At 36.6% G+C, this 72089-nt stretch overlaps 1 protein-coding gene across 3 annotated transcripts; it reads right to left on the minus strand.

Annotated features, from left to right (window-relative positions):
* Positions 1-18527: 18527 nt before the first annotated feature.
* On the minus strand, positions 18528-48401 carry LOC143272955 (uncharacterized). 3 transcript variants are annotated; one of them, XM_076570271.1, is made up of 13 exons: positions 46159-48401; positions 44739-44876; positions 42130-42194; positions 39955-40048; positions 36691-36744; positions 35559-35797; positions 34621-34696; positions 31802-31872; positions 31220-31327; positions 28452-28568; positions 25845-26303; positions 23008-23221; positions 18528-20517 (listed from the first exon to the last, which is right to left on the minus strand). In XM_076570271.1, exons 1-4 carry the CDS (start codon positions 46302-46304, stop codon positions 40038-40040), a joined length of 360 nt encoding a protein of 119 aa, XP_076426386.1. In that variant the 5' UTR covers positions 46305-48401; the 3' UTR covers positions 18528-20517; positions 23008-23221; positions 25845-26303; positions 28452-28568; positions 31220-31327; positions 31802-31872; positions 34621-34696; positions 35559-35797; positions 36691-36744; positions 39955-40037. The 3 variants fall into 3 exon arrangements, 1 of the variants encoding a protein (XP_076426386.1); XR_013050639.1 differs by lacking the exon at positions 44739-44876; XR_013050638.1 differs by lacking the exons at positions 44739-44876; positions 46159-48401 and adding an exon at positions 42808-43074.
* Between the last annotated feature and the right edge of the window lie 23688 nt (positions 48402-72089).

Genomic DNA, 72089 nt, shown 5'->3' on the forward strand with positions numbered 1-72089 from the left:
TATCCTTTTCTGAATCCTTTAAAACATCTCTGATTACTCCATAGAAACTAAAGAATGCATCGGGGACGTACTCTCCATCCTTAAGCAAGTTATTGATAGCCTTTCCAACTTTATTCCACGTCAAAGGGTGGATGCCCGGGCCATTAATAACCAGCCAGGGACATTTTTCTTCCACAAAATAGAAAAACTTAATTAAATCTTTTTTTTTCTTTCTTTCTTTTTGACTCTTATTCCCCTCTCCCTGATTTCTTCATTTCCTTAATGAAGAGAGCCTCTTTAGAGAGTGCTTTACCCATTGATTGATGAACGGCACTTACCTCAAGGCTGCCCACGGCGCACGAGTGATGCTGTTGGGGCACCTCTACCCTAGTGAGTCTGGCCAGACCACGTTTTCTCTTTGCCGTCCAGTAGTGAGCCACCGTGCCTCGAGCCCCACGTTCGGGCGCCACTTGACCCGTCCAGCAGGCCAGGTTATTCGAGGGTCTCGAGGAGGGGACACCTGTGAATCAATGGGGGGTGAGAGGGAAAGGAGACCAAGCGCGTAAAGAAAGACAAAGTCAGTCTGAGTTGCGTCAAGGCCTCACTTTATTGACTGGTGTTAGAGCTTATAAACAGGGCTTCAGGTAGGGAGGGGGAGCAGGAGTGAGGAGAGGACAAAGAAAATTCCTAAGGAGGGTCAGCAGGAGGTCGCTTTGGTCCCAGGCCCCTGCAGCTAGCTGATTTAAAGAGGTTTATTTAATCCTACATTCCTAGGTTAGACTAAAAGCCTCTTATTTACACGAGGCTTGATAAATCGTGGCAGGTAACACAAGGTTCAAGACACCGCTGTCCAGAGTCGGTCTCCAACAAGCCCCAGGTTCCAAACAGCCAGCTCATGCACTAAGAACAGGTCCCAGTCCCACTGCCTGGGTGCCTCCCAAAGAGTTCAAACTAATCAACTGTCTCACTTATCCAGAGGGCCTGATCCAGTTCTATGGGGGCCCCTCAGCTATTGGTTCATAGTTCATGTGTTTCCATTAGTTTGGCTATTTGTCCCTGTGCTTTTTCCAACCTTGGTCTCAACAATTCTCACTTATACAATCCCTCCTCTTTCTCACCAATTGGACTCCTGGAGCTCCACTGGGGCCTGGTCATGGGTCTCTGCATCCAGTTCCCGCAGTCATTGGATAAGATTTCTAGCATGACAGTTAGGGTGTTTGGCCATACCAGAGTAGGTCAGTTCGGGCTTTCTCTTGACCATTGCCAGTAGTCTATTGTGGAAGTATCTTTGTGGATTTCTGGGGACCTCTCTACACTTCGCTTCTTCCTACTCTCGTGTGGTCTTCATTTATCATGGTCTCTTATTCTTTGTACTCCCTCTCTGTTTTTGATCCAGCTGGGATCTCCCGCTCCCCTAAGCTCTCTTTCCCTCAACCCTTGCCATTCATTACCCCCACTCACATACAGGTTGTTCATGTTGATCTCATCCATTTCTTTATTGGGCGACCCCTGTGTCTTTCTTAGGGTCCTGTTTTCTAGGTAGCCTCCCTGGAGTTGTGAGTAGCAAGTCTAGTCATCCTTTGTTTTACATCTAGTATCCTCCTATGAGTGAGTACATACCATGTTTGTCTTTCTGAGTCTGGGTTACCTCACTCAGGATGATGTTTTCTAGATCCATCCATTTTCCTTCACACCTCATGGAGTCATTGTTTTTCTCTGTTGAGTAGTACTCCATTGTGTATATTCCTTGTTTTAAGAATATAATTCAGATAGACTAACTTCAAGCTTAAGCATTCTTGCTTAATTCACTACTCCCCATAAGAAGCCATCCCATGAGGTCTTAGAGTCACACACACACACACACACACACACACACACACACACACAATCACTGGCTGTTTCTTTAGGGAGCATGGATTTGATCCCTAGCACCCACATGGTGGTTTACAAATACCTGTTGCTCCAATTCCACAGACTCCAATGCCCTCTTCTCTTTGAGGCAACAGGAAAGCACATGTATAGACATACATTCTGGCAAAAATACCCACAATAAAATGGTGAATTTTTAGGTTGATAAATCTGTGATCTACCTGGGCATTACCACTGACTACAGACAGTATCAGCAAGCACGAGATTATGGAACTGTCTAAAGGGTATACATGAAAGTCCAGGTATTATGAACTGGAAAAAAAAAACTGCTAGAGAAGGATCTTTGAAGGAAACCTTTCTCCATTGTATGGTTGTAGAATTTCCAAGGACCCATGAATGAAGCATTTGTTGGCGCTTCTGTGTATTATTTTACCACAGTCCAAAGATTAGAACACTACTTATATTGAAGACTACTTATGAGACTTCTGCATGACGAGGGATTAGAGGGACTGTCATGATTTCAGAACTTTTGAATTATATAGTCCAGGTTTCTATGAATTTTAATAACATGTGGTGAAATTGTGTTCCCCCAAATATTGTGCACCCTAACAAACTTATCTTGGGTCAGAGAAAAGAGCAGCCACTAGATATAGAGGCCAGAAAATGGTGGCACACACGCCTTTAATCCTAGCATTCCAGAGGCAGAGATCCATCTGGATCTCTGTGAGTTCAAAGCAACACTGGAAACAGCCAGGCATGGTAACAAGAGTCTTTAATTCCAGGAAGTGATGGCAGGAAGCAGAAAGGCATATAAGGCATGAAAACCAGAAACTAGATCCTGGTTAAGCTTTTAGGCATTAGAGCAGCAGTTCAGCTGAGATCCATTGAGATGAGGACACCGAGGCTTCCAGTCTGAGGAAACATGATCAACTGAGGAATTGGCGAGGTGAGGTGGCTATGGCTTGTTCTGCTGCTCTGGGATCTTCCAGCATTCACCCCAATACCTGACTCTGGGTTTGTTTTATTAATAAGACCATTTAAGATTCATGCTACAATAACATGCAATTCTTGGAGGCAGAATGGAATACAGACTCAGAATTGGATTTTTTCACATTATTTTGACCAAAGCCCTAACAGAAAAAAAAAAAAAAAAAAAACTTCAGGAAGGATTCATTTTACACAAATCCTTTATATATTTCAATCTGTGAGTTTTGGCTACAATGATTGTCTTTTAGATTAGTGTTATGAGATATTTATACACTGTGTATATAAAAAAAGATATTGTTGTGATTGGTTTAAGAAAAAGCTGAATGGCCAATAGCTAGGCAGAAAGTATAGGTAGAAATTCCTGTTAGAGAGAGGAAGTGGGAGGAGATAATCAAGTTGCAGAGGAAATACCAAAAAGACATGGAGGCAGTTGGACATATAATGAAAGAAAGGTAAAAACCCACGTGGCAAAATGTAGATTAATAGAAATGGATTAATTTACATATTAAGAGCCAGTGGAGAACAAGCCTAAGTTATAGTCTGAACTTTCTTAATTAATAAGTCTCCATGTCATTATTTGGAAGCTGGATGGTGGGACAAAGAGAGACTTATTATAGATTAGGTACAGAACATTATGTACCATGGAGTTTAGCCATTCAACTCATGGTTAAAAATAACCATGGGAGATATGGGGCAGATAATAGGCAATACATTGATTTTTTTTTAGAATACCATAGTAGAAAAAGAAATATCCCATTACCTATATCCTGGGTCATATTTCTTATGAGTCCCCATCTCCCAGTAATGTTATCATACCAAGAGTCCATTAAGTAATTAATTCAGTGAATAGGTCAAAGCCTTTATTTCTCCTGAGATAATCTCAAAGGTTACCAAGAGGTATGCCTGATAGCTCAGTAATTTTCAATCTAACCAAGTTGCCAATTAAGATTAACCTTCACATCATGTGTCAACTTCTACAGAAGAAGTAGTGATTCTACTATTAATCAAGCAAAGATGATAGAGACTCTTCAGAATGGCTGAGTGCTTTTTGACAATGCTAGTAGGAGAGTGACATGTTTAGGTGGATGGTGAGAACTCTACAGTATTTTAATTCTCAACATATATTGCTTATTCTTGTGTTGTCATTAAAGAATAGAATGCTTTGTTACCAATGACTTTCCTGCCTGTTGGAAACATGATGTTAAAAATATAATCATTGTGCGGTGGTTGCACACACCTTTAATCCCAGCACTCAGGAGGCAGAGCCAGGTGGATCTCTGTGAGTTCAAGGCCAGTATACTACAGAGCGAGCTCCAGGGAAAAAATTTATATAAATATATATATTTATTTATATAAAAATATAAACATATTTATATATACATATATACATATATATGTATATATAAATATATGTGTGTATATATATATTTAGAGTCCAAATTTCATGGGATATCCTTATTTAATATTTTAGTTAACATACAAATTTGCATTTCATTGTGATATTAATACACACAAACTATGTTCTTTCTCTCCTGATCCATTTCTCTCCTGTTACCCATTCCCTTTGCTGGTTCTGTTCATTCCCTTTATAGTGTCTTTGTCTGCTGCCATGTCACATATATATGTATATATATAGTGTATGTATATATATATAATGCATAGTGACACAATAACATAATATATAATAATATAATAAAATTTATACTAACAACCACCCTTCACTTCCTCTAGATTGTACATTCCTTCCACCCCTCTCTTTCACATCTCCTGAGCCCTGGGGAGGGTCATATAGATGTCTAGTTTGAAGTTGGTCCCTCAACAGTCATTGCCATTACTGCAGAAAGGAAGTAGAAGTGTCTATGATGAAGAATGAGAGTGGCATTATTCTATGGGAATAAATAAAATAAATATCATAAATAGGTTCCAGCCAATGTCTCTGACTTCATATCCAGGCTTCAAACATCATGTCCTCAGTACCAAGAAGAAATTCCCTCTTGTGGAACAGACCTCAGAACCATCAGAAAGCACCTCCTTATTCCATAACAGTAATATAGAGCTTTATTTTTGGTCATTAATTTCTTTAGTTTATACTTCTCTTAAAATATCATTAGCGTTTTAAATAGGACTTCATATAAACCTTTCCATTATAGAATAATGAGCTGACTCAGATGGGTTCAATTTCAGGGAGATGATTTAGGAAAAAGCAAAGGGAAAACTTATGCATGGCACAAGTCATAACTAAAGGAATGTACCCAGATATCTTTAAGTCATACAATTATTAGTGCCTACTGGGGGAAACTCTTTATAGAATGAATGCAAATGAGAATTTACAGAGACATGGACTTTCCTTATTACTTGAGAAAAAGGAATGAAGTTTGATACATTTGAACTACTTAGGTCAATGCTCAAAATCACATTTTAATATTAAAGAGGTAGGGTTGTGAAGACTGAATTTAAAGTACTTTTAAGTACTTTTTTCAAATTATTTTCTGTGGAAAATTTACCTGATTTGAATCTTGACTTTTTCTTAATTTTTAATGGCTTATTTTATGATAATGATATTCTACAAGAATTATGAAAAGAAGACATTTGGTTACTGTTGTATATTCTACCCATTAGTGCTATAATGATCTCAGATAAATGATTCCAAGTTATTACCATCAACTGAGGCTCTTCCTGTGCAGATTCTTGAAAACTAAACACATTTAGTCAATTCTATGTGAGTATTAAAACGTGAATTATACTTTTAAGAAGAAGTAGTATGGACTAGTCTCTCCATGCTTAGCTTTGGAAATGATTACTTTAGACTTCAGGTTCGGGTGGTTTTTCATTTCCCTATCTTACTGCTTTCTGGTTAAGGTGTGATATTAAAGAAACAGACTAAAGGAAATGAATCTTAGCATCTGCATAACATCTGTCCAGGACCTTCTGGCTTTTAGAGTCTCAATTGAGAAGTCAGGTGTTATTCTTATGGGTCTGCATTTATGTGTTACTTGGCCTTTTTCCTTTGCAGCTCTTAATATTTTTTCTTTATTCTGTATATTTAATGGTTTATTATGTGGTGAGGGGAGATTTTTTTTAATACAGTCTATTTGGTGTTGTAACCTTCTTGTATCTTTATAGTCATTTCCTTCTTTAGGTTGGGAAAGTTTTCTTCTATGATTTTGTTGAATAAATTTCTGTGCCTTTGAGTTGGTATTCTTCTTCTTCTTCTATCCCTGTTATTCTTAGGTTTGGTCTTTTCATGGTGTCCCAAATTTCCTGGACATTTTGGGGCATGACTTTGTTGACTTTAGTGTTTTCTTTGACTCATGAATTGATTTTTTCTACTATATCTTCAACACCAGAGATCCGCTCTTCCATCTCTTTTTTTTTGAGGAATAATTTATTTCAAATGGGTCAACAAGACCAACAATACAAAAGCTTATTCAAATTTTGTGTACTATACATGCCTGTATTATAGAAATAAAATCCTCAAAATTCTGAAGAATTTTATGCCTTTGGGTGCTTTACAGAAACAGAAGATCCTGTAGACATGGGCATAATTAAACCTACAAAAGTTCAAATAAAGAAATTAGTTAGAAGTATATATATATATTAAATGTAAATAAGCTCTTCTATCTCTTACATTGTGTTGCTTATGCTTGCATCTCTAGTTCCTGTTCATTTACTCAGATGCTCCACTTCCAGCATTAACTCAGTTTGTGTCTTCTTTATTGTCTCAACTTCAGATTTCAAATATTGAGCTGTTTCCTTCATTTGTTTAATTGATTTCTCTTGGTTTTTAAGGTATTTACTGATTGCCTCCCATTTTTTGTTTGACTTTTTCTCTAATTTATTAAGGAAAATTTTCAATTCCTCTTTAAAGATCCCTATTATCTTCTTAAGGTCATTTTTAAGGTTGATTTCTTTTGTTTCTTCTGTGTTGGCATGTTCAGGTCTTACTGATGTAGATTATGATGGAGCCATGGTGAGTTTTTTGTTGTTCACTGTATTTTTGCATTGCTGACTACCCTTCCCTTTCTCCACTTGGTGGAAGTGATGTCTGTGTCTGAGGGAGGCTCTCTTGGTCTGATCGATACTCTTGGTCCAGTGGGAGACATAAGAACAGACAATGAGGAAATCTAGAGAATCCTCAGGTCATACTTCAAAAACATGTACTCCACAAAATTGGAAAATCTGAAAGAAATGGATGATTTTCTGGATAGGTACCACATACCAAAGTTAAATCAAGACCAGATAAACTATTTAAACAGACTGATAACCCCCAAGGAAATAGAAACAGACATTAAAAGTCTCCCAACCAAAAAAAGCCCAGGACCAGATAGTTTCAGCACAAAATTCTACCAGACTTTCAAAGAAAAGCTAATACTAATACTCTTCAAATTGTTCCACATAATAGAAACAGAAGGAACATTACCAAATTCCTTTTATGAGGCTACAATCACCCTGATACACAAACCACACAAAGATACAACAAAGAAAGAGAATTACAGACCAATCTCCCTCATGAGCATTGACACAAAAATACTCAATGAAATGCTGGCCAATTGAATCCAGGAACACATCAAAAAAATTATCCACCATGACCAAATAGGCTTCATCCCAGGGATGCAAGGATGGTTCAACATATGAAAATCAGTCAATGAAATACACCATATAAACAAACTGAAAGGAAAAAAAAAACACATGATCATCTCACTGGATGCTGAAAAAGCCTTTGACAAATTCCAACCCCTTCATGATAAAGGTTCTAGAGAGATCAGAAATACAGGGAACATACCTAAACATAATAAAGGCAATTTAAAGCAAACCAACAGTCAACATCAAGTTAAATGGAGAGAAACTCAAAGCAATTCCACTAAAATCAGGAACAAGACAAGGCTTTCCACTCTCCCCATACTTATTCAACATAGTACTTGAAGTTCTAGCTAGAGCAATAAGACAACAAAAGGAGATCAAAGTGATACAAATTGGAAAGGAAGAAGTCAAACTCACTATTTGCAGACGTATGATAGTATACATTAGTGACACCAAAAATTTACCAGGGAACTCCTACAGCTGATAAACTCCTTCAGTCAAGTAGCAGAATACAAGATTAACTAAAAAAAATCAGTAGCCCTCCTATATACAAATGATAAATGGGCTGAGAAAGAAACCAGAGAAACATCAGCCTTTATAATAGCCACAAATAATATAAAATACCTTGGGGTAACTCTAACTAAACAAGTGGAAGACCTGTATGATAAAAACTTTGTCTCTGAAGAAAGAAATTGAAGAAGATATCAGAAAATGGAAAGATCTCCCATGCTCATGGATAGGTAGAATTAACATAGTAAACATGGCAATCTTACCAAAAGCAATCTACAGATTCAATGCAATCCCCATCAAAATCCCAACACAATTCTTCACAGACTTGGAAAGAACAATACTTAACTTTATATGGAAAAAACAAAAAACCTAGGATAGCGAAAAGAATCCTGTATAATAAAACAACCTCTGGAGGCATCATGATCCCTGACCTCAAACTCTACTATAGAGCTATTGTAATAAAAACAGCTTGGTACTGGCATAAAATTCGACATGTGGACCAATGGAATTTAATTGAAGACACTGACATTAATCCACACACCTATGAACATATGATTTTCAACAAAGAAGCCAAAACTGTATAATGGAAAAAAGAAAGCATCTTCAACAAATGGTGCTGGCATAACTGGATGTCAACATGCAGAAGATTGCAATTAGATCCATAACTATCGCCATGCACAAAACTCAAGTCCAAGTGGATCAAAGGCCTCAACATAAGTCCAGTTACACTGAACTTGATAGAAGAGAAGGTAGGAAGTAGTCTTGAATGCATTGGCACAGGAGAATACTTCCTAAATATAACACCAGTAGCACAGACACTGAGAGCAACAATTAATAAATGGGACCTCCTGAAACTGAGAAGCTTTTGTAGAGCAAAGGACACGGTCAATAAGACAAAACAGCAGTCTACAGAATGGGAAAAGATCTTCACCAACCCCACATCTGACAGAGGGCTGATTTCTAAAATATATAAAGAACTCAAAAAGCTAGACTTCAAAATATTGAACAATCCAATTAATAAATGGGCTACAGAGCTTAGCAGAGAATTCTCAACAGAAGAAGCTCAAATGGCTGAAAGACATTTAAAGAATTGCTCAACATCCCTAGTCATCAGGGAAATGCAAACCAAAACAACTCTGAAATACCATCTTACACCTGTCAGAATGGCTAAGATCAAAAACACTGAAGACAGCTTATCTTGGAGAGGATGTGGAACAAGGGGAACACTCCTCTACTGTTGGTGGAAATGCAAACTTGTACAGCCACTCTGGAAATCAGTATGACAGTTTCTCAGAAATTTGGGAATAAGTCTTCCTCAAGACCCAGCTATACCACTCTTGAGCATATACCCAAGGAATCCTCAATTTTATCACAAGGACACATGCTCAACTATGTTTATATTTGCACTATTCATAATAGCAAGATCCTGGAAACAACCTAGATACCCCTCAACTGAAAAATGGATAAAGAAAATGTGGCAATATACACAATGGAATATTACTCAGTAGAAAAAGCAATATCATGAATTTTGCAGTCAAATGGATGGAACTAGAAAATATCATCTTATGTGAGGTAACCCAGACTCAGAAGGACAAACATAGTATGTACTCCCTCATAAGTGGATACCAGATGTGAGGGAAGGGATGGCCAGACTGCAACCCACAACTCCAGAGGCACTAGCTAACAGGGAAAGACCCTAGGAGGGACACATGGATGACCCAGCGAAGGAGAAGTGGATGAGATCTACATGAGTGGCCTGGGTGTGTGGGGAGGGTGGCAGAGGGCAAGGAGTGGGGAATGAGAACATAGGGAAATGGAAGAGTTGAGCTGGAATGGGGACAGAGTGGGAGGGCAAGGAGGGAGATACCATAATAGATGAGGACATCATGGGAAAAGGAAGAGGCAGGGTGCCAGGGAGGCTCTCAGGAACCCATAAGGATGACACCACCTTGGACTGTTGGTAGTGGTCCAGAGGGTGCCTGGACTGGTCTACTCTGGACCTGTCTAACAAATACCCTATCATCATAGAGCCTTTGTCCAGTGACTGATGGAGGCAGATGCAGAGACCCATGGCCAGGCACCAGGCTGAGCTCTGGGAATCTAACTGAGAGAGACAGGGATTCTGCAGGCAGGGAATGTCGAGATCATGACAGGAAGACATGCAAGGATTACTGGCCTCACCATTGGAGGTCCATGAACTGTAGACTAGTGGCTGTGAAGCCCCCATGGGACTGGACTAGGCCCTCTGGATATGGAAGACAGTTGTTTGGCTGGAACTGTTTGGGGAACACCAAGGCAGGGGGATTCGGGATCCATCCCTGGTGCATGGGCAGGCTTTTGGGAATCTGGGAATTTGGGAATTTGGCAGCCTTGGTACAATGGGAAGAGGCCTGGACCTCCCTAGACTCAGTGCGCTGGGCTCTGCTGACTCCCCATGGATGACTTTGATTTGAAGGATATGGGGATGTGGGGTTGGGAGGGAGGGCTGGGAGATGGGAGGATGTAGGAGGTGGAATCTGTGGGTGGTATGTAGAGTGAGTAGAAAAATTCTTTTTTTTTTTTTTTTTTTTTGGTTTTTTCGAGACAGGGTTTCTCTGTGTAGCTTTGCGCCTTTCCTGGAACTCACTTGGTAGCCCTCGAACTCACAGAGATCCGCCTGGCTCTGCCTCCCGAGTGCTGGGATTAAAGGCGTGCGCCACCACCGCCCGGCTTAGAAAAATTCTTAAGAAAAATGAAAAAAAAAAAGAAAACGGATCTTTATTAATGAAATTTACTCATTTATTTTACATACTGACCTCAGTTTTCCCTCCCTCCTCTCATTTCACCCTCTCTCCACCCCTCCTCTCTCCCCCAGAACCCACTGCTTCTTTCTGTTAATAAAGGGGCAGACATCCTATGGGTTTCAACAAAGCATGACATATCAAGTAAAAGGCATCAAGTTAAGGTTTTGAAAGGATACGATCATTCTAATGAAAATAATAACAGAAGATAAACATAAATCAGTGTTGAACTTGCTGTCTGAGAGACAGAAAATAGTCTCTGAGCAGGAGAGAAAATCATGGTCTTGTGGAGGCATTTAGATTGCTGAATATATTCATGGGGAATAAAAAGCATTCGTTCAAATGAAACCCTCTAAACCATTTGTACCATTACAGAAAATGTATTGTACTTTCTGATGTGCTAGCTTTGAAATACACTTACAGAACAATGTTTGTAAAATATTAATTTTGCGATACCCATGCAAGCTACTGTCATATCTCTCTTCCTTCTATTTTAGTAATGTTTAAGTATTTTTAATCCAGTGATGTGAGAAGTTAGATAAGTCACATGTGGAAAATAATGTAAAACATAATTTTAGTAATGGAACATGACTATAAAAAGAAAATATGGATTGAACACTCAAATATTTCAGGAAACTTTGCTTGTGATTATGAGCAGCCATTCACAAATGATTTTACCTTTGCTCTAAAATTTCACTGCTTTTATATATAATGTTCATCATCAAAAACTTTTATAAAACAAACAAGTAATTAAAGGTGGTATTTTAGAAGTTAACAAGTGCTTCTGTATTCTGTATTCATATTAACTTCATCAACTCCCTGGATGATCATGAACTATGTCTCCAAGCCACAGACTAATGTGCAACAATGATGGGCTACTGTTTGCACCAATTCTACTATTTCCCCTCACTTCTAGTTACGTGGACACAATGAACCAATCTTTGTGCTCAATGCGGTCTCTAAACATTGCTTACCATTTTTTTTAAAAACAATTCTTAGTTAATTTTTCTACATCTTTCCTTTTTCTTGGTGAAATTGATTGTCTTTCCAAAATAACTCCTACATATATGGTCCAAATTCTTATATTTTCAATCATTTTATGGATATTTTCTTCTAAGAATTGTCCAGTCAAAGAGAGGGATTCTATGAGCAAGAGGCATCATGATTATGATAGGGAAACCTACAGAGACAACCAAAATGGATTCAATAATTTGAAACTGTTATTCCACAGATCCACATTTAAAATTGATTTATGTATAGATTTGGTTGTATGTAGAAATAATTGAGGTTTTATTTTGTGAACAGTAAAACTATTTCAGAATCAAATATTAAATTATGATTACTTGGTTAGTTTTGTAGTATGAAGAGTTATTTTATTGAGTCTCTACTACAATATTCAACAGGACAATATTAAATGAGAAATTTGCTTTTTTATATACCAATGTCTGCCCGCACAACATTTTTTATCTTCCTCTGGTAACACCCTAAAATTCAGTTCTACTGATAAATCCATATATATATATTATTACAAACAACATGATAACTGTTAGAAAAACATACTATCTATAAGCATTGATGGGAAATATTTATAATACTGATAATAAAAGTTGTATTTTAAAATCCCCAATAAAACTTTCACTTAAGCTGAAACACTATTATCATTTAATTCAATATTCATATTTTCTAAAATACTTTTAATTACCTCAAACATGTTTGTCACTTGGACAAAAACTAGAATGCATGAGGTTCATGGCACAGAAACATTTCAAAGATCTATCTAAAGCAAATGAATAACCCTCAGAAACATTAGAACAAGTAATAAATACATTCTTACTCGACACTACTGTCTTTCTCATAGCAAAATTGTAATGGAAATCAAGCCACTAAGCATACTCTTTATCAAATTCTTGCTGCCTTAAATCCTCCTACCTGTGAGTCCAGATTCTTTACAGCAAATATTATCTCGTCAACTATCCTGACACTGTCCTTCTTAGTGTTATGGTTCCCTCTACTCTACATTCTTGCTTGGTTTAGGTTCTATTCTCTTAAACAATGTGTTTCCTTTTTAGTGTTATGGCTCCCTCTACTGTATATTCTTGCTTGGTTTGGGTCCTATTCCCTTAAACAATGTGTTTCCTTGTTAGTGTTATGGCTCCCTCTACTGTATGTTCTTGCTGGGTTTGGGTTCTATCCCCTTAAACAATGTGTTTCGTTGGGGCACTGTCATTTCTCCTTTGGAATCTTTCATTTCAGTGGTAGTATGGAAGGGTTTTGAATGAAGATATAGTACTTGTATTGTAATCTAAATATTGTATCTTTTACTCGATATGTACTGAACAATTTAAGTCAAAATGTAAAAACTATAAATTTTAAGGAAGTACCTTTCTCAGCCCTTAAAAAAAACACAAAGGAATAGAAGCAATTCAGTCTGACTATTTCTATGGTTAGTGCAAACTCATGAAATATTGGGACAGAGCTGAATTCTTCTGATAGTTTTTGAAATGATTATCTGAGATGTTAGGTTTTTGTAAAGATCAGGAAAACATGAGTACAAACTTTCAACACTTCAGTAAAATGTGAAGTTTATGTTTTTACCAAATACAGAAAACTGATTCAATCAGTAATTCTAAAATACTTTTTTTTCTTTTTATTCTATTTTACAATACCATTCAGTTCTACATATCAGCCACAGATTCCCTTGTTCTCCCCCCTCCACCCTCCTCCCTTCCCCCCAGCCCACCCCCTATTCCCACCTCCTCCAGGGCAAAGCCTCCCCCAAGGACTGAGATCGACCTGGTAAACTCAGTCCAGGCAGGTCCAGTCCCCTCCTCCCAGACTGAGCCAAGTGTCCCTGCATAAGCCCCAGGTTTCAAACAGCCAACTCATGCAATGAGCACAGGACCCAGTACCACTGCCTAGATGCCTCCCAAACAGATCAAGCCAATCAATTGTCTCACCTATTCAGAGGGCCTGATCCAGTTGGGGGCCCCTCAGCCTTTGGTTCATAGTTCATGTGTTTCCATTTGTTTGGTTATTTGTCCCTGTGCTTTATCCAACCTTGGTTTCAACAATTCTCGCTCATATAAACCCTCCTCTTTCTCGCTTATTAGACTTCCGGGGCTCCACCTGGGGCCAGCTGTGGATCTCTGCATCCAGATTCCTCAGTTCTTGGATGGGGTTTCTAGCACGACTATTAGAGTATTTGGCCATCCCATCACCAGAGGAGGTCAGTTCCAGCTGTCTCTCGACCATTGCCAGCAGTCTATTGTGGGGGTATCTTTGTGGATATCTGTGGGCCTCTCTCCAGCACTTTGTTTCTTCCTTTTCTCATGTGGTCTTCATTTACTATGGTCTCCTATTCCTTGTTCTCCCTCTCTGTTCTTGATCCAGCTGGGATCTCCCACTCCCACAGGCTCTCTTTCCCTTGACCCTTGCCCTGCATTACTCCCACTTATGTCCAGGTTGTTCATGTAGATCTCAGCCATTTCTCCATCATTGGGCAATCCTCATGTCTTTTTTCAGGTCCTGTTTTCCAGGTAGCCTCCCTGGTAATGTGAGTAGCAGTCCAGTCATCCTTGTTCCACCTCTAGTATCCTCCTATGAGTGAGTACATACCATATTTGTCTTTCTGAGTCTGGGTTACCTCACTCAGGATGATTTTTTCTAGATCCATCCATTTGCCTGCAAACCTCATGATGTCATTGTTTTTCTCTGCTGAGTAGTATTCCATTGTGTATATGTGCCACAATTTATTTATCCATTCTTCAGTTGAAGGTCATCTAGGTTGTTTCCAGGTTTTGGCTATTACAAACAATGCTGATATGAACATAGCTGAGCAAGTGCTCTTGTGGTATGATTGAGCATTTCTTGGGTATATGCCCAAGAGTGGTATAGGTGGATCTTGGGGGAGATTGATTCCCAATTTTCTAAGAAAGCACCATATTGATTTCCAAAGTAGTTGTACAAGCTTGCATTTCCACCAGCAGTGGAGGAGAGTTCCCCTAGTTCCACATCCTTTCCAGCATCAAGTGTCTTCAGTGTTTTCACCAACCCCACATCTGACAGAGGACTGATATCCAGAATATACAAGGAACTTAAGAAATTAGACATCAAAATGACCAACAGTCCAATTAAGAAATGGGCTATAGAACTAAACAGAGAATTCTCAACAGAGGAAACTCAAAAGGCTGAAAGACATTTAAGGAATTGCTCAACATCCCTAGTCATCAGGGAAATGCAAATCAAAACAACTCTGAGATACTACCTTACGCCTGTCAGAATGGCTAAATTCTGGAATATTTAATAACACATTTTATATACAGTTGAGTGTGCTATACTGAACATAGACAGTTTTGGAAAAAAATCTTTAACAATTTTATTATTTTCAGAATATTGTCATGCCAACAATTCTTGCTTCTTCTACTTTACCCAATATAGAAGTTTCTTCATACATTTATGTAAGAATTTCTATGAATCACATATAATATATGATAGATAACAGTCTTTCAATACTGAAATATGATTATTATAAAGTAGAAAATAAAGTAGATTTTAGAGAAGCATTTGATATAAAAAATCTTTACATTTCAATATGAGTAAAATATTCACTGAAAAGAACAACATTGTTATTAAGGGATATTTTTTCTAAACTATCTGTTTGGTATGTCTGTAGAATATGTCTTTCCTATGACAACTCACTACCTGCTCTCCCACTTCAGTGGGATCAGTATACATGTCTGATATTTAAATATTAAACCTAATTTCTGGATAGTGGTGCTTAAGGTGTTCTCAATTTCCCTATTTTTTTTCAAATCAGATTAAATGTAGACTCAACCAGCTATTGTCTCTGTATGAATGCTGGCATCTGTGTAGATACAGCTCTATGAATGTGGTGCAAGGGGGCCTATCTATTGTCTACCACACATGTCTGTCGTGAAAATGTCAGTGAGAGGCAAGGAGGTATAGGAGAAATCTAACCTGAGCTGAGTCACACATACATATAATTCAGCAACACTCATATCCCTGTATAAGAGGATCTATAACATATCCTTTGTAAACTGATATATAGATGTCATAGATACAAATAGAGATAGGTAGAGAGAGAGACAGTCAGACACACACAGACACACACACATATGCTCACGAGAGAGGTTGTTAAAAAGTAGATAATCCATATTCTTATCTGCCATAGAAACTCCTCCAATTGTTTAATATCTGTCAATAAAAATATTGTTTGGTTGTCAGTTCCTACAATCAAAGATAAGAAAGCAAAATATTTGTTATAATCATTCAGTCTCACAAATTTAAAATTCATTTACAGGTAAGCTTCAATATCTTGAATCCTTATTTCATATATTGTGTATACACAGCTTCTCTCTACAATTCCAGTTATAAGTCTCCTTCCCAAAACATCTATATCCTACCCAGTGTTGTTCTTTTAAATCTCCCCTTCTCTTGATAATTCATTTTTACCCTGTACAATTGGGTTCACTTGCTAAACACATTCTGATCCTTTTCTCATTGTAATACATACATCAATCTTTCAATTTCTTATGAAAACACCCAGAGGAATCTGCCTATATTAAGGGATGTTAGTGTAAACCTCGTGTATGCTTACTATGTTCTCAGAGGCACAATAAAAGTTTTGAGTTTACCATTTTATATAAAAACTACTATTTTACCCAGGATATACAAGTTCATGAATGAGCAGCATTTTGACTAGTCTTTAAGAATCCATGGAATGCTGAAATTCTTTGCGGTTTTGCTACTTTCATATGAAAACAGAAAATATATAGTCAATATAAATAATGTTCAGAAAGAACCAAATGGAAAGCCGGAAAGATAGAAATATTCGCAAAATATTACAGAAAAAAACAGGCACTAGAACCAGCCACAAGGAACAATACAAGAGAGATTGTTGGAAAGCGATACCAAATAGAAAACTCCACAGAGAATCAAAATACCCTCAAGATTTGTGTGGTGTTGCAAATTTTTAATCCCAGCAGTCAGGAGGAAGAGGCAAGTGGGCCTCTGGGTGTTTGTGGCCCTCCTGTTATGCCAGGCCAGTCAGGGATACTCTTCTCAAAATAGCTCTTTAAATGGTTGTTAATTATAATAAATGTAAGGTCTAAAACAGATATTCATTTTTGGTATATTAATTATTTTCATGGAATATTCTTCTCTTACATATATTAGGATTCTGGGTCTAAGACGTGTAAGTGAAGTCTCCTCTACCACATCTCATGGTAGCAGCAAGGTAATGGCTAAGTATTGGGATATAGTTGGTCTTCTAAGCAGAATTTGATTTGATACATGGGTTAAAATACTACTAAATATGACTTTCTGAATTGCCCTCATATGATCTGCATCTTGATGCTAGTACTAAGGTAAATATAGGAAAGAGGAAGGAGAATGTAACATGGAGCCAGATAGGCTGATAGTCAACTCATGTATCAGTTCCCTTACAATTTGTGAGGTTAGGCCTTTCAGAGAAGGAGGATCACCAAACTTCCCAAATGACTGAAAAATATAATGACAATCACTTTAAATAAAATTAAAAACCATTGTTTTATAATCACATGCACTGTCTCATACTCAGCATCAAAGAAAGAGGACCTTTTCATTCATCTCATGTCTATTCACACTGTATTAGTTTAAATGAGGTTTATTAAGAAACAGTCTATAGAATGAGTATATATATACATATGTATGGTATCTCACAACCACAGAAACTTTGTTGTACTTTCACTAGGTTTGAAAATTTAAAACAAGAATTATTAAATGAGTCTGGGATTTCAGAAAGTTAATCTGAAAAGGTTTTTATTTGTTAAGAATAGTTTCAAAATGCAAGTGCCAGTTTCATTGGGATGGTAGAAATGAAAATGTGTATTCTTTGGTGCTTGGGTGGAATATTCTGCAGCTAACTGTTCAGTCTTTTTGATGTGTGGTTCACTTAATTCTGATGCTTCTCTCTTTATTATTGGTCCAGATGATCTATCTATTGGATATAGTAGCATACTATACAATGCATGGGTCAATGCTATCTGTGTCTTTAAATCTAGTGATACGACTTTTTTTGGGGGGGGTTTCGAGACAGGGTTTCTCTGTGTAGCTTTGCGCCTTTCCTGGGACTCACTTGGTAGCCCAGGCTGGCCTCGAACTCACAGAGATCCGCCTGGCTCTGCCTCCCGAGTGCTGGGATTAAAGGCGTGCGCCACCACCGCCCAGCATGATACAACTTTTTAAATGAATTTTGGTGCAACAGAGTTTGGTACACGTATATTTAGGATGGTTGGCAGTTCCATTAAATGGAATGAAGTATATATTTTTATTTCTTCTAATTAGTTTTAGATCAAAGTCTCTGTTGTCAGATATTGGGATAGATAGTGATGCCTGGTTACTTCCTGGTCCTGTTTGATCAGAGTATTTTTTTCCATACCTTTATATTATCATTAAAGTATCTATCATTCAAGATAAGATGTATTTCTTTTAGATAACAAATAAATGGATTTTGTTTCTTGATCCATTCAGTCAGCCCACATGTTTTGATTGGAGAGTTGAGGCCATTAATAGTTAAAGTTACTACTGAAATTTATGCGTGTTACTGGCAAGAATTGTGTTGATTATTTTCAGTGTTGTTGTTTTGTGTCTTCAGTACCTTGTGTTTTAGCAATTATGTCTTTGTTTTTCTTTCCAAAATGTAGATGCTTTTAAAAGTTGTAGACGATTAATAATGAGAACCTTATGAATGTTTACACCTTATATATTCATTCAATGCCTGTAACAAGACTAGTTAATATAGCAAAATAAAGGGAAAGCCAGTTACTATTTAAATTTTATTTCAAAAATTTATTAAACTAAATTCATACATTTTGGCAACATATCTTGCTTTATTTGCTTCTCTATCTATGATTCAATTGGGACTCATGTTGCATTTGAAAAAAAGTCAGATGTCATTTATAACCTTTACATCAATTAAATAATTCTAGTTCAGTGGCAGAAGAGTGTGCTTACAACAACAGATTATATCCTCAATTCTCAGCACGATATATTTTTTTCAGTGATCAGATAATGATTCTTTATACACAGAACCTAAAGATATATCTCCTCATGTTAGGTACATAACTTGTAACTGCAAGGTCATAACATCTAGTGGGGACAAAACAAAAGTATATGATGGCTCCTAGTGCATAGGACACATCATCTTGAAATTAAGCTGGAACATGAAACCTAAAAGTAAGATTTAGCAAAATGTTGCATGGCCAAGCAAAAGTTGCTTAGAAAGTAAGCCACAGCATGTCAAAGCATACGTAGACTTATGTGCAGGAATCATCCCTTTCATTCATGTCTGTTCATTTATGCATCTGTGTGTCTATGTGTTCATTTTGTGTGTGTCTGTATCTGGGTGTACACATACACATGTCATGGAGCATTTGTCTAGGTCAGTTGACAACTGATGGGTCAACTTGTTCTCTCCTTTCACATGTGGGCTTTGAAAATTGAGCAGTCATCAGACATCACAACACAGGCCTCTACACACTGAGCCACTTCGTCTGTTTAGGAATAATCATTTCCTAAAAGCAATTTGCATTCCAATTTTACATACATTTAAAAATGTTTAAATTCACTTACATGTGTATAAAGTTTGTAAATGATGTCTCATAGAAATAAGAACACCAAGACATCTCCAAGTTATTCTAATTTTGTTTTCTCTCTTTCTTTCTCTCTCTCTTTTCCATGTAGTGTGTGTGTGTGTATGTGTGTGTGTGTGTGTGTGTGTGTGTGTGTGTGTGTGTGTGTGTATACGTGTGTAGTGGGTAGCCATTCCAGCTTGGATCTGGAAGTTCCAACCCCCATTGAGACTCTGGCAACTGTCACAAATACGAGGCGGGGCGAGGGGAGGCGCCTGGAGACCCAAGAGCTGGATGGGCCAGCGCTCTTTCTGTGCACTCTCTCTGCACAGTCCATCTTCACCGTTCAGCATCCCGGCACAGAGAGAGTGCACAGAGAGAGCACTGGCCCATCCAGCTCTCTGGTCTCCAGGCGCCTCCCCTCGCCCCGCCTCGTAGGCGTGACAGTTGCCAGAGTCTCAATGGGGGTTGGAACTTCCAGATCCAAGCTGGAATGGCTACCCACTACATACGTGTGTACTAATAATGTATGGGGTGGCACTCATCAGTGCATGTACTTCTGTAGGGGTAGCTTACTTCCACTATCTTTCTCTCACTTTTCTGCTTTATTTTTTTTAAACAAGGTTCCACACTGAACCTAGAGCTCACAGTTTATTCAAGACTAGCCTGACTTAGAACCACAGGATCCCCCTGTCTCCACCCATTCTCCATCACTACAGTGACAGGCACTATGCCAAACTTTTAGGTGGGTGTTGGAAATCTGAACTTATGCCCTTGCACTGGCACATTAGCACAGTTTCCCAGTGGAGCCCTCTCTCTAATCCCTCTACTTTTCTTCTTTATCATGATTCGCTCTTGTCTTAACTTAGGAGGGGTCAACTGCAAAGCCTAATAGTTAACCAAGTTGAAAACAAGAACTGCACAGAACTGTACAACGGGAAGCATAGCTAACCATTCCTAGGCAGTCTTCCAGGTCCCTGGTTGATCGTGGAGAGTCTGAGGAAGATGCTGTCAGGTTTTCTCCCCAGAGGAGACTTATTCTGGGTCCTGGGATGCTATCAAAATAACCAGCAGAAGAGCACTCTGTGAACGGCCTCAAGCTTTGTGCATTTCCTGTAGATCTGCTGTGCTGCATTTTCATGTGAAGCTTTTTCCTGTTCTTCTCTAAATTCTCATTACTCCTGCAAAGATTGGAAAGAGTAAAATTTAAAGCTGCCATTTCTCCTGAAGGTCTATTACATTACTTGCATTTTAACAATACTGCCATGAGACTAAATTAAATTTTCATGGAAATGCCATGCTAACAGTGAAGGTGCTGCTGAGTGTACCAACTGTATGCATTTGTGGGCATGAAATTTTCCCAAAGATAGTTCATGTGATTCTAGAGGTATTCCAAATATGAAACTAGATTTTTAAAGAAGGAGGGATGGGTATAGCCATCAATGATGTGCATCTTGACCAATAAGACTCCTTTTATCAAGACTAAATATGTTTATAATGTTCTTCATGATGTTATTGAAATATGTAATAAAATATGTAAAGAGTAACATAAGGTCCTGGATGTTCACTTTTTTTTATTAAAGGGATTTATTACATGAAAATTTGTGATAACATCATGATGTCATGCTTAAACATATTCACTTGACAAGCTAATAGGAAACATCTAGGAATATGTGGATTTCACTATTATACCACTCTGTCCTTTGAACAAGATATGGCTTTTGCCCTCTTAAACTCTTAGCAGATGTAATTATCTGCACCAGAATTGTTGACACACCGGGCCCCTTATTTTCATATGGAGTTGGGGCCTCATGAGTCCTTACTTCTCCATGAGAACGTATAGACAATTAATCATTGCACAAAGAGAAAGAATCTTTTTTTGTGGTTGCTGTAGCTCCCTGTAAGTTCCCCATGTTACTGTGAGTAAGAGTTTACTCAAGCTCCTGTAAGTTACCCCAGTTCCACTCACTGCCCCACAAAGCTGGGATGAGTAGAATGGTCATCTGTGTGTCATCACTGCAGTCCTCATGCCTTCCAAGAAGAGGTCATACGATATTTGTAAACCGGTTAGTAGATTTTACAAATATCACCTTTTGACATGATTTGAAAAGATTTGCTTTCCCTTATGTGCACCTCATGTATTAGCTGAGTATAATTAAACATTTGGCACTGGGGAATAATTCACAACAAACTCCTACGAGAATGTGATGTGGGGCTGTTAATGAAAAAGAACCAAAGAAGCTTAAGACACTGTGACATCATTTCCTCAACACCAAGGCAGCACAGTGGAAATCGCCAATATAGCTTCCAATATCTTCACACGCAACAATTTTTAAACATTGCTTCTGATCTAGGCTTTCTTCTGCACCGTTCCCCCATATTAGTCTTTCCCTATACCACAGAATGCCTTTGTGAAGAGTATAGAAACTTGGGATGGCCAAACACCCTAATAGTTGTGTCAGAAACCCCATCCAAGGACTGAGGAATCTGGATGCAGACATCCACGGCTAGGACCCCAGGTGGAGTGCTGGGAGTCTAATTAGCGAGAAAGAGGAGGGTTTATATGAGCGAGAATTGTTGAAATCAAGGTTGGATAAAGCACAGGGACAAATAGCCAAACAAATGGAAACACATGAACTATGAACCAAAGGCTGAGGGGCCCCCAACTGGATCAGGCCCTCTGAATAGGCGAGACAGTTGATTGGCTTCATCTGTTTGGGAGGCATCTAGGCAGTGGTACCAGGTCCTGGGCTCGCTGCATGAGAAAGCTGTTTGAAACCTGGGACTTATACAGGGATGCTTGGCTCAATCTGGGAGGAGGGGACTGGTTCTGCCTGGACTGAGTCTATCAGGTCGATCTCAGTCCTCCGGGGTGGCCTTGATCTGGTGGTGGTGGGAATGGTGGAGGGCGGCTGGGGGGAAGGGGAAGGGGGCAGGAAGGGGGAGAACAAGGGAATCTGTGGCTGTTATGTAGAACTGAATAGTATTGTAAAATACTATTCACGCCTTTAATCCCAGCACTCGGGAGGCAGAGCCAGGCGGATCTCTGTGAGTTCGAGGCCAGCCTGGGCTACCAAGTGAGTTCCAGGAAAGGCGCAAAGCTACGCAGAGAAACCCTGTCTCGAAAAACCAAAAAAAAAAAAAAAAAAAAAGAAACTCGAAAGAACAGTTTGTCTCCTGGCTCCCTCTAGTGGTACAATCAAAGTTCACAGCAAAGAAAATTATCTACCAACTGTCAGAATATGTATGCCTGGTGAAGTAGTGGTGGTGGTACTTGTACCCTTTTTTTAAGCTATAATATTTTAAAGGTAGTTCAACATTCAATATTTATCTTTATGATAATGCTTACAAAGGTTTTATGTAAATATCACTGTCTTAATTAGAAAGTTTCAAAAATACACAGGTGAATATATACCTGATTTGACTAAGTATATGAAATTATCAAGTGTAATAAAAAGCAGAAAATATCAAATATCCTAATCTATAAGAGTGATCATTTAAAAATAAGTTTATGCAATAGTATTATTTCCCAAATTTATATCACATAACTAACATTCACTTTGTCTAAACAATTCTTATAGGAATTTCACAAATAGTTCTTTGCTAAAAATTAATTTTAGAGACAAATGAATAAACTTATTGGGCTTTCTACATATATGTGTTTTCCTTACTTGTTTAGGTAATATTGAAGTGATTTTCTAATGCTTAATTCTTCATGATGGAGGTACTTAGATCATTCCAGTTCCAATGCACTTAATGCTCCTCTGCTAACTTTTTATTTAGAGAGTGTAGATTTAAGGCTTCTAATTTTGGTTTCCATCACATTTATTGTTGAAGCTGTGTGACTCTCAAGAATTCTGAGTATGGTTTAGTTGTTGTTTGTGCCTGAAACATTAAAAGCAAAACAAAACAATGTCAAAAACAATTGTACTCAGCTAATGCAGGTGTTTGATGACTGTAGTTTTAAGTCAGTGAGTAAGAGAAAATACAAATATACAGTAATTAAGTGATACTAGAATCTCAAGTCTTCATCAGTATCAATTGTATTATGCCAGCACAAAATTTGACTTGCAAAATTGTTTACATCTGAGGCACTTGGACATCAAAACCAGATCTTTCCATTTGTTAGGTACATGCTCTAACACATGAGCCACATCTTCAGCCTTTAAATGTGATATGTTCTGTATCTTTAAAAGAAAGAGCCACAAAAGATCCAAAGTTATTGCTAGAGGGAGCTCATGGACCACAAAGAGACTGACTGGAAATTATAAAGGTAATGAAGCTTAGAGGAAGCTACCTAACAGCTGAATATTAAATTTACTTGATACACAAGTTAAAAATCCATGTAACACAGAAGAGCCAACATTTACTGTGTGCAAATACTGGTTTCTAGTTTTTACACTACCCATGTACAAATTGTTAAAAAAAAATGGCAGTGTGAATGACTTCTAATGAGATCAAACCCAGATGCCACTGGGAATCCACACTCGTAAAAGGACCATGGATGTAAGAATTCAGAAAATTCTAAGGCAAGGTCACAAATTTTCTGGTGAACCTTAGAGTCCTGGTCTAAAACATTGTCATAGTTGGCCTAAATGGGAAGCCAAGATAATGAGTTCATCTCAAAAGGATTTCTGAAAGTTCCTTTTAGAATGGCATGAGTTCCAATAGAATTCCAAGGAGATTCAAAGCTCTTAGAAGAAATGTGGTAGCTGTTTGCTCACTTGAGTGAAGGGAGACCAATATAAATTTGCATAAACACATACATACATACAAAATACATATATGTATGTAACAATAGCAGTGAAGAAGATGCTATCAACTTAAAAGGAGATCAGATGGGTTTGAGGTAGGGTTGCTGGGAGGGGAGAGAGGAATGAAAAAGAGGCGTAAAGTGATGGACTTTTATTTCAATGAAGATTGTGTTAAAATAGAGAGAGAGAAAAAATATTATTGAAAGAGGCGACAAAATGTAGCTAGAAACCAAGATGAAAAAGTGATTCCGTTGCTCAGACACAGGCTGTTTCTTAGATAAAGGAAAAAGTGGAGGATCTAGGGCATAGCAAAGAGTCAAAAAGAATGATCTCAATATGGAGGGCTAATTTCTCAACGTGACCTCACAGCCTGCACTTAATAAATACTGTACACAGAGGAAAGAGAAGGAGTCCCAATTATGGGACACAGGAAAGAATAAATACCTTAGGAGCAGTATCTGAACAAAGAGTTGGAATGAATCCATCATGTCCCACAAAATAATTCAGCACAGGCCCTGAGGCTAACTGGGGAGAATGATAAAGCTAATAATAATGCAATACACCAGAAAATCAGGCAATAAAACTTCAGTTATTAATAAAGATCTTCAACAATAACTTTACACTTAAGTAAGCCAAACACATCAATAAATAAAATCTAGATTGGCTTATTGCATTAACAAAAGTGCATCCAATGATCTGAGGTCTCCATGAAATACTGGTAAAGGAACTCATGGACAAAGGGTGAAAATCAACCTACCAAGTGATTAGAAACAAAGAAAGTAGGCATAACTACTCTGATAGCTGATAGTAAACTTCAAACTAAAATTAGGCCATTGCATATCAACAGATAATAGATAACAGAAACATTTATTGACATTTTCCTTGGGTATAATCCTCACAGCAACAGCAAGACTAATTTGTGGTTTCAATTATCAACACAGGAGCACTGAGAAGAAACAGACAGATTAACAACTAATAGTTTTGTTAATTAGGAAGTAGAATTCCATTCTAGCAAGCAGCTTCCTTTTGCAACTCTCCAGATGTAGTTTTAGAACAAAATTTGCTTCAGATGTGCTATCAAAATCCATGTCTCTGGAATATTTTACTGGCAAAATTGTGAGTACAGTATAGATTGAAACTCATTTTCTTAAATATTCACATACTACATTTTATATGGATTTGGTAATCTAATTCCTTACTGATGGTTATTTTAAGTGTAACACTATAATCTGATGATGCTTAAATAAATACCCTTGTTTCTTGAACATACATCTACATATGCATTCAAATTCTGTATATTATTCTTCAACTTTGTTTAATATGTATCACATATGTTTGCATCTTTTCTATTTTGCCTATGATAGACAATATTGTTTTTCAGAATGTCTGTGGTTGTGTTTAAAAGCAATATTTTCCTAATCTAAAAGAACTCATCCTCAAAATGAAATTGTTAGATAAAAACAGTGATACTTTGGAATTGTGTGAATCATTGCTACTATATTATACACACTGGTTCCCAAGTTTGTTTTGCCTCACATTTTTGACAACCTTGGTTATTATCTTTTAAACAAAATGCATCAATATTAATGGGACCCAATGGTACATAATTTTGTTATTTATTTTTTTAGTTTTTTTTTGTTGTTGTTGTTGTTTGTTTGTTTGATGTCTTCCCATTCAGGATTATCCCTAGTAAAACCAAGTTAGGTATGGAAATTATCAAGAAGTAGAATTCATTCAACAGGCAGGAACAATACCTAATTTTAAATCTTCCTAGTTTACCCATCATGTTCTTCTGCCTCCTCAACGTGGGGTTGCTGCTTTCTTGCTTCCACATGTTTTCCTTGTAGAATCAATCTACGTTTTGTAGCATCAGCAGCAGCGGGTGCAGCAAAGGAAGCATCAGGAGGATCCAGGGCTGCACCAGCACCAGCAGCAGTAGTAAACGCAGGAGTACCTGGAGGAACAGCAATGGCAGCGTCTAGAGCAGCAGCAGCACCACCAACAACAGGAACAGCAGAACTGTCCAGTGCAGCACCAGGAGCAACAGCAGTAGAGGCAGCAGGGGCTGCAGCAGCGGGAGTAGTTGCAGCAACGATAGCAGCGACAACAGAAGCCTCGGAGACACCAGGAGCGGCAGACGATGCTGCACAACCGTAGGAGTGTGTTGCATCTTCCGTTTCATTGCTTGCATGTTTCTTCCTGTTTGCTGCAACCTTTAATGAGAGTTGAAGATTAAAGATAACTGTTTTCATAATAAAGATCTATTTTCCCCAATAGTCTTTATGAGTTGACTGTTGAAAATACTGAAGAACTTATTTCATAAAATCTTTATGTGCTTAGTTTGTTATAAAAGGTCATGGAAAGTTTAGGGGAAAATGTTTCATTTATTTCTAAGTAAAAACGATATGTCTTCTTTTATTTTTTAAAATTTTAAATGGGGCACTCCTCATTTTGAGCTTTTTCTTCCATGTATGCTTTGCTAACTCATACTTCTAACTCCTATACAACTGTTATAAAAGAAACGCTCTGTTAGGGATATGTAACATTAAAAGCCATCTTTAGAACTGTAACTTTTAGTTCTTCCAAAACAAAGGTGTTGGGGGGGGGTCCTCCTCTATCTGCACTAAGGTATTTTCTCATATAGTCTTTTATGTTCCCTCCTTTTTCACTGGGATTTGGGGTAACCAAAATCTGAAGGAGCCCCTCAAAAAATGAAGCCAGGTTTGCTCAAAGCAAGGGACAGAGTGGAAGTTCAGAGTTCTAAGTATAATAATTTGAAATAACTGGAAAATGTAAGATAATTTCCAAATTTCACGTTGATCCACCATAAAATTTGACAAATGCGAGAAATTTTTATCACCATGATAGAGTCAAAATCCAATTATAAAATTCAGCAAAGTATCTACTTTAATTAAACAGTATAGCTGACAAAGTGGTTTGATGTCTTCGAGGAAGATGGGGAGCCTTAACATAGTTTTACTTTTAAGACTGCCTCTGGAACCCACAGCCAAACATTAGGCAGAGCTCAGGGAATCCTGCAGAAGAGGGGGAGAAAGGACTTTAGCAGCCAGAAGGGTCAAGGACACCACAGGACCCACAGTATCAAGTCACCTGAGCTCATAGGGGCTCACAGAGACTGACCCAACCACCAGGGAGCCCGCACAGGACTCATGTAGGCACTGTTTATGCTACAATTATATAGTTTGATGATCTTTTGGAACCCCTAATAGCAGGGGCTGTCTCTGACTCTGGTACTGGCTTTTAGGACTCTTTTCCTCACACCGGATCACCTTGCCTAGCCTTAACATATGGGGAGGTGCTTTGTCTTGCTGCAACTTCATATGCCACGTTTTGTTGATATCAATGGGAGACCTGCCCTATCCTGAACAGAAATGGAGGAGGAGTGGATTGGGGGTAGGAACAGAGGGAGAGCTGGGGAGAGGGGCTGGGAGGAGGGAAGGGAAACCACAGACAGGATGTAAAGTTAATTAATTCAAAGAAAGAATGCCTCTGTATATTTTTTACTGTCTTTGATTCAATATACCTCACAACTCAGTCTTCTACTTATTAACATATGCAGATACAAAGCAAAGAAGGTGAATTAAATCTATTTGATAACAATAACCTGTTACCTACCTTAAAGTTTATTGTTTATAGCCCAACAGTAACTATAGCTCTTCTAGAAGGAACATTTATCATTTAAGGATATTTAAAATAAAGTATGAAATTATTACCTTTCTATCCCATGGAGAAGTTTAAAAAACATTAGTGCTATTTGCTCTATGCTACAATATTTAAAAACAAAAACAAAAACAAAAACATTGTAATGTTAGTCTTTTAAATGTAAGTATTTACATACTAATGGCTGGTTATTTTGCTTCCATCACACATAATTTGATCATCTTGAATGCCACTGTTCGTAATAAATAAATGTATTTAGTTATACCACAAACATTAAAGAAAACAACACAGATTTAATATTAGCCAAAATTTTTTAAATCTGCAATAATAAATACTATTTTTTCCAAGATCTGCAATAAAAATATTATTTTTTTTATTTTCCCATTTGAGAATTTCAATTCAGCTTATTTATCTTTAGCTGAAAACTTTACTTTAGGAGATAATTCCCATTATCTAAAACTTCAATATAACCCTTTACAGATGCCAAATATTTCTTAGCTTTAAGGCAACAGAATTGGGAGATTTAGTCAAAATTGTATCCACCATATCTATCTATCTATCTATGGCCAATATTTTTTAAAAATTTAAAACTAAAGTTAAATGTAAAAAAACAACACACATGCACACACACACACACACAAAAGACTGCTGACAATGGCCAAGAGACAGCCGGGCCTTACCTACTCTGGTGATGTAATGGCCAAACACCCTAATAGTTGTGCCAGAAAGTCCATCCAAGGACTGAGGAATCTGGATGCAGACATCCACGTCTAGGCCCCGGGTGGAGCACCGGGAGTCTAATTAGCGAGAAAGAGGAGGGTTTATATGAGCGAGAATTGATGAAATGTGTATTTCTTTAATGGAACTCTTCACAGCCAATTATTCCATTAAATTATAAAAATGTATCAAGTAACATTCTTTGGTCTGTAATTTAGGAATTGAAAAATGATGTTAATATGTTAAAAAATGTAATTTGTTATACACAAAGTTTTTATGGATGAATAAGTTTATATGTACAATTGTAAAAGATAAATAAAGCACATTTTTTAGAAACAACTGGAAAAAATGATTCAAATTCTATTTTATATCTTATAACAGTAACTGTATAAGGATGAAAATCCAAACCTCTTTATTTAATTGGTATCAACTATTTATACTTTATCCCTTAGACACCCTGTAACTTAAATATGACATGATTAAATTTATTATTCTCACAATATTTTTCTTTTTTTATACAAGTATTTGAAGCTTTCCTTAATTATAACTCTCTTTGAAATGTTAATTTTGTTAATTTTTCAGCTTTTCCCACCTTAAGAGCAAAATTTGTCGTTATAGATAAAATCTTATTACTGGAATAAAGGGAAATTTTTATTTCATCTTTGTGTAAACTATCTTCTATTCCAGAAAAACAAAAAACAAACAAACAAACAAACAAAAAACAAACCAACCAGTCAATCAAACAAAAATCCTTCTGAATTTGTACTGGTTCTAGCAGTTGATTAAAATGATGTTGTAAGTATTTTTGAATCCTAATGACAGAATTTATAAAGTTGGAGAATTTAGTAAAGGATGGAAGTTTAAAAAGCATGCGCAAAATAGAGAGAAGAAAGTGTTAAATGAGAAGTATATCAGCTAGAAAACATAGGGAAGAAGGGGAGCAATAGCAGATGAATGGTATCAAGTAAAATGGAAAAACAGCAACCGTCTAACAATTGAGAATAGTATGATGTCCAGCTCAGTATACCACAGAGATATTCTCACATCAAATTTTATTCCTACAGTGATCCCAATAGCTAAGACAGAGAGTCATCTTGGAATTTCAGAAAGATGAGTAGATAAAGAAATGTTTAGCACATCCACTCTGAAAATTTACACACAATAAAAATAAATAAACCATGGTAATACAGTAAAGTAAATGAAAATAGAGATTACTCTGCTGAGCCAACTGTAGCATGAATCTTAAAGGATCTTATTAATGAAAACAAACCTGGAGCTAGGTATTTGGGTGAATGCTGGAAGATCAGAGAAGCAGAACAAGCCACAGCTACCTCACCTGGCCAACTTCTCAGCTGATCCTGTTTCCTTAGACTGGAAGGCTCTGAGTCCTCATCCAGGATAAATCTCAGCTGACTGCTGCTGGAAGCCTAAAAGCTTAACCAACTATAGTTCCTCATCCTCATGAGATAAGTACCTTTCTGCCTCCTGCCATTACTTCCTGGGATTAAAGGCATGAGTCACTATGCTTGACTGTTTCCAGGGTGGCCTTGAACTCACAGAGATCTAGGCAGATCTCTGACTCTGGAATGCTGGGATTAAAGGTGTGTGTGCCACCATTTTCTGGCCCCTATGTCTATCTAGTGGCTGTTATGTCCTCTGACCCCAGATAAGTTTATTAGGATGCACAATATATTGGGGAACACAATATATCACCAGAGCCAACTGATCCAGAATTAGATTAATATTTGTAAAAGCACATTTTTTGCTCTTTTGTTCATTCGTAGGTCTAGAGTGAATTTGCCTAGAGGGAATACAAAAATGAGTGTATCAAGATATATATTTGTATTTATAGTAGGGGTGGGTTTTATCTGTATGCTTGTAAGGTATGACTGTAGGAAGGGAACTATAAGAGGGGAAGAGCAGTCTGAGGAGGAAAGGAGGGAATGATAATAGAAAATATTATAGGTGTGACAATAAATCCATAAAAAGTAGTTATTTGTAAGGAAAACAAGACTAGCATGAGCAGGAGAAACCCTGGGAGTGGTAAGTAAGGCACTAAAGAGAATATAGAAGACTACATATGTATGGAACTTCCTTAATGACAGGAACTACTTTGTATAATATCTAAAATAGTATATTTAATATTATGAACCAATAACTTAAAAGTGTAAGATATAGCAAGCCATGTATATAACAAAGATTAATGTATATCTTTCAGAAGTATGTAAAATGCATTTGAAAAGGTTCATGCTCTTTTTTGAAAATAAGAAAGATCTATCTAAATACAAGGGATAAATAAATAGTAATGATAAGAATAAAATAGATATGATTCCAAAATAGATAGATGTGTGTAAAAATGAAGCAAACTGCAATTCATAGAATTTTCCAATAATATGTTAAACAAAATTATCAATGAAGAGTACAGAAAAAATTCTACTCAATGATTATTATGATTCAATGACTACATACTATCATTTTAATAATTTCCCATTTTCTATCCAAATTCTTACTTCTTGAAATTATCCAGATAAAAATAATTTACCATATAATTCTTATGCAGCATTCATCTTGACAATAACAGCCTAAAATGTTACTGAAATTTCATAAGCTGTATAATACCTTATCACTGAATAAATCTTAACCCACACTACACATTTGATATGCAATTTTTGGGCTAGTAAAATATATTGTGTTCCCTGATTTAAAAAAAAAAATGTGTTCAATGACTTACTGATGACATAGGAGTCTTAGCTTCTCCTGAATTAAGATCTGTGAATCTTGGACTTAGTCTCATTGATGAATGAGGACTATGCCTTGGTTGCAGATCCATGATGTTATTCTGACAAAGTAAATATCAATAGTAAATTCCCTGAATTTTTTTCAAGGAGTTTATCATAGAAGATTTCCTATTTTGAAGAAATATTATTGAAACCAAAAGAAACATGTTTTCCAAACTTAGAAAAACACAGGCATACAAAATGTTACAAGACACAAATTTTAAAAAGTTATAGAATAACTTGATGATAAGTACTTCATTGTTCATATCTTCATGTCCTTCTCATTAAAAATTTTCAAAGAAAGGAAGTGTACAGGATAAAAACTTAAAGACGTATCTGAGAGGAAGATTAGTTAGGAACTATTGTCTATTCTAAGAAAGTTCTAAGTTTCTAAAAATTAAATATTTTTAAAATTAATTTTAATTATGACAAATCAATATAAAGGCATATATATAAGAAAACTTCATTGAGCCTATGATAAATTATTTCACAAAAGAAAATATCTAAGTAGCAACTCAAATTTAACATTGACTTACAGATAGTTGAGTATTTTTATTGTTCTCAAGATTGTTTTGACTTTTCACTGATTTCTTTTGTAATTCAGCCTCTGTTGATTGTTTATGAATTTGAAAAAAAAGATAGAAAACAAAATGAAGAATAGCATTGGAAAGAAGTCTGTATATCCAAAAATAAAGCTTAAAATTTATTTTTATGGAAAAAAATGTTTGTCTTTCTAACTTTAGTGCTCAATTGAGCTTAACCTTCTACTGCACATATACAGAAAATATAGTTAGCAAGTACATCAGTGACTTGGATCACAAAAGGTTCCATATTCAAAATATGAAGATATGTCAGATGTTCATTCCACATTACCTCCCATTTAGAGTATTGCTTACAAAAACTTAAAAAGACATAAATTCAATTATGTGCTAATATCCCTAAATAAGACAGAATTCCATATAGAACTAAACTGGTAAATTAATGTAGGATTTCTCTGGGGGAAAAGTTACTGGAGTTTGGAAATATAGTCAATTATCATATTACTTGTGCTGTAGCCAAGCTGTGTCATAAGTATACATAATATTCATGTAAAAATAAGACCAAGTATTTGACTAAATGATTCCAAGGTTATGATCCCACTAAACATAGTTAATTAAATTCAAGAATAAAGTTTAAAATTCTTAGAAGTGAATGAATATTAATACACATCATAAAAAAATCTATAAGGCACAATGGCTATACTAAGAGGACATGCAGATATTCAAGGGATCTGAATTTAATAAATTAATGATGTATCCAGAAGCCTAGGGAAAATGATATCAAGCAACACTCAAAAAGGAAAATGAAAAGACATAATCAAAATAAGGTTTTAAATTTACAAAACAGAAATTATAAAATACAAAAGAATTAGTTGGTTCTTTTGAAAAGAAAAAACAGATTGACAAACTTTTAGCCAAATTAAACAAAGTAAAGAGAGAATATTAAAATTTAATGAAAATAGAAACAAAAGGGCAAACATTACATCAGACATCTGGAAAATTCAGATAATCACAACATACTTTAAAATCTACCAAACTGGAAAAACCTAAAATAAACAGATGAATATATGTGGCCTACTAAAGCTAAATAAAGATGAAATTAACAGTTTAAATAGACTAATAATATGAAATGAGATAAAACATTAATTTAAAATCTCTCAGTAAGAAGTCCAGAACCATATGGTCTCAGCAAATAATTCTATCAGAACTTCAATGAAAATAATACCCAATACTCCTCAAATCACTCCACAAAATAGAAAATGAAAAAATCTTTTCAAATTCTTTTTATGAAGTCCCTATTATACCCAGATATCAAAACTAGTACGAGAGACACACCTGCCCCCCCAAATATAGGCCAATATCAAAATATCTTTATTTACAGATGATACAATTCTATACATAAAACCCAAAAGACTCCACTAGAAACCTCCTACAACATATAAATAAATCCATTATATTATCAAAATACAAAATTAACATAAAAAATCAGTAGCCTTTCTACACAATGACAAGCATACCAAGAAAGAAGTAAGCAAAACAATTCCATTCACAGCTACCTCAAAGAAAATAAAATGTCTTATAATATACTGAAGTGAAAAACTGGCACAATAAAAACTCCAAGACAGTGAAAAAGGAAACTGAAGAGGATTTCAGAAGATGAAAATTCCTCTCATGCTCAAGATTTGATAAGATTCATATTATGAAAATGGTCATGCTACTAAGAGAGTATTTTATATATTTAATGCAATCCTTATCAGAATTCCTATGCAATTTTTCACAGTGGTTGAGAAAATTAATCATAATTTCTATACAAAAACACAAGACATCCTGGATAGCCATAACAATTCTGAACAATAAATGAATGTATAAAGGTATCAGCATTCTAGATTGCAAATTATGCTATAGACCTATAGCACTGAAAACAATGTGGTACTGGTTTAAAAACAAAGTCATTGGTCAATAAAATAGAATTGAGGAACAAGGTATGAGCCCATGTTTCTACATGCATATGTTTTTGACAATGAGCCATTGAAAAGGAGACAGCATCTTCAACAAGGGGTGCTGGTCAAATTTCATAGCTCTATTTTGAAGAATGAAAAGAGATTCTTTTGTCTCACCCTGCATAAAACTCAACTCCAAATGGATCACAGACCCCAATATAAGATGTGATACCCTGAATCTGACAGAGGAGAAAGTATGGAATATACTTGAACTCGTTGACACAGGAGAGAGCTTTCTGAATAGGATTGTAATAGTACAGGCTCTACCAGAACATTTAGTAAATGGAACCTCAGGAAACTAAAATGCTGATGACATTGTTTATTATCCCTTGCTTCTACCTGATGTTCTCATTTTGGCTTATATATCAGTATCATGAAAGGAGCAACATTATTTGTGATATTAAATTGTGAGTATATTTGGCTAACATTGGTATTTATTATAATCTGTTATGAATGAAAGAAGCTATGCTAAGACCCAGTCCTCCAATCTTTCATGTCTTTTTATAATTGATAAGGCAAAAATTATAACACCCTTTTCCTACCTCTCAGTCATGTTTCCATACCACTAGCTTATTCTTTGGAATTCCTCGGATAACAAACACTCCATCATGTAGTTACATTTGAGCTTTCATCATGATACTCTCAACTTAAAATTTAATGGAAACTCACAAGATTAATAGTGTATTACAACCTAATAAGTTATATTCCTTACTAACTAAACATTTTATATGCAACTTTTTGTTCTTGTAAAATATGTTACTCCCCCAATTTTAATAAAAAGTCTTTGAAATGACTTGCTGATGACATAATCTTTACCTTTTCATCCTTCAATTAGAAGATGCCTGGGGATTGAAGTTAGTTGTGCTGGTAAGTGAAGATCTGTCATGGTATCCTAGTAAAACAGATATCAGCAGTGGGTTTGTTCCATGAAGATTTACAATCATGATGCAGTAAAATAAATTTATTTATTACTATAAAAGCATATCATTTTATGCAGGGTGCCTAGTCCAGTCCCATGAAGGCTCCACAGCTGTGGGTCTAAAGTTCATGAGTTCCCTGGTGTGGGATGTTCTTTATGGCAAATATGTTAATAAATAAAACACTGATTGGGCAGTAGTCAGACAGGAAGTATAGGCAGGACTAACAGAGAGGAGAATTAAGGGAATAGGAAGGGAAGGAGGAGACTGCCTGCAGGACAAGGAAGATGTAAGGTACCAGTAAGCCACAAGCCATGTGGCAAAGTTTAGATTAATATAAATGGGCTGAATATAAGAGTAAGAGCTAGACAATGATAGACCTGAGCTAATGGCCAAGCAGTTTAAATAATATAAGCCTCTGTATGTTTATTTTATAAGTGGGTTAAGGGACTGCCAGGGCTTGGCGGGACCCAGAAAGAAAACTCTCCAGCTACAGTTCCCACTAGCTTTGTTTGGTTGATCTTTATGCCCCTTGCTGATAGAATCTCTCTTCTCTCTCTTCAATTCGACTCCTGGAGCTCAGCCTGGTGCTTAGCTGTAGATCTCTGTATCTGCTTCCATTAGTTAGATGCAGGGGGAGGGTCTTGGACCTGCCTCAACTGAATGTACCAGGCTCTGCTCACTCCCCATGGCAGGCCTTATCTTGTCAGAGGAGAGAATAGGGGATGGATTGGGGGGATAATGCTGGGGGGCAGTGGAGGGAAGAGAGAGGGATCTTTGGTTGCTATGTAAAATGAATAAAAAATTTCTTCATAATAAAAAAATTAAAAAGCATACCTGTTTAAAATTAAGAAATCACATTACTTTCCTGGTGAAGTCTGTTTTCGAGTATGTTGCTAATAGTCTTGGTTCTCTAAATGCATGTTCCCTCATCCATCTAGGATTATAAAGACTTATATGATAAACAGATATTATTTCTCTTTACTTTACCCATTATGACACTGTTCTTTCAAAGTCTTTCTTCAGAAGGAAAGGTTTTTATCCTGAATATAAATCTGCACTTTTTCTGATTTTCACTGTAATAGAAAAGTTGAATAATTTTCAGTAGTTTTCAATAATGCTATAGCTTCAGAATTATTTGTTTTAATCACTTAAGATGTGTTTTCTGATTACTTATTTTTATCAAAGAAAAGCATAAACACGTCTGTAATACTCATTGCCTTACTTTCTGATAGTGCCTAGATATTCCATATATGGAAAATGAGTCAAGGGTAAGGAAATGAGCAGAACTTGGCTGTGACTTCTATGTCTGCTTTGATGGCAAGAACTTCTGAAAGACTATTCAATCTCAAAGGAATTGAATGGCTTTGTTGAGACTCAAGCTCAGATCACTCTATCCCCACAATAGGTCCTTCTAACAGTTTTCTGCAAATTACAAGTTCAGTGTCAGATGCCTACATAGTGTATTTTAACTAGAATCACATCTACTATACTCTAAACTGAGTTCATGCCAGTGATTATTATTTTGATTTGATCTACTGTTTTTTTTTCAGTGAAATAAAAAGTCTCGATGCCTATCAGGAGCAGAACAACAGGACATCAGAGCCACATTGTTCATATGTTCACGTGCTTAGGAATATTCTGTTTCTGGGATTAAAGGCGTGCGCCATCACCTTCCCCCGTGCCCCCTCCCCCGTTTCTAGAATATAAAGGGGAAAAATGAAGGGACATACAAGGGATAATAAGAAAAAAATATTAGGAACAAATATCTGAGAAATTTTTAGCTCTGAGTTAGTGTAGATAATAGCTAAGAAAATTCAATATTCCTAACTAGTTAAATGTTTTAAAATAAAAGTTTAATCTTAATGCTATTCATGATGATGCATTCTAGAAGAAGACATAATTTAGCCTGTGTACATTGTTTATAAAAATATATAATAAATGGAAATTCAAATTTAACAATACATACATATAACTGAGTACTCTCATTTCCTTTGAGATTTTTTATGTATATCTGCTTCTGCTGAAATCAATCAATATTTATATAGTTAAAATAAACTAGAAATAACATTTCTATACTAGAAGTCTTTGCAACAACAGATAAAATAAGTTATTATGAAATACATTTTTGGTTTTCTTATTTTGAGGCTCAGTTAAGCTTATACTTCTAATGGAGATTTACTGATGTAAAAAATACACACAATAACAAGAACTTCTATACACAACCCATATCATAAAGTGTTCCATGTTCAAACATGAACATATGCTAAATGTTCATCTACACAGTCAGGTATCAACAAAAAAGAAAAATACTTAGTATAACTGAAAATAAATTGAAAAGAGAATATTAAACAAAAATAGACAAAAGTATAAATTATGAATTACAGTAAAGATATAAGTCAAAATGTAGTAGTAAGGTAGGTAGAGAAATATTAAATGAGAAGCAAATCAATTTGGAAATATACAACAGATGAGAAAGAGTTAAGAGCAAACAGTCAAGTCATAGAAAATAGCAAAAAACAAAAGTAAAATATAAAAAATAAAACATGTAGAAATCATGGAGGAATTTCAAGGCTTCCAAACAACACAGAGAATAAAAACAATAATATTAGATATTCATGAAACTGTCATAATATTAGACACTACTTTTTGTGCCCAAAACAATCAATAAAAATGTATCTATACCTAAAACATTGATGATATGTCAAAATAATTTGTATAGTGACATTTTCATGAATACCTAAAGTATGGACAATGATATATGATAGAGGCTGATGGTCTGTGCAGCTGAGCAGACCCTCTAATGTGAGGATAACACTGACTGTGAGTGGCATGAATGAAAATGGAGAAAAATAATATTGAGGTAAATAAACATCTATAGCAATGATGTAATCTTTAATTCACAGAATGCTTTAAAAGTATCTCCTGGAATTTGATTAGAAAACAATACAGAAAAAACATCAATTGATGAGTGTCAATATAAACGAGATCCCTTTGTGACAACACACTGTCATTATATTATCAAATAGGATATGACTGTACTGCATAGAATGAGTAAGTTGTATGTTTTCAAATTGACCTTTCTTTTCATTGCACCTATGTTGATGGAATTCATTTGCATTTTCAGGAACATGTGCTTCTTATGTGTAACCAGGTCACAGAGAAACTAAATAATGAGTAGTGTTTTTAGTTCAATGGTTAAGGATATGGATAGCATGTGAAATGCCCTCGAGACAATTTCCCACTCCTGATGCTAAATAAGTACACAAACTAAGTGCCAAAACCATAACTAACTATTAATTGGAAGGGAAAATATCAAATTAAAATGATAAAAATCAAATGAACCAAAAAGGAACTATGAACATGATGGAGGTAATAAATGTTTGTGAAAGTCACTGGATATTTTTTGTTTGTTAATTTTTTTGTTTTTTCGAGACAGGGTTTCTCTGTGTAGCTTTGTGCCTTTCCTGGCTTTCGCTCTGTAGACCAGGCTGGCCTCAAACTCACAAAGATCTGCCTGCCTCTGCCTTCCGAGTGCTGGGATTAAAGGCGTGTGCTTGTCAAACAGATTTGCAGGTTAGGAAAAGACAAGAGGATGCAGTTCACCAAATTGTAGCATATAAATCCCAGCATATAAATACCAGATACTGTGAATGACCAGAGGCACTGTGATAGAATACAAACTAGAACTCAAATCACTTCTAGTAGTCAACTCACAGAATGGATTATCAAGTGCAATTAAAGCACACGTATAACTAAATACACAAGTTCTTCCTATACAGGATCCCTCAAGACCCTTGATAAAGGAATCGCTTGTCTCAGATATAGGCATAGACCACCAACAATATGTAGAATAGGTTTTGTGGTTTTTTTTTTTTTTTGAGACAGAGTTTCTCTATGTAGTTTTGGTGCCTGTCATGGATCTCACTCTGTAGACCAGGGTGGCCTTGAACTCAGAGAGATCCACTGAGCTCTGCCCCCCTGAGTGCTAGGATTAAAGGTCTGTGCACCACCGCCCAGCTAGAATAAACAGATTTTAACTTCATAAAATGGGTGAGTGTGTTTTTGTTTGTTTATCAAACTAAAATCACGAAAAAGATAACTAAGCTTTCAAAGAGGAAATGCAGGTATAAAATTATAAATACTTAATTATATCTAACATTTTAAATTCATGCCAATTTAATAACCACTGTGGGGACCCACAGAGGCTCCCTAGCTAGGTCTTACTCAAGATCAGAGTATCTGAGCTTGCTTTGCCCATGTGAATATTTGAGATTTAAGATTCTAATAACCCCAATAGTTGCTGTACCGCGTTTGTAGACAGGGAGTGAGTGACAGAGGCTTTTAACATTTACCTCATTCCATCTCATTAATGGTCATCTATGCAACAGTGGTAATATAGGGTTTTTGAAATGAGTTCTCTTCTATGTCCTCAGCATTAACTCCAAGTTTATGTAAGTTGTAGTCTGTCTCTTTTTCTGTTCCTCTGGATCATCACCTCTGTTTTTAAAACATTCTCTGAAGCAGTGTCTGTATGTTTTCAAATTGATATTCTCTTAATGAACTTAAATCTATGTGTATTTTTCTGTATTCTATCCTGTGTGGTAATATTTTGAGAAGTAGTTACAATGTATGACACTGTATCAAAACTATGTAGAGAAGATCATACATAATTATGCTCAAGTAATGTAAAAAGTAGCACTGTATGGCCTGGTTCTTGTATCCTTTTTGTCTTCCTAAGAATTGAGGAGCACATCACAAAAAAGCAGAGTGATATTTACTTGTGCCTCTGAAACACGTAGCGGTACTAGCAGGTTCATTTATAGTTACCCCACATATTTAATACTCTGAGACTTCTTTTTCTAAATAAATGGGTATTACAGTATCCCCTATATATACCTACCTCATTTTCCTTCATGTAATTCTCATCCCTCTACCTTTCCTAATCATCATTTCCATGACTTCACTATTCCTTATGTCTTAGCACTCATAAAATGAATAAAACCCTGATATCCCCACTCTTCCTTTATTTATATTTCATTCATTTCTGCTTGGATTTTTATGATTTCTTGCCATCTACTGAACCTGGGTTTGATTTGAGATATACAAATAATTGTCACTTAATATAAATTTATAAATTCATAAATGTTTCATAACTGATTTTCTTTTGTGTAGAGGGACACTTGGCTCCTTCATTGTCAAAGAAGCTCTCGGTATAATGCAATGCTCTTACCTTGCTTCTCCATGTTTACTTGGTTTCTGGCTCTTCTATATTTTTCAAATTTACTATAGTAAATACCCTTGGGCTGGGACTGCTTAAACATGTGCTGTTAAAAAAAATATATATATATATCAAAGACTAGCTAGATAAAAATGTTCTAATCCATTTCCCAGAAAACCTCACAATCCTTTTTAATATTAATTACATAGAAAATTAAAGAAACAAGAAATCAAAACCAAGAGATTTGAAAAAAATGATCAAACACCTTTCATCATTAATATCTAACTTTAATCCTCAGTGAGTCTCTATCTATGTAAATAAGACAGTGAAGTACAGATGAGATATATTTGTAAATAAAAGACTAGCCCAAGTACATATTAAATGAAGAACAGACTTCAAAATTCATAAATGTTATTTTCATTCCACAGAAAACAAAAAAATTTACAAATGTTAATTTTAGAAAATACTTATAAATTAATTAGCTTTAATACAATATTAATTATTTAGAGAATATGCAATGACAGATATACTTATTGTCCAAAGTAGAAAAATGAAAAGAGGTTTCAAGATGTATGAAATTTTTCAATGCAAACTTTGTAGCAGCTGCTACAGATCAGAAGAATTGTAAAGAAACCTAGTAGTATAAACTGATAGATTTTTATAGATTTTTTTAGGGATATGTTTAAATAAAGCTATTCTAACATTAAACAACACAGACAGGTAGGTTGTTATCAATTCAGAGAGAACTTTAAACACTCATAGCAGGGACTAATAAGGATGGAATTTTGCAGATATCTCTAATTAAATGTGTATACTACAACAGATTTTTGCTTGCGGATTTTACTTTACATATGAAGTGGGGAAACAATGACTGTATTGACATCTCTGTTTCTTCCAGCTTTCTGGCAACTCCTTGTTGCTAAGCCTCCAATGGAAAACATGTTATCACTGTACATTTTTTTCCCATTTGTCATCCTGATAGAATTCTATGCGTATCTCTATCTCTCTCCTTTAGTTGGCAGCTTCATGTTCACATTCTTGTCCATATTCACAAGGATTTATTTCAGTACAAATTTCCCACCTGACTACTACTCCACTACAAATATAAACTCTCTTCTTATGAAACATGTTACTTGTTTTTTTCTTACACTCTAGTATATGTCTTTATCTGCCATGTTCATTGTTTTCCAGAACAGCATCTACTTAATAATGAATATTATTATATCCAATAATATTATATAATAATATTAAAGTTTCTTCAGGAAGGCTTCAAGTTTCAGTTGCAATTCCAGTAGCATGGGTCTTTAAAAGTTTTCTACAAATTAGAAGCTCATATAGGAATGTACATTTACATATACATTCTATGTTATGCATAGTTCTGATATAGTCTTATGCCAATAAAGTCAGGAGTTATATGTTTATAATATTTGCTGATTTTATTTGTTTAAATAAAAACAAGCCAGCAATTTGATTTTTGGATAACAAATTTCACATTCTGAATGATATTCTCTCTACATACACACACACACACATATATATATATGTATATATATATATATATATATATATATATATATATATATATGATGGGGTTGTTTATACATCCTATTCTCTACCATGACAGAGACAATGAAGACAAATAGAGAGCCTAATTAAGAATTGAAACTTGAAGCTTTGCAATACTAACAGATACAGGAAAACATAAATCATGTGCCATTAGGAATGAAGACACTTTAGCTGGAATTTAACTCAGGAAAGAAACTGCTCATCTGTTTGTAATATCAATTTAATAATTTATTAAAGAAAGCTGCTGAGTGTGCACTGCATGCCTCTAACCTCAACTGAGAAGTTAAGACAGTTTGAATCAGGAGTTTAAAACCAACCTCAACTACACGGTAAGATAGAAGCCATGACAGGATAACTGAAATAATGTCTCAACATAGACAAAAAAATAAATATGTTCAGTGAGGTTACTATAACTACATATCAAAAAGACAACCTTTAATGGGAGATAACTTAAAATTAGAGCAACAAATGTGAGTGCTGTTGCCTAAATTAAAATACTGAAAATAAGGGAAGAAGTTTCAATTGTATATGCTTAGAAAACATGTAATAACAGTGTTGGTTTATATTGGTTGTGCGATAATCATGAGTTTAATATTCACTTCTCATTGTCATATGACTTACCTGGATTGCCATCTTTATTTTTAATATGTAACTTTATTTCATAGTCCATAAGAATCTTTCGACTACTGCCGAGTGAAAAAAAAAATTCTATTTTAGTATTGATATGAAAAACATCTTTATGCTATGTTGAATTTTCCAGAATACTGCAGACAATATCAAAGGCATTACCATACTTGAGTAAAGCCCAATGTATTATTTCTTTTCACAGCTTATATTCAGTTATTATAGCTGTCTAGAAAACATGAAATCTTTTTCTAATTTCAGTTCTGTTGCTGTGATAAAACAGCCTGGCAAAAGAAAATTAGGGGAAGAAGGACTTACTTTGACTCACAATGGTAATCATTATTACAGCAAGGTTGAGACAGCAGGAACTTAAAGTAGGTAGTTGCATCATATCCACAATCAAGAGCATAAACAAGGGAATGCAATGCACGTTCCTCACATACACTATTCTTATACAATTCAGGAATATTATTGTTGGTGGTTTCCTTTACTCTTTTGCTCTTAGCTCTTTAGGGAGCCTGCCACCAAGCTCCCAAATAAATCACACACAGAAGCTTCTTCTTTCTTACAAATGCCTGGCCCTAGCTTGGCTTGTTTCTATCCAGCTTTTCTTAAATTATTCCATCTACCTTTTGCCTCTGGGCTTTTCCCTTTTCTAACTTCTGTTATTCTTACTTTCACTCTTATTCCATGGCTGGCTCTGCGGCTGGGTGGCTGGTTCCTAGCATCTTTCTCCTTCTCTCTCTTTCCCTTATCTTTTCTTTCCCAGATTTCTCCTCCCATTTGTTCTCCCTGCCTGCCAGCCCCACCTGTCCTTTCTCCTGCCTAACTATTGGACAATCAGCTCTTTATTAGACCATCAGGTGTTTTAGACAGGCAAAGTAACACAGGTTCACAGAGTTAAACAAATGCAACATAAAAGAATGCAACACAACTTTGCATCATTAAAACAAATGTTTCACAGCATAAACAAAGGTAACAAACCTTAAATTAATATTCCACAACAGACTCCTGCCTAGGAAATGATGCTACTCCTAGGCTGGGTCTTCCCACATCTATCAACAATCAAGAAAGTTCCCCACTGACCATCTTACAGGTCAATCTGATCTAAATGATCACTCCTTGACACCCCTCCTCCAGGAGACTTTAAGCTTCATGACTTGATAATTAGAATTTAACATCATAAGCCCTCTAAATTACAGCTATCAATGTAATTTTGTCTTATCATTTGGGGAAAAATGAGCTATTTAACAACTTGAAAATATGAGCTTTTTATCATGGGATTTCTTTCCACTAAATAAAATGATTGTTTGCTATTATCAAACACACAATGACCAAAAACTTCAAACTAACACTTTACAAAATTTCACTTAATTACTTCCAGTCTTCCTGTACCGAATCAAGCTCTGAACCTGCAGATCCTTGTTAGAAAGATTGATTGGTCTGTTTGTGTCCAAATTCCTTCCAAGATAAAATCCTATCCTACCCATGGATTCCATTGGAACATAATGTGAATGAGGTCTCTTAAATACAGACTAAGGTTTACAAATACTCACTCAGAGAATGATAATATTGGCTCTCATAGCACCTAGGAAAGGATGCTGCACAAAATGCAAAGGGGTCTGGTTCTAGTAGTACTGAATAAAGATTTGTGATATTCCCTGAAACATGATTTAAACATTCATGACAGCTTACAATGATCCCTAGTCACATTTTCTACCAAAAGAGATGAACAAACTCTTCACAGTTAATAAACAAAAAAGGTCTAGGGTTAAAATGACATGTGGATCCATGGAAGGTTCTGAATAACTGAGAATGGTCAAATAGGTAGCAATGTGTGTGGCACAAGCTGAAACGCCCAGCAGCCAAAGGAAAGCACTGTCACTTTGGGACTAACAGCTCAATTAATATATTGTAACTTTTCAGTGTAAATGTGAACTGCCATAAATCGTTAGAGAACTGATTCAACAAAGGCAGCCTCGTCATAGAGGTCAGGCTCTACTGATCTCCAGGACAAGTGTGATTAGCAACAGTGCAGCAACAGAATCATAAAAACAAAAGAAGGACTAGATGTCCTCTTCTTGCTCCACCTGTCTTGTGAAAGAGAGTATTCCTCCTGGGAATTAAGGAATCCGGAAACCTGTACATTTTTCAAGATTCAAAAATAGTATATAGAAGAAAGCCCCCCAGAGGAAGAAACACAATTTTCTGCAACACTGTAATTGAAGACTAAAACAGCTAATTAGAATATGAAACATCTGAATATATAAAGTATAGGGTTTATAATTGGATGAAATGGAAAATGTTAGGGTCCATAATTTCTAAGTTCCAGAAAGTTCTACACAGAGATATAGTTCATTTACAGAACTGCCCAGCACAAATGAGGCACTTGGTTCAGTCTTCAGCAATACAAAACCAAATCATGAGATAAAGAAACACTTCTTCATTTCTAATTCTAATGGTATGCATTTTGCATACTGGATATTCACTGTTACTCCAAAACAACCTAGAGTCAACAATAATACATTATGAGAGGAAGATGAAGACTTTGGGATTAATTTGAACTGCAAGTTAGTGTTTGCTAGCATTACAGTGCAAACACCTACCCTTTATTTGTGCCTTCAATAGCATAGCGTAACGCAGTCCATCCAAACACATCTTTAACGAAAAAGTCAATGCCTTCATCCAGAAATAGACTGACCATATCTGTTGAATCCCATCTTATGGCATATAAGAGTGTGTTTCTGAAATAACACAGAATAGCTTCATTATTAGATAACTTAATTAAAACTGTTAATACTTGGGTATATTTTACAAATTTAATATCTTGCTTGTCTGTTTGGAATTGTCCTTTTTATACACATAAATATTATTTGTTACAAAAATCCAACTTTATATTTGGTGTGCAAAGATAAAATAAGAAAATGGATAGGAAGCCTCTGGCAGTGTTTTGTATCTTCTTAGTAGAATTCTTAGATTCATCGACTTTGATAGAATATAAGTGTATAAAAGTTATTCTTCTTAAGTAGATAAGGACCTAAACAAAGATGTTTCCATTTTCTTTAGTTTGCTGTAACATATAATTACTAATCAGATAACCATCAGATAATTGAAAGGTATTTTCATTATTTAAACTATAACAACATTATAAAATACTCTGTTAATAATAAATTCATTATAGTTACAGTTAGTAATGAGGATAACCTGTCCTATGCACTGCCCTAAATTTTACATAAATGATCTCATGTAAACCTTTACAAGGTATTATCCTTCTTTTCATATTTGATGATATGTAACACTAGCAGTTCAGACACCTAGCAGCTAGGTAGCTGATATTTAAACCAAGTCATCTATGAATCTGCATCTACCCACCTATTACTTAGCTTCATAATGTTTCTACTAATAAAGTGAATTTACTTTGCTTTCCCAACTCTATGTAAATATAAACACATCAATACCAGTTGTACAGGACAAAAGGGGGTAGAGTTGAGCAGCATCCTGAAATAACAATTCTTAGTCATCATAGGATATTCTAACCTCATTATTTCTCAAACAAAGGGAATTGAAAGGCAAGAGTCATCTAATAGACTGTGATTGTCAACTCTTTTTATGAATAATAGGGCATTTTATAGGATAAGCATATAAGAGCAAGGAACAACAGTACAAAATGATTGAGTTTTGTTATGAATCAAAGTTAATCAAAAAGTTTAGACTTCTTAAAAAATTAGTAAAACCAAACTGAAAACCCATTAATCTACCATAATATCAGTTGTCCAATCAAACAAAATATCAAATAAGAAGCATCAATAATTATAATAAGGGGATATGAAACTTATAAATGATTTGTGTTGCTCACCTCAATTTATTGCTTTGCTTACCCAACTAATTAGACTGATGACTAATTGATACCTGATCACTGAATCCCTGTAAGTTAGTCTTCTTTCCATCAAGTTGATATTTCTTGGTCGTAAGATTGTTATTTCAGTATGTCGCACATTTTTATTGAAAAAATTCAAACAACTGTACCTTTTCATCTTATCAAATACATGTATATTTGCCCCCTTCTTTACTAAAAATTTCGCCATCTCCATTTTGTTTTCCTTGAGAGCCAGTAAAAGTGGTGTAAAGCCATCCTGCAAAACAAAACAAAAGAATCTGTAATCCAAAATCATTGTAATCTTCAACTTAATGGAGCCTTAAACAGTCCTTTGAATACAAAGCCTTGCTAAAGTGAATAAGCAGCTTCTTCCTTGCAGGCCCCTGCACATTCCTTCTCCTTGAAATGCCCTACAACTATTTACATGCGACACATGAAACCTGCTCATCACTTCCATAGATGACTTTAAAACTGTGTTTGTTCTACAAACATTTCCTTCTACCTTAGCATTTAATATATGGAGTCATGTAATTGCTCTCTTCACCTCTTTAAGAGCAATTTGATAAGCAGGTTTCTGCATGAATATCTTGAGGCTCAGCAGTGTGCTTAGTTGTTAGAGGAAACTACTGTTATCTGTGGACCATACTGAGTCCATAGCTTCTGAGGTTTTTACCTTTCCAGTGAGTGTTTCCTCCAATGCGTTTGTATAAACCATTTTTTACTTGTGAAATCATCTAACACATTTTATAAAAATGATATTTAGCCCAAAGGACATATAACTCAACATCGACCCAGAAATTTTCAAACTTTTGTTAATTTATACTTCACTTGCACTCTGTTTTCCCCTAATGTTGATGGAATGAAGCATTAGTGTTAAATCAAAATCATTCAGTTGATTTTCAACACTGTCTTTAACTCACTGTTTTTGCAGTGTTTACAATTGTTAGGATATGACACCCAGGCTTTATAAACTTACCAAGCCACACAGTAATGGCTCAAATGTCAAGGTTGTGATTCGCTACTCTTTCAATATAGGAAAGAAAACTTGCAATTACTAGTCTGGGATCTGTTTACCTGAATACTAATAATACATAGAATTCTTAAATGTCTAGCTTCTTATTATTTTCAATATCTTTTAAAAGTAATGAATTATTGTTGTCTTTTTTTTTTTTTTTTTTGGTTTTTCGAGACAGGGTTTCTCTGCGTAGTTTTGTGCCTTTCCTGGAGCTCACTTGGTAGCCCAGGCTGGCCTCAAACTCACAGCGATCCGCCTGGCTCTGCCTCCCGAGTGCTGGGATTTAAGGCATGCGCCACCACCGCCCGGCAAATTATTGTTGTCTTAAAGCAAGAAGTGTTATAAGCTAATCTTCACCATTGTTACTATTTTTTTCCCAAACATAAAAATAGTAAAAGAAGAAAGTAGGACTAAGATTATAGGAGTCAAACCATGGCTCTTCCAGAGTTCCTTAGGATTTTGAGATCTAGCATCCACACATTCAATGTTTATTCAGGAACTCTTTCAGAATTTCAAGGAAATAAATTTTGTAAATGCCTTTGTCCATGACTAATTAGATTTAAAGATTCAAACTCTGCATAGAAAACTCTACTTGTAATACAGATATTCAAACTTCTCCTGAGGTCATCAGGACACACAATCCAGAACTAAGAATTTCAGTCTCATGTCTAACCCACATGTCTAATTCCCTTCACCATTTGTTCTTATCACTGAAAAGAGAAAGGACTCAGTCACTGAAAACTTCTTAGTTTCCTTTGATGGGAACAGACAGGGAACAAGCTGCTAGGGTTACATTTCATTTCAATATGAAAAAATGTCGGTTCCATCTTCTCCTTCTCCCAATCCAGGCATCCTAGATTGGAAAACAGAGGTTAGTTTTTGACCTAAAAGGTAGTCATATCTTCAAAAAAAGGGAAATACACCAGTGCATTCTGTGATCTTTCGTCTTTTTTCACATATCCACCACCTACTCACTACTTACTCCTCAGATTGAACTACAGGCATGTTTGTAGCTCAGTAACTTCAACAAATGAAGAATGAACACTCCTAAAACAGAAAACACAGTAGCAAAACCTGTAAACTCATTCCAAAATAATTCTCTTAGTTTTGATTTTTGTTTTGTTTTTTTTTTTTTGGTTGGTGGTGGTGGCTTTGCTTTTTTGTGAAAGGGGTCATGAAGCTGAACAGTTAAGAAGGGGGATTGGTGGGGATATGGAAGGAGTTGGGTGATGGTAAAGAATGTGATCAAAATAAATGAAAAATGTTCATTAAAATAATAAGTTGAAAATAGTAATAATTCTTCATGTATGCCTCCAATTGCCCAAGTTCCAAGTGGGCCTTCATATTTCTGTTCAGATTCTTGTTCTGTCTTCTTGATTTAATCTTCACACAGAGAAATATATCATTTGATATTATTTGTCAACAGCAATAAGATTTAAAATTTGCCAAAATTCTTTTGTTTCACTTGAGATGTAAAATAGTTTATTTAGCAAGGGAACTTTTGCTCTACAGTTCTGTTACTTCGCACAGGTTAGAAACAAATTTTAGTGGAAAAAAATCATAAAAAGAGAAGCTTTACCTTGAATAAATATAGCAAACATAGTTTCTGGACCAGCAGCAGGCTGCCTCAGCCACAAAAAGGAGTTACATCATCACCTGTCTCCAGCTGCCTTTCCCCCATCAGCTAAGTGACATGTGCACCCTTAAAAGTGCCCTCCAGGCTCAGCTCGCTCTCTTTTGCCTCTTTACTTTTCTTGTCTCTCATCTCTCTCGTTTCTTGCTACTCTTTTTTCTTCTTTCCTCTGTTGCCTTTTTTTCTCTCCCTTGCTTTTCTTCTTCCTCTTGTCTGTCTGCCTCTTTCAAGTCCCCATGCTGACATGGCCTTCCAATCTCCACTCTCTTCCTTCACCAGTAAACCTTGCACTAAGTCTGTAATGCACGGCCTGTTTTTTTATCATGAGAGGTTGAACTTCACCACAAACAAAATGTACATAATCATTTGATGAATCAATTGATGCAACAATATTGATATAAAGAACTGCATTAATTCATTGGAAAACACTAATTCAGCCTTGCATGGTTAAAATAAATCTAGCAGTTGGCCATGGCTACAGTTTGCATACTTACTGAATTTACTAAGCTATTACTTTATTAAATATTTTTTGCCAATAGACAAAATTTGTTTCAAATTTTTGTAATGTCTATAGTTATTATTTCTCCATTTGAAATGGTCAAGAGTCTCAACTTGTACCTCCTTTTGTGAAAGAAATTTTCAACAATTGATATCCATTCTTCCATAATGTTTAATAAAATCAATTGCATGTTTTAAGAAAATTAGTAATTTCTGATTAACTTTTGCTATTAGATACTAATAAATCTTATCATTTATTTCCCTTTCATATGATTTTTGATAATTTATTTCTCTTCTATGAATTGCTCTATTTGTATGAAAGATCAAAATTTTAGTTTTTAAATTATAATCTCCTAGTTTTATTTTGAATTTAGGTTTAAATATTTTAGTTGTTGAATTAAAATCCTTTATCTGTTTTCTGATCTTTTTATTGCTGTTATAGAGTTTTGTATATGAAAGAAAATGTGTGGCACTTTCTGTTTCTGATATATTTTTCTTAATTTATGAGGTAACTTATTTGCATTCATCTTAATGTTACTTATAGTCTTTTATGACTCAGTATTATTCAATTAAGTGCATATATGTGTCTCCATTTTCATTCATCTCAAAAGCACCAGCCACTTGGGTAGTTCTATAACTTGGATATTGTGAGTTAGTACCTCAGTTTCATTGGGCTCTGGCTCCAGACTCCACTTAGCTCCCCAGTCTTCCTGTCTTCCTGCTCCATCAAAAAAAAGTCAGATGACATGTGTTCATACTATAGAGCATAGAGATTTTTAAAGAGCAAATAAAATATAGTCTTTCCAAGGGCTGGGAATAGGCAGTTGCCAAAAGGATATTTGCTTAAACTTACATTTATATGGCTGTATGTGTGTGTGTGTGTGTGTGTGTGTGTGTGTGAAGTTTTTATTCATTAAACTTCCCAACTCTTTATTTTTACATGATCTTTGATAATGTTGCACAATATATTTGATGATATTGATCCCATCAACTCTTCCCAGATGCATCCCTTTTCTTTACACACTCACCTTTGTGTTCTTTTTTTTTTCTTTAATTTTATCAAATCTATTTGTGTTGCACAAAAATTCTTGAATGTGTGGCTATCCTCTAAAATGACCAGTGGCTACCTATGACCAAACAGGTCATAGGTCCTGGGGAAAAATCTATTAATATATATTCCAGTATAGGGTCACAGATTTAAACTTTTTATTATACCTATATATTCGTGTATCCCTCAATCTTTTTCTAAGAGGAATCTATTGGCAGTAGATGGAGATTAACACAGAGATCCAAAACTAGTCTTGAAGCAGAAATAAGGAAGGAACTGCAGAAACAGTATCTGATAGACTAAAAAATGAATAATAAACAAAGCTGGGTGGGAAGAGGAGGAGAGTGAAGCTTAGAGGAGTCAGAGGAACAGGATATGACCAAATATCTTGTATGAAATTCCCAATGAACCACTATAATCAAACAAAGGACCACAAAGAAAGACACAAAATTTAATTTATCAGTATAAAGTTGGCCTCATTTTGGAAACGCAAGGATGATTCATTATATACAAGCCAATATATGCAATACATCACATAAATGTATTTAATGATAGAAAAGATCTCAATAAATACAGAAAGACAATTCTGACTTATCTGTATTATCATAATATATTCATGATAAAAGCACTGAAGCACGAATCAAGATGGCGGAGACAAGCAGATGCAGGTAGGCCTGTGGCAGCGGCCCACGGAGGTAGACAGGCCAGGCGGCAACGGCCGACAGGGACATTCAGGCCCGGAGGCAGCCGGCAGAGACATTCAGGCCCAGCGGCAACCCACAGAGGTGGACAGGCCCTGCAGCAGAATTAAGCAGACGGAGGTGGACGGGCCCGGCTGCAGTGACAAGCTGAGGTGGGTGGGCCCACTGAGGCAGCGGGCAGAGACATACAGGCCCGTTGGCGGCCCGCTGAGGCAGACAGACCCAGCGGCAGCTGACAGGGACATACAGGCCCTGCGGGGGAGACAAGTGGACGCAGGTGGGCCTGTGGTGGCGGGCCACAGGGGTGGACGGGCCCAGGGATGGAGAGGGGCGGACGCAGCCTGGAACAGGGACACCCTAGCCCCAACACCTGGGGAAGAGGCTATCTCGGAACCAGGGTTAGTCTGGGCACTCTGTCTGGGGACAACCCAGGAAGATTCTCTCAAGACACAGGTTGTGTGATAATGGTGTGTTGTGTGTGTGTGAATGAGAATTTATGAATGTTGAATCCTGGGCTTTGACAATCATTGTCAGTGCAGATTAAGCTGCAAGTATTTGTGTTTTGGAACTTAAATTATAAAGCTCGTTACGTCTTTCTGACAGCTAGTTTTGGTGTTTGTGAGCATATTTTACCTACATTGCCTTTTCAGGATGTTGAGAAAGATGCATCACGGGCACAGACTGGAGGCTGGGGGCTGGATGGTTTTGAGGAAGAGGTCTTGGTGGACTCTTTCGTGGAGCAAAGGGAAGCAATGCCTTCTGGGAAATGAGTTGAGTTTTAATCTAGTCTTTAAGATTAGAAGTCAAAAACAAAAATATTAAGGAAAGGAAAACCTGATTGATCTTTGAAGTATTGTTATGACTTTTGAGTCCTTTCTTCCAGAAAACAAGGACTTGGTTGTCAGGCCTATGTTAGGCCTAGGCCATGGTGCCATGTAGTTGTACTTGAATCATTTCAATGGAAAGTGTCTTGGTGATTGGAACTTCTAGTGCAGTTTGGAGTTCTTCCATTTGAAAAATGTGATATTTGCATGGGATTGTTTGAATCTTGTTTTCTGGTCCCTCCCCATCACCACCCTCATACCCTGAAGGTAGATTTTTCTCTTGATAAAGGAACAAAAAAAGTGAACATCTTGTTTGTAAATAGGTATCTAGTAACTAGTGGTAAACTTGAAATGGTAGAATTCTTTAAAGCCTAATTCTAGGTAACCTTAAGAAAATGAATCTTAATTATTTTTGAACCTGTATTCACCTTGTTTTTTTCAAATATCTTAAGTTATATTTTCTTTTTCAGAGCTGCTTCTTATTTGGGGCTACTTTTTTTTTTATTTGAGGAGTAATTCATAAAAGGGTATATTGTTTTGATGAGATTTTTTACAACTGTGGCTGGATGTCTTTCTTTAGTCTTCCAAGAAGGGCCATTTTACTTTTTTAGAGTTACTTTTTAAACTCATGAGGTCAACAACTTGGACTACTATGCATGTAAGTGCTAATGCAAATTAAAACCCAAGTTGACCTCCAGCAGCAGTTCATTCTATGTTGACAGTGAGAGAACACTTTGCCTGTTAGGATACAGTTACTCGTGAACTGAAATGCTGAAGAAACCCCTCCCCCTATTTTGCTTTTTGCAAAAATCAAGGTATATTCTAGGGTTTCCTGGTTGACCTCAACAGACAAACTGAGATGATAGTCTTAGTTCAGAAATGATCTGAATGTAGATTTACAGTCTACGTGTACAGCTGGCTAAGTGAGATCGCTTTCACAGTTGTGCATGTATCCCATTGGCTCCCCATTAGTCACTGAACTCTTAAAACTGGTATTGTAACATTATCACAATATTTTGTGCCAATTTTATAAACTTTACAGTGCAATATGTGTTCCTTTTCTGAGGCAAACCAAAGGTATATTTCTCAAGGTTCTGCTGCTGACAGCAGCGTTGATGGAGGATTTTTTATACATTTGTAATAGATAGAAATAAACCAGAAAAAAAGAAGAAAAAAAAGTGGTGGAGGAAAAGGTAAACACTGCAAGAATACTCAAAAGGGCTGAGAGTTGCAAACGCCAAGAATGGCTTTGCATAGTAAATGGAATAGAACAGCTCTGAACTATAGCTTACTTTTCCTGGTTTGGTCTGACAGAATGATTGAATGCTTTTGTACAAAAATCAGAGCCTTAAAAACAAGGATTTGGTGAGACTGTAAAATGGTGTGCCACTTTGGCAAAACAGTTTGGTGGTTGGTCAAAATGCAAAACATTGTTACTCTGTTACTCAACAATTCTACCCTTAGGAATATATCCTCAAACTACTGAAAATGTGCACCTATGAAACATGTACATGAAAGTTTACAGCAGTGTGTTGCTAATAGTAAAAAAGTTAAAACAACTCAAATAGCTATCAAATACTGGAGAGAAATAAAATGTGGCTTATTCATACAATAGAATATTTTTAAGACATAAAAATGAATGAGAAACTGACAGATTAAATGACTTTGGTGAACCTTCATAATTTCATTAGTAGATCTTTCCATTTCTAATTTATAAATACATTTGGGGTTATAAATTATAAATGTACTACCTCCTGTCAACATTGTATACTTCTATTTGATGATTTCTGTGTCAAACATTATATGGAAATGTTTCCAAGTATTTTCTGTATTAACTGTGAATGAATAGAACAAAATAAATTGCCTGTGATGGAAAAAAAAAAAAAAGAAAATGCCATACAGGCCTGCCTAAAAGGAAAAAAAAAAAGCACTGAAGCACATATTAATTATATGTGGATATCAGCTGTTAAGTCTTCGATAAGCAGGCTATAATCCATGTAACTGCAGAGCTTAGGAATAGAAAAAGGGACTGGGCTTGAATCCTCCTAGAAGGGGAAACAAATACATAGCTATGCATGTCTCTGCATATGTGTGCATTTCTTGTGCTTCTTCTTCTGTTTGTTTTGTCCTTCTTTGTTTATATTAGTATTAATAATAATAATTATTATTATTATCAAAATGCCTATTTTCTTTTTTTAATTTAATTTTATTTTATTTTACAATACCATTCAGTTCTACATAACAGCCACAGATTCCCTTGTTCTCCCCCTTCCTGCCCCCCTCCCCTTCCCTCCAGCCCACCTCCCATTCCCACATCCTCCAGGGCAAAGCCTCCCCAGAGGACTGAGATCGACCTGGTAGACCCAGTCCAGGCAGGTCCAGTCCACTCCTCCCAGATTGAGCAAAGCGACCCTGCATAAGTCCCAGGTTTCAAACAGCTAACTCATGCAATGAGGCTAGGATCTGGTACCACTGCCTAGATGCCTCCCAAACAGATCAAGCCAATCAACTGTCTCACCTATTCAGAGGGCCTGATCCAGTTGGGGGCGCCTCAGCCTTTGGTTCATAGTTCATGTGTTTCTATTCGTTTGGCTATTTGTCCCTGTGCTTTATCCAACCTTGGTTTCAACAATTCTCACTCATATAAACCCTCCTCTTTCTCGCTAATTAGACTCCCGGAGCTCCACCCGGGGCCTAGCCATGGATGTCTGCATCCAGATTCCTCAGTCCTTGGATGGGGTTACTGGCACAACTATTAGGGTGTTTGGCCATCCCATCACCAGAGTATGTCAGTCCCAGCTGTCTCTCAACCATTGCCAGCAGTCTTTTGTGGGGGTATCTTTGTGGATTTCTGTGGGCCTCTTTAGCACTTTGTTTCTTCCTTTTCTCGTGTGGTCTTCATTTACCATAGTCTCCTATTCCTTGTTCTCCCTCTCTGTTCTTGATCCAGTTGGGATCTCCTGCTCTCTTTCCCTCGACCCTTGCCCTTCATTGCTCCCACTCATGTCCAGGTTGTACATATAGATCTCAGCCATTTCTTCATCATTGGGCTATCCTCGTGTCTTTCTTGGGGTGCTGTTTTCCAGGTAACCTCACTGGGGATGTGAGTAGCAGTTCAGTCATCCTTGTTCCACATCTAGTATCCTCCTATGAGTGAGTACATACCATATTTGTCTTTCTGAGTCTGGGTTACCTCACTCAGGATGATTTTTTTCTAGATCCATCCACTTGCCTGCAAACCTCATGATGTCATTGTTTTTCTCTGCTGAGTAGTATTCCATTGTGTATATGTGCCACAATTTATTTATCCATTCTTCAGTTGAAGGGCATCTAGGTTGTTTCCAGGTTTTGGCTATTACAAACAATGCTGGTATGAACATACCTGAGCAAGTGCTCTTGTGGTATGCTTGAGCATTTCTTGGGTATATGGCCAAGAGTGGGATAGCTGGATCTTGGGGGAGATTGATTCTCAATTTTCTAAGAAAGTGCCATATTGATTTCCAAAGTGGTTGTACAAGCTTGCATTCCCACCAGCAGTGGAGGAGAGTTCCCCTAGTTCCACATCCTCTCCAGCATAAGGTGTCTTCAGTGTTTTTGATGTTAGCCATTCTGACAGGCATAAGGTGGTATCTCAGAGTTGTTTTGATTTGCATTTCCCTGATGATTAGGGATGTTGAGCAATTTCTTAAATGTCTTTCAGCCATTTGAGTTTCCTCTGTTGAGTATTTTCTGTTTAGTTCTGTAGCCCATTTCTTAAATGGACTGTTGGTCGTTTTGATGTCTAATTTCTTGAGTTCCTTATATATTCTGGATATCAGTCCTCTGTCAGATGTGAGGTTGGTGAAGATCTTTTCCCATTCTGTAGGCTGTTGCTTTGCCTTGTTGACCATATCTTTTGCTCTACAAAAGATTCTCAGTTTCATGATGTCCCATTGATTGATTGTTTCTCTCAGTGTCTGTGCTCCTGGTGTTATATTTAGGAAGTGATCTCCTATGCTAATGCATTCAAGACTACTTCCTACTTTCTCTTCTAGCAGGTTCAGAGTAGCTGGATTTATGTTGAGGTCTTTAATCCACTTGGACTTAAGTTTTGTGTATGGTGACAGATATGGATCTATTTGCAGCCTTCTACACTTTGATATCCAGTTATGCCAGCACCAATTGTTGAAGATGCTTTCTTTTTTCCATTGTACACTTTTGGCTTCGTTGTCAAAAATTATATGTTCATAGGTGTGTGGGTTAATGTCAGGGTCTTCAATTCGATTCCATTAGTCCACATGTCGGTTTCTATGCCAATACCAAGCTATTTTTATTACTGTAGCTCTATAGTAGAGCTTGAAGTCAGGGATTATGATGCCTCCAGAGGTTATTTTATTGTACATGATTCTTTTGGCTATCCTGGGTTTTTTGTTTTTCCATATGAAGTTGAGTATTATTCTTTCCAGGTCTGTGAAGAATTGTATTGGAATTTTGATGGGGATTGCATTGAATCTGTAGATTGCTATTGGCAAAATTGCCATTTTTACTATGTTGGTCCTTCCTATCCATGAGCATGGGAGGTCTTTCCATTTTCTGACATCTTCAATTTCTTTTTTCAGGGACTTAAAGTTCTTATCATGTAGGTACTTCACTTGCTTGGTTAGTGTTACCCCAGGATATTTTATGTCATTTGTGGCTATTGTAAAGGGTGATGTATCTCTGATTTCCTTCTCAGCTTCTTTGTCCATTGTATATAGGAGGGCTACTGATTTTTTTGAGTTGATCCTATATCCTGCTATGTTGCTGAAGGTGTTTATAAGCTGTGTCAGTTCCTGGGTGGAATCTTTTGGGTCACTCAAGTATACTATCATGTCATCTGCAAATAGGGAAAGCTTGACTTCTTCCTTTCCAATTTGTATCCCCTTAATCTCCTTATGTTGTCTTATTGCTCTGGCTAGAACTTCAAGTACTATATTGAATAAGTATGGGGAGAGTGGACAGCCTTGCCTCGTTCCTGATTTTAGTGGAATTGTTTTGAGTTTCTCTCCATTTAATTTGATGTTGGCTGTTGGCTTGCTGTAAATTGCCTTTCTTATGTTTAGGTATGTTCCCTGTATTCCTAATCGCTCCAAGACTTTTATCTTGAAGGGGTGATGGATTTTGTCAAATAACTTTTCTGCATCTAGTGAGATAATCGTGTTTTTTTTTCTTTGAGTTTGTTTATATGGTGTATTACATTGACAGACTTTCGTATGTTGAACCACCCTTGCATCCCTGGGATGAAGCCTACTTGAACATGGTGGATAATTGTTCTGATGTGTTCTAGGAGTCTGTTTGCCAGTATTTTATTGAGTATTTTTCATCAATGTTCATGAGGGAGGTCAGTCTGTAGTTCTCTTTCTTTGTTGTTTGGTTTAGGAATCAGGGTAATTGTAGCCTCATAGAAGGAGTCTGGTAATGTTCCTTCTGTTTCTATTATGTGGAACAATTTAGAGAGTATTGGTATTAGCTCTTCTTTGAAGATCTTGTAGAATTCTGTACTGAAACTATCTGGTCCTGGGCTTTGTTTGGTTGGGAGACTTTTAATGACTGTTTCTAATTCCTTAGGAGTTATTGGACTATTTAAATAGTTTATCTGGTCTTGATTTAACTTAGGTATGTGGTAGCTATCCAGAAAATTGTCCATTTCTTTTAGTTTTTCCAGTTTTGTGGAGTAGAGGTTTTTGAAATATGACCTGATGATTCTCTGGATTTGCTCAATGTCTGTTGTTATGTCCCCCTTTTCATTTCTGATTTTGTTGATTTGGATTCTCTCTCTCTGTCTTTTGGTTATTTTGGAAAAGGGCTTGTCTATCTTGTTGATTTTCTCAAAGAACCAACTCTTTGTTTCATTAATTTTTTGTATTGTTCTCTTAGTTTCTATTTTATTAATTTCACCTCTCACTTTGATAATTTCCTGGCCTCTATTCTTCCTGGGAGACTTTGCTTCTTCTTGTTCTAGAGCTTTCAGGTGTGCTGTTAAGTCACTAGTGTGAGATTTCTCCAACTTCTTCATGTGGGAAAATGCCTATTTTCTATTCTATATATAGAGAGACAGAAAGTGTGTGGATATGAGTGGGTGGGGAAGGGAAGTGGTGTGGATCTGGGAGGGTTTGAGAGAGTAGAAACCGTTTTTCAGAAGATATTTTATGAAAAAAAATAACATTAGTAAAAAGCAGACCTTTTTCCTACAACTTTAAAAATGCATTGAAGAAACTAGGGAAAGAAAGATCATTTCTCAACATAATAAAAACTACATATGGCTAGTCTGCAGACAGTATAACATTAAATGAGTGGGGGTTGGTAGAATCAGTCATAAACCATCACAGGCAGCAAAGTAGCAATCCACAGGAGGCACGAAGGCAGTTCAACTTAGCAAGACTAAGTAGTAGGTACTGGTTTAAACTTGGGGAGTCTGGCCCCAAGGAGTTTCTTTTAGGCAAATTTAAGAACAGCAGAATTTGATGAAAACTATTCTGGTAATAATTTCTTCAGTCCCATGTATACAATAAAGCATATATAAATCTCTTTGATGAACAAATAAACTGAATAATGATCATGTATGACTATATCTAAACTCTGCAAAGTACATTTAACATCTTCCATAAATATTGGGTTTATAGACTGACTGAGAAAAATAAGGTCATGATAGGGGTCTGGAGGAGGACCTAGTGCGGTCTTGTTCACACATGTAGTACAAAGGTAACTGAGCTATTAACTATGGCTGCTCTCTGCCTACTGGGTAAATACCAGATTGTTCATCTCTTCATTTGAAGGAACAGCCCTTCATGTTTAACATTCCTGGTTTCCTCCATGCTTATCTTTGAGCACAAGGAACTAGTGACACTTACAATGTATGCCAAAATCAGTAATCAGACAAAGATGTCTTCTTATTTCAGTCTGGTTTAATATATTGCTTGACATCTTTATTAAATCTTAAAGACATGAGAAGAAAATCAATGGGAAGGGAAAAAATTAAAATATCCTTATTTACAGCTATAATGTACATATAAGACACTCTAAAGACTCCACCAGAAAATTTGTTTTTTCTTTTATTTTTGAGATTATAATGACATCATTTGCCTCTCCTTCTATTCCCTCCAAAGCCTCCCATAAAACTTTCCTTCCTTTCTTTCAAATTTATACTTTTTCATTGATTTTTGTTACCTGCAGTACACACACACACACACACACACACACACACACACACACACATTCCTAAATGTAATCTGCTCAGTGTATGTATTACTTCTACGTATGTTTTCAGGGATGGCCATTTGGTGTTGGATAACCAATTGATGTGCTCTTTTGTGGGGAACACTGTTTATCCAATATTCAGCATTCTTTATTTGCCTGTAATTCTTTTTTGATTTATTTTATATCCTGGCCACAGTTTCCACTCCCTCCTCTCCTCTGGGCCCCTCCCCCAAATCATCCTCTTTTCCTCATCCCCAATCCACTCCTCTTCTTTTTCTTTTCAGAAAAGTGCAGGTCTCCTATGGATATCTACAAAATATGGCATATTGAGTTGCGGTAAGACTAAGCACCTCCCATGCACTATGGCTGGGCAAGGTGACCCAATATAAGGAGTAGGGTCCCAAGAGACAGTTCTTGCTCCAACTGTTAGGAGTCCCACAAGAGGACCAACCTACACAAATGTAACATACATGCAGAATGCCTTGGTCAGTCCTATGTAGGCTCCCTGTTTGTCAGTTAAGTCTTTGTGAGGCCCTGTGAGGCCAGGTTAGTTGATTCTGTGGGTTTTCTTATGATTTCCTTGATCCCTCTGGCTCCTACAATCTTTTCTCCCCTTCTTGTGCAAGATTTCCCAAGTTCTGCCTAATGTTTGGCTGTATGTCTACATCTGTTTCCATTAGTTCCTGATGAAGCCTCTCTGATTACTATTGGACTAGGCACCAATCTATGTGTATAGCAGAATATTGTTAGGCACCATTACATTGACATTTTTTCATCCAATTGTATTTGGTTCTATCCTAGGTTTCTGGGTCATCCAGCCTGTGGTTCCTTGTCTTCTAGGCAGTGTCAGGGATGGGTTTACTTTCTTGGCATGGTTTTACACTAGATCAACCATTTCTTGGTCACTCCCTCAATCTCTAGACCACCCTTACCCCAGCATATATCATAGGCAGGACAGACTCTAGGTAAAGGTTATGTGGCTGGTTTGGTTTTCCACTCTCTCTACTTGAAGACTTGCATGATCACAGGTGTCCAGTTCAGTATAGTAGTCTTTTGCTAAGATTTTTAGCTGGGGTTATCCTTGTAGATTACTGTGAGATTCCCTTGTACCAGGTTTTTACCTGACCTGAAATGCCCCCCTTCCCAGTAGTCTCTTTCAGTACTCTCCCCATCTCCCCCTTCCCAATCTGATATCTCATGTTACCATGCCCACTCATGCAAAATCCACTCACAAACTCTCTTCTATTCCCCCATCCTGGGGAGATCCAGCATTCCTCTCTTTGAATCCTTCTTGTCACCTAGTTTCTATGGGTCTGTGGATTGCAGTATAGTTATCCTTTACTTTACAGCAAATATCCACTTATTAATGATTACATACCATGTTTATCTTTCTGGGTCTGTGTGATAGTTTGAATGCAATTTGCCCCTGTAAGTTCATAGTGGGTGGCACTATTAGGAGGTATGGATTTGTTGGACTAGGTGTGGCTTTGTTAGAGGAAATGTGGTACTGTGGGGTGGGCTTTGAGGTCTCACATATGTTCAAGCCATGCTCAGTGTCTTATTTCAATTTCCTGTTGCCTTCTGATCAAGATGTAGCCAGCACCATGTCTGCATGCATGCCACCATACTCTCTGCCATGATGATAATGGACTGAACCTCTGAAACTGTAAGCAAGACACCACAGTTAAATGTTTTCTTTATAAGAGTTGCAGTGGTCATGGTGTCTCTTCACAGCAATAGAAATCCTAAGACAGAAGTTGGTACCAGGGACTGGGATGTTGCTGAGATAGACCAGGCTATGTTTTTGTTTAGAGTAATATGGACTTTGAAGTTTAGGATAGGAAAGCAGTGGGATGATTTAAGCACTACTTAATTGGCCATACTAGTAGAAGCATGGAAGACAATGATGCAAAGAGTTATTTGAACTCTGGGGTGCTAGCTTAAGAGGTTATAGAGGAGACAAATATTAATAAGCAACCTATGGTTCTTGTGATATTTTGGTGAAGAATGTGGCTGCTTTTTTGTCCTTGTCCAAAGAGTCTGCCTAAGGCTAAAGTGAAGACTTTTGGATTAATTTTGTTAGCAGAGGAATTCTCAAAACAGCCTAGTATAAACTCTGTCATGTAGTTATTAGTGTTAACTCTGATGAAGATTTATCTCCATCAGATCAAGTTGAGAAAATGAAAAGATAAAATGTACAGAATGAGAAAAGGGGCACCAGGTGTTAAGGAATATTATTTCAAGGTGTGTTACTTTTGTACATTTGTTTAACTTTGTGATGCTGTGTTACTCCATCTGTCTAAAATATCTGATGGTCTAATAAAGAACTGAATGGCCAATAGCAAGGCAGGGAAAGGATAGGTGGGGCCGACAGGCAGAGAATATATAGAAGGAGAATCTGGGAAGAGATAGGAAGAAGGGGCAAGAGAAGGAGGAGGACATCAGGGACCAGCCACTCAGCTACATAGCAAGCCTTGGAGTAAGTTTAAGATTTACAGAATGAGAGAATGGGAAAAGCCCAGAGGCAAAAGGTAGATGGAATAATTTAAGTTAAGGAAAGCTGGCAAGAAACAAGCCAAACCAAGGCTAGGCATTCATAACTAAAAATAAGACTCTGTGTATGATTTATTTGGGAGCTGGGTGGTGGGGCCCCAAAGAGCAAAAAATAAAAACAACCAACAACACCCTGGAAATGGAATAGAACTAAATCCTGTGCTCAAGGAGATAGATTAAGAAATGGAATAAAGGGAGTGATGACCTTGGGGCAAGATCCCACCCAGCTAAATTTCCAACTTGAGAAAAGGAATTAAAGAAAAATTAGAGCCAGGTGTTGTGGTGCATGCCTTTAATCCCAGCACTGGGAAGGCAAAGAGGCTGGCAGATCTCTGAGTTTGAGCAAGTTTCTAGATAGCCAAGCTTAGGCAGTGAAAGACAAAAGGCTGGTAAAGATGTAACTGAATGAGAAGCCATGTTCCAGCACCAAAAACACCAGAACTTGGCAGCTTCAGCCATGGAGTTCTGACATTAGAGGTAAGTTTAGAAGTAATGGGTTATGGAATTTACCTTGATGACTAAGGAAAGCTGTTGAGGCTAGGAATGTGTCAGTGATATCCCTGTATGGAGGCTCAGTGAGACCATTTCATGAGGCTATGACGTTGAAGCCTGAATTGCCTTGGAGACCCCAAGATGTTGGAGATGCCAAAGCCATGAGATACCTGCCAAGGAAAGCTGCTAAGGGGGAGTGGAACCAGCCTAAGAGAAAGAAGTGTGCTGCAGTCAATAAAGCTGAAAAGAGTTTGAAATCAGAAGAGTGTTTTGATATTAGACATGGAGAAACAGTTTGTAGTATGCCCAGCTGGGTTTTGGTCTTGCTTTGGTCCAGTACTTCCTCACTATGCTCCCTTCCCTAAGTTTTGGAATGTTAATGTATATACTGAGCCATTATATATTGGAAGTATATGATCTGTTTTTGTATTATGATTTTAGAGGGGTTTACAGTTAAGAGATTGCATGTACCTCAGACAATACTTTGCACTTTGGACTTTTAAAAATATTGAGACTGTGACAGACTATGGGGACTTTTGAAGTTGGACTAAATGTATTTTGCATTATGATATTGTTAAAAGCTTACAAGGGCCATGGAATGGAATGTGGTAGTTTGAATCTAATTTGCTCCCATAAGCACATAGGGAATGGCACTATTATGAGGTGTGGCTTTGCTGGGCGGTGGTGGCAGAGACCTTTAATCCTAGCACTCTGGAGGAAGAGACAGGTGGATTTCTGTTAGTTCAAGGCCACCCAACGGAGCTCCAGGACAGACTCCAATGCTACACAAAGAAACCCTGTCTCAAAAAACCAAAAAAAAAAAAGTTGTGGTTTTCCTGGAGTAGATATGGCTTGTTCGATGAAGTATGTCACTGGGGGAGTTGGCTTTAATGTCTTGTATGTGGTCAAGCCATGCCTAATATTGTAGCAGTCCACTCTCCTGTTGTCTTCTGATCAAGACGTAGCCAGCACCATGTCTGCCTACATACCACCATGCTCCCCACCATGATGATAATGGACTGAACCTCTAAAACTGTAAGCAAGCTAATTAAATGTTATCCTTATGAGAATTGCCTTGCTAATGATGTCTCTTCACAGTAACAGAAACCCTAACTAAGACAGTCTAGGTTAACTTCACTCAGGATGATTTTTCTCTAGTTCCATTTGTCTTCAAATTTCATGATGTCATTGTTTTTAACAGCTGAGTAATACTACATTGGGTAAACATACCACATTTTCTTTATCCATTCCTCAGTTGAGGGACATCTATGTTGTTTCCAGGTTCTGGCTATTACAAATAAAGTTGTTATGAACATAGTTGAGCAAGTTCTTTGTGGTATGATTGACTATGCTTTGGGTATATTTCCAAGAGTGATATAACTGGGTCTTGTGGTAGATTGATTCCCAGTTTTTGAGAAACCACCACACTGACTTCCAAAGTGGCTGTATATGTTTTCACTCCCATCAGAAATGGAAGATAGTTTCCCTTGCTCCACAATCACTCCAGTATGAGCTGTCACTTGTGTTTTTAATCTTATCCATTCTGACAAATGTAAGATGAAATCTTGAAGTAGTTTTGATTTGCATTTCCCTGATGTCTAAGAATGCTGAACATTTCTTTAAATGTTTCTAGGCCATTTGAGTTTCCTCTGTTAAGAAGTCTCTGTTTAAGACAAAGAATTCTCTTTTAGGACAAATAAAGACTCCCTACAAATGCCATTATAGTTAGCTTATTTTTTTTTTACCAAAATTACACATTGCACAATAGAAAACAAATAAACAAGTAAAGAAGGAGCCCACAGAATAGGCATATATATTTACTAGCTATGTATCTAGGATGGGATTAATATGTAGAGTATATGGAGAATTTTAAAACTAAACAAAAAGAAATCAAACAATACAATGAATACATGGGCTAATAAAAAGAATAAAGTTCTCAAAACATGAAGTACAAATGTCTTTTCAACGTGAAGGTATGTTTGACCTTACTATCCATCAGAGAAAGAAAAATTAAAAATACACTGAGATTCCATTTCACCCCAGCCATAATGGCAGTCATTAAGAACAAAAAGTGCTAGGTTGTATTGTGAACACTTACACACTGTTTATGGAAATGTCAACTATCCCCCATGGAAATTTCTAAATAAACAAATAAAACTCGTAAGAGATCTATCATATAAGCCAACTATGCCAGTCCTGATTATTTACCCTCAAGTTCTAAGCCAACTTTTAAAAGAGATACTTAAGTATAATGTTTATTGCATCCCTATTTACAGTGGCTGTGTTAATAGATCAACCTAGGTGTCCAACCACACATCAATAGATAAGAAAATGTGGTTTACATACATAATGAAAATGTTTTCAGTCAAAAAGGAGAGCAGAGTTTTATCATTTGTAGGAAAGTGGACATATCTACATGTAATCGTATTTACTGAATTAAACCAGTCTTTATGAAATGTTTTCTCTCATATGTGATTCCTGAGTTTTATATAAACATTTAAGATCACTTATGTATGCATGACACAAAAGTAGAAGTGATACCAACTGTCTAGGGGAACATGGAGAGTTAGAAAAGATGAGAGGGAATGTGGGAGGGAAGAGGTTATGGCGCAAATATGTTCAACTTACACTATGGATATGTTGTCTTAGGGTTTCTATTGCTGTGAAGAGACACCATGACCATGGCAACTCTTATAAAGAAAAACATTTAATTGGGTGGCTTACAGTTCATAGGTTGAGTCCATTATTATCATGTTGGGACATGGCGACAAACAGGCAGACATGATATTGAAGAAGGAGCTGAGAAGTCTACATCTTTGATCCACAGGCAACAGGAAGTGAACTGAGACACTTGGCATGGCTTGAGCATATATGAGACCTCAAAGCCTGCCTCTACAGTGGCACACTTCCTCCAAGAAGGCCATACCTACTCCAACAAAGCCATACCTCCTAATAGTGTCACTCCCTTTGAGCTTATGGGGATTAATTACATTCAAACTACCACATATGTACAAGAATGTTGTGTGTCATAAATCACTATGTATGATGAAACTATGGAATTATTTCTAAAAAACAGGCAACTTCAAAAATCAGATAAATATGACAACAATCTCTGAGAACCAATTTTGATATGATGGGAAACATACAAATTTCTGAAGTAGACTGAAAACCCTGAAGTGAAATTAATCAAGTTACTTGTTCAGGGAAAGACTAATGTCAAAACCATCATTCTTTGACATATTTCATTGTCTTTCCAGCTGTGGTGCCCAATCTTACAGGCATAGGTGATCTTCTGACCCTTCAGGAATGGTTTCTTTTGCAGAGAAGTCTGCTTATCAAAAAAGCCAAAATAATTACAAAACTTTCCCCTTCTTTTTCCTTCCTATGATACACGGTATTTTCCACTTTGCTCTATCTCAAATTCCTTTCCTTTTTTTCTTTAACTTTTAATATACACTCTTAAATATATGAATATTTTCTTCTATGTCCTTGCAATATTACCCATTTTTCCATAAAGTAATTGGTATGCTTTACTTAAAAATAGTAATTTCGCAGGGCAGCAGAGGCACAAGCCATTAATCCCTGCCCTAGGGAGGCAGAGCCAGGTGGATCTTGACACCAGCCTGGCGAGATCCAGGACAGGCACCAAAACTACACCTAGATGCCCTGTCTCGAGCCCTTCCCCCAGAAAGGAAATTATATGTATGTTTCTAAAATACAATATTTCACCGTTTCAATGAAATTCTCGCGTCATAGCAGGAATGGGGTTGGGGGGAGAAAAGGGAAAATCACACAAATGATCATAGGTCGGGCACCGCCTCCATGTCCCCGGGCACTCAACTGTCAGTCCTGGTCACTGCAGGATGACATCACACAGGGGCACCCCAGAACCCTCAGCGCAGCCATGGATCCTCAGGGAGATGCCCAGGAGGCCATGTCATGCTTGTTCAGCACTGCTCTACTACAGGGAACCTCCTTGGCGGCTTTCTCCATGTCGGAGGGCAGGGCCTGTCACGGAAGCCACACACGGAAGCCACACGTGACCCTCCATCACTAGGACGACATCGGCAGTGCGGACCTCAGATCCTGCACAGCCTGCATGACATCTTCCAGTACCTGTCCACGACCATGCGGGTGCTGTCCCCGGACATGACGTCCTTCCCAGGCACCGGGAGCCGCGGCTCGTCTGCACAGGACACCGCACCCGGGGCACCGGAAACAGCTTCTGTGGCACTGGTAGCGGCACGGGAAACACGCGTGACAGCCGGAAAGGCGAGTCACGAGGACGCCAAGGTCTGATGGAAACCAAGCGCGACTACTCCACGGAGCCCAGCGTGATGATCTCAGTGGGCGATGATGACCAGTGCGGAAATATTTTTGAATTTTTATTTTAATTACGATGCACCAAGAAAAAAAGAATTATAATCAGCAAGTTCCCCCTGTGCTGGGTGAGGAGTAGACCCTGGACACAGAGCAACGCTCAGAGGGAGGTTTTTTTCCACATCATGAGTCGCGGGGGGAAGAAAGACTTTTACTATTCAAAAAAACCTACCTGCAGAAACACTGATTTAAAAAAAAAAAAAAAAAAAAAAAAAAAAACCACGAAAAAATGGAAATCACTGCACAAAGGTATTTCCGGCCCATACTCTATTTAAGAAAACTTTGTAAAAGAAATATTATTATAATAAATAAATAAAAGGTTAAACTGTAAATAGTATCTGGGGGCTCAAAGGGGAGAATTTTGTACAGCATGGGGGTGGGGATGAAAATAAAAACAAAAAATATTTAAAAACCAATTTTCTTGATGTTTTCAGTTTGAGAAATTTGCTTTGGGCAAAAGTTATGTTTTCCTGAATGTATATAAATATCGATATAAATGTGTGTGTGTGTGTGTGTGTGTGTGTGTGTGTGTGTGTGTGTGTGAAGGTTAGTCCTTCACCTCTGACCTCTGAATCAATGTCCATCCCATCAAAAAAGAAAATCACGAGGGAAAAAATAAAAAAAGGAAGTTGTTTGCTTTCCATTTTTTGTCATGTCATAAGACACACTTCCAAATGGGCAATATGAGCCTCTAGATACATGAAAGTGAAAATACCTGACTCACAATTCAATAACTTGTTTTGAAATGATGATGTTAGAATACTATTTTGATCATTCACATCAAATCTTTCCCTAAACAATTAGAAACAGATGTTTGGAGATTAGAAGATTTGAGGCATTTTAAGAATATTTGAGGATTCTAAGTATAACAATTCATGAAAAAAGAGGCAAAGAGTGCAAGAAGGAGAACCTAGAAGGGTTTGGAGAGAGGAAAGGAAATGGAGAGATGATGAATTTCTATTATAGTCTCAAAAATAAGAAACTTAAATTTTAAACTTTGGACTTATTATTCTGAAAGCACACCCAGAAGATTTCGTTTAGTCAACAGTACACTGTTTAAAAAATAAAATACTAAAGTAGGAGTTGAAATAAAACATTATGCATAGATGATTATTTTTAGTGGTGTCAATATAGTTCAAGCTCTCTGTTTCCAACTTTAAGTCTGCATCTATTAAAAGAAATCAATAAATATTCAAAACAAACCTGACATGATATTACTAAAGTCACAATTTTACAATCATAGAGAAAGAAGTTTAGCAATTATTTGTTATAGAAATTAAATTTTTATCTCTCTCATTTTAAAGGAGAGTGCAGTTAACTGGTTGAGGATATGAATTGTACATAAAAGTGTCTAGGAACAATGCCAAACAACACTTGAGTAAATACACAGACATAGAAAAGAACAAGTATAACTTATGACACTCCTGAGCAAAAAAACTACCAACTGAACAAACACAGTAATATGTATTTAGTGCTGGTGGTAAATGTTCAGAAAATATTGGATATTTTGTGAAATGCAGTCTTCCCCATGCAGGTTAGAAGGCAGGGAAACATAACTCATATAATAATATTTTTAACATTCACATCAAATCTTTCCCTAAACAATTGGAGACAGATGTTTGGAGATTAGAAGATTATGAGAATTTCATGTTTGAAAATAGAGACTATATATATTAAGTATTTTCACTGATATCAATATAGTCCTTGCTCTCTGTTTCCAACTTTAAGTCTGCATCTATTAAAAGAAATCAATACTTACATAGTTAAAAGAAACCTGACATGACATTGCTAAAGACATGTAGTTTGTAGAGTTTACCTCCTGGGAATCCTTGTCCATGCATCACTGCTGAAATCTTGGGGGGTCACAATCTTTCATTTCCTTGGGAGGCTGAATGGGTTTTCAAATATATATTTAGTGAGTCTTCTATATGCTATAGCTTATGAATCTAATAATTCAGGAAATAATGTGAAATTATTGCCTTCCATTCAGGAAATTTCTTTTGAAAACCTAAAATGATAGTCAATTATATGTAAATATGCTTAAATAAATTTTCATTTTCATGTATCTAGAGGCTCATATTGTCCATTTGGAAGCCTGTTTTTCCACACGCATATACTATGAAAACATCAAAAATATGGATTTCCTACAGATCTGGAATGAAAAATCATTATAACTGATTTGGGGAATGGGTAAGGATATTTGGAAAGCATTTTGATAGATTTTCTTTTTGCATGTTGTGCTTAGTCCTTCTAGATCTCAAATATAGGATACTAGTTGGTAAAACAAAAAGGTCTAATATTTAATTGAATGAAAAATTCCAAAGCATGAACATAATCCAAATAAAAATAACTAAATACAAAAGTCATACACACCACTATGAACTTTGCAATTAAAGTAAGAGAACCTATCTCAGAGTGAGTGCAGGTTGAAATCAGCTACCCATAGTGGAATTCCAACCATACATACTAAAGTAGAGTGCTATCTCATATAAACACTCCAGAGACATTCACACCAATATACTCTCAAAGTTTCCATATTGAATTGTAATTCCGCAAACATGAGGCACTGACAAAATACAGTGAAGGGAATAAGTCACTTCTCCACAAAAAAAAAAAAATGTGGATTGAACTGATCAGCAAAGATATCCACTCATAGAATAATAAGGTACAAAAATATTACTTTGTAAACAAACATGCTTAAATCTGTGAGTAATGCATTCCTTGTTACTTTCTAAATTACAGGTGAATTTTGTATTAAGAAATCTTTAGAATCAAGGAAACCTAAATACAAAATAAATTTCATTTATAACTGAAATAAAATCACAATAGCTTGAGTTTTCACAAGTACTAAAAATTATAAACCATCCTCTCCTACCTTGGGGCACAAGGCCACATCTAATGAAAGCATCCTTCCGTTATTCTACAACTGAACGCTAAGTAGCATTTAATTTGCTTAAACCACCAGACAAATCTGCATCACCTGAACATGACTTATACATGTAGAGGTCCATGGCTGTTGAATCAGAGATTAAATTTTAACAATGGTCCTCCATAGATGGTCCATAAATATTTGAGAAGCCTTAGTTCAATTACAGTCTCAATCCACATTTTGTTATACAGAATTTACATTGTGGTGTCAAACTCATAGGGTTCTTTCAGTGTTCTAATACATACTGCCTAAGGAGCCTGAGGCAATGATCACCACATAGACTGATCATCTGCTGATCTTTTCCGAATCATGTATTGCATCTGCCTGTCATTGATATTTTGGCTGTGTCACAGAATCAGAGAAGTAGAAAAACCTGCATTGAACATTCCGTATATTTTTATAAGAATTTTTTAAATTTATTTTACATACCAACCACAGATCACCCTCTCCTCCTGCCCCCCAATTTTCCCCCCAACCCACCTCCCATTCCCTCCTCTAACAAGGCCAGGCCTCCCATGGGGAATCAGCAGAGCCTGGTACATTCAGTCAAGGCAGATCCAAGCCCCTCCCCACTGCCTCAAGGATGTGCATGGTTTCTAGCCATAGGTAGTGGGCTCTAGAAAGCTGGCTCATGCACCAGGCATGGATCCTACTGGTAAAGGGCCCCTTAAGCATAACTAGGTACACAACTCTCTGCTTATGCAGAAGGCCTAGTTGAGGGGGGCAATATCAGGTAGGGGATGGGGGATGAGAACGTGAGGGAACAGGATGGTCAAGCTAGAACAGGAACTGAGTGGGAGAGCAATGAAAGAGATACCAAGATAGGAGACATCATAGGGACAGAGAGACACCAGAGGCTAGAGTTCCCAGGAATCCACAGACATTCCATATATGTTATGGGTGACACAGATGTTTATGATTATCTACTGTAGATTAAAAGAACTTCCATTATGGCCCAGTTCCAGTCTTTTACACCTTTCCACAAGTGATGAAGACACGAGGTACAAGCACCCTTTTCTTTTTCCTCTCAGTTATATTTCCATACCACTAGTTCACAACATGTTTCCCCATAAGTACAACTCATTTCATTTCCTAAAGACATTCTTTTTATACCCTTCACAATATACATTACCACAAATCCTTTCCTCTACACTCATTCTATTTAACATTTCCTATCTTCTTTACAAATTCTTATTGCTTGAAATTCCTCAGATAAACAATATCAAAATATATTTATAATTCTCACCTACTTGTAAAAATTAAGTTACTCTAAATTGCATGTATTTCTGCAAGTCCTTTTTGGGGTATGTTTGTTACTGAGCACAGGTGTGTACAGAAGCAGAGAAGTTGGATCCTTCTGGAGCTGAGTTATGGGTGGTTATTTTCCTCCTGATTTGAGTGGTGGGAACTGAACTCAAGTCCTTTGGAAAAATAGTATGTGCTCTTAAGCACTGAGTCAAACTCTATAATTCAACTCTTGACATGCCCAATTTAAAAAAATACTGAAGCTTCATGATACTTATCACTTATTACAATCTAATGCTTCTTATTTCTTACTGCTTATTTATTTTTATAGACTACATATGGCTGATAAAATACATGCTGGCCCTGATTTTAATAATTCTTTAAAATGGCATACTGATGACATAATTCTTACCTTTTCCTCTATTTAGAATATTTGTGGGTGTTGGAGTTAATCCTAATGATAACTGAGGAATATATATTGGTTGAATACCGGTAGAGGTATCCAGAGTCCAAGACCACTCTGGATACTCAGCTCCAGAAGGATCCAACTCCTCTGCTTCTGTACACACCTGTGCTCAGTAACAAACATACCCCAAAAAGGACTTGCAGAAATACATGCAATTTAGAGTAACTTAATTTTTACAAGTAGGTGAGAATTATAACATAGATCTATCAATTTTCAATTGCTTTTGAATATTTAAGCTATGTTTTTTTTATTTTAAAAGAAGGTATTCTAGGACTAGAGAGATGGCCCAGTTGTTAAGCAGGTAGCCTGCTCTTGCAGAGAGCCTGTATTTGGGTCCCAGCATCCACCTCAGGTGGCTCATAACCATCTATAACTCCATCTTCAGTTTGCTGACTACTCAGGCCTCTCTGGGTTCCTGCACAGAAATGCACATACACATACAGACCCAAGACACAGTCATACATATACTTAAATAGAAAAAGGTAGTCATTTAAAAAATGTAAACGCAAGTATTGTTGATATGAAAATAAATAATTTCAAAATTATTTTTGAAATCATTTTTAAATTTTTAAAAATTTTAAAATAGGAATACATTATCACACAGATGGTTCCTAATTGAAATATATATTTAACATCACTGAAAACTGACAATATAAACCCACAATGGAATGTAAAAGGGCATGTGTATTAACAACCAGAACATTTAATGATATGCATATTAGACAGGATTTAACTTCTGGACACACAGAACATCATTTTTGCAAAGTTCTTATTAATGAGAGGATATTTAAAAACAGATTTGAGCATAATAATTTCACTGAAATTATAATAAATACTACAGAATAAAGTATTTACAATACTTACTGTAATTTTTTTAAATCTTGTCTTATTTACAGTGTTCTTTGCCTTGCAAAAGCTTTTCAGTTTCTGGAGGTCCCATTAATTGATTGCTGCTCTCAGTGTCTGTGCTGCTAGTGTTATATTTAAGAAGTGGTCTCCAGTGCCAATGTGTTGAAGGCTATCTCCCACTTTCTCTTCTATCATGTTCAGTGTACCTGGATTTATGTTGAAGTCTTTGATC

This window comes from Peromyscus maniculatus, chromosome 4 (genome assembly GCF_049852395.1).
Source record: "Peromyscus maniculatus bairdii isolate BWxNUB_F1_BW_parent chromosome 4, HU_Pman_BW_mat_3.1, whole genome shotgun sequence".
NCBI lineage: Eukaryota > Metazoa > Chordata > Mammalia > Rodentia > Cricetidae > Peromyscus > Peromyscus maniculatus.

Excerpts from the sequence above, each read along its gene's own strand:
- LOC143272955 (XM_076570271.1), bottom strand. The coding sequence starts at position 46,304 with ATGATTTTGGATTACAGATTCTTTTGTTTTGTTTTGCAGGATGGCTTT. Across the intron at positions 44,877-46,158 it reads GTATTTGATAAGATGAAAAG|AAACACACTCTTATATGCCA; the intron begins GTACAGTTGTTT and ends GTGTTATTTCAG. Across the intron at positions 42,195-44,738 it reads ATTGAAGGCACAAATAAAGG|TAGTCGAAAGATTCTTATGG; the intron begins GTAGGTGTTTGC and ends TTCACTCGGCAG.